Source organism: Notolepis coatsorum, assembly GCF_963971535.1.
Source record: "Notolepis coatsorum genome assembly, chromosome: 10".
In the NCBI taxonomy this organism is placed as follows: domain Eukaryota; kingdom Metazoa; phylum Chordata; class Actinopteri; order Aulopiformes; family Paralepididae; genus Notolepis; species Notolepis coatsorum.
Window position 1 is genome coordinate 38387834 of NC_140174.1, and position 72089 is coordinate 38459922.

General features: G+C 43.5%; 2 protein-coding genes across 3 annotated transcripts; one reads left to right on the forward strand and one right to left on the reverse strand.

Annotated features, from left to right (window-relative positions):
• Positions 1-6738: 6738 nt before the first annotated feature.
• LOC311235387 (carbohydrate sulfotransferase 3-like) lies at positions 6739-28827 on the reverse strand. 2 transcript variants are annotated; one of them, XM_084322840.1, is made up of 3 exons: positions 28554-28827; positions 11032-11243; positions 6739-8984 (listed from the first exon to the last, which is right to left on the reverse strand). In XM_084322840.1, exons 2-3 carry the CDS (start codon positions 11109-11111, stop codon positions 7757-7759), a joined length of 1308 nt encoding a protein of 435 aa, XP_084178966.1. In that variant the 5' UTR covers positions 11112-11243; positions 28554-28827; the 3' UTR covers positions 6739-7756. The 2 variants fall into 2 exon arrangements, with proteins under 2 accessions (XP_084178966.1, XP_084178967.1); XM_084322841.1 differs by lacking the exon at positions 11032-11243.
• A 39824-nt stretch (positions 28828-68651) lies between these two features.
• LOC311235538 (growth hormone-inducible transmembrane protein-like) lies at positions 68652-70614 on the forward strand (the record flags this gene model as incomplete). The annotated part of the gene is given in 4 exon segments (XM_084323006.1): positions 68652-68766; positions 69107-69283; positions 70374-70409; positions 70412-70614. Coding segments are annotated over 4 exon segments (531 nt in total).
• Positions 70615-72089: the final 1475 nt, after the last annotated feature.

The following is a 72089-nucleotide window of genomic DNA, read 5'->3' on the forward strand; positions in this document are numbered from 1 at the left end:
TGGTAGCTGCCCTCGAAAGGAAATAGTCTAATTTCTGCATGGTGGTAGAGTAAAACAGAGCTATCACTCTAAGCTAAAGATAATTTCACCAAAGCTACCATAGCAATCACAATTATTGTTGTTTTTTTGTTTTGTTTCTTTAAATGTACGTCTGTGGCTGGAATGGTCAGACAACTTGAGCCACTTCCCACTTCCAGCGGCGACCGCATTTCTGTGGTGTTTCTTCTTACGTGTCTATATCCAGTGAGAGTGAGAACTGTTTTTCTGTGGATTCAATTCCTTTGGTGTATTGGTGTATACTCACTCATGGCCATCCTTTCCTCTTCAGTCAAAATTAAATGTTTTGCGTGGTCTGGCAATGAGAGGGGTATGTCAATGTGGTGGGGTGGGTATAGCCTACACACACATCTTTGTGAAACTGACTTAGATCGAGTGGTTAGTCATGTCATTTAAGCAGTGTAAAAACACAACAGTGTTGCAGTGAAATATTTCAAAACACAAAAGGTTTTGAAAACGTTTCTCTTAGATTAGATTAAAATGTATTGTCATTATACAGCAGTACAAGTACAGTACAACGAAAAGAGGCTTGGCATCCAACTAGAGTGCAAATGTAAGGTAAAGTGCAATAGTAATATACAATGTACAGGTGATTAAACTGGGTATAAAATATATAAATGATTATTACTGAGTAATAATGCAAACAGATGTATGTACAGAGTTGTAGTATTAATATGTACAGTGATACAGGTACTGTATGAAGACACATGGTAGTAAGTCATACTGGCCAGCAGCGTAACTAGTAAGAGTAGGTAAGGGATGTGTACAGATATAGACATAGTATCTACAGATATGTAAAAGGGATTATATGCAGGTATGTACAGACAGATGGATATATATATATATGGTAAGAATAAATATATATATATACATACGGTATATACAGCATTATTGTACATGATATCATACAGAGTTATGGGTCATATGCTTGTGTATAAGTAGGTACTAAGCTACACTAGAAACTACACTGTAAAAAATAAATGTTTTTTCACAGGAAATTCACTGTATTATTTTAGATTACTTTTGTTTTTCTACTTTGTGTAAATGCCATAAAAATACAGTAAATGACCTTTTATCAGAATATTAACCATTAAATAAAGGTTGTAATCTGTAAATGTATTTGATTTTACTGTAATTTAACAATATTTGCCAACCATTGATGCCAGACATTTACCGTTTTCTTGCAGCTTTTATTCTTGCAGCTTTTTTTCTTACAGTGTAGACAAAAACCACAGCAGTGTGAGCAAGTGCAGTATCACTGCTGTAGCCACTTGATCCTTGATCTTTCTCTAACTACAATTACTACATACACAGGTTGTCTGCGCAGAAGAAACAACTGTAGCACACAGATGGACAGGTTACAGTTTCCTGTCCAGGGCACATAAATCAAACAGGCCTGGCTTTAATAATAGTAACAGCAAGACAGTAGCTCGCAAGACACTTGATCCAGTGTCGTAAAACGCTAATGAAAAACAGTTTTTATTGCCGCCATTTTATTTGAAGCAGCGTGATGTTGGCCAGAGAAAATGCGTCCCATTTGCTTGTGGCATTGTGTTTTTTAAGAAGGGAGGGGGGGTAAATGGTATACTATAGTGTTTTAAGGAGGAGAGAGGGGGGGGGGGGGTTAAATGGGTAATCATGATCCCTGGCAAACGTAGTTTTGAATTATATATCTAATGACATACTGTAGGACAATAGATGGGTCTGAAGGAGATGAGAAGTGACAGAGATGTGCAAAAGATGCTCAATGATAACAGCGTTTCCCTCTAAGGCTATTTATGACTGACGTAGGAATTTCTTGGCTAAGGAAACCCTCAATTTGTCTGTCTACCCCTCGCCGATTAACATCCATCATACTGTGGCACGCCGACAGCCTGAGTTCTAGTATTCAGATCAAATACTGCCTGTATATTTAGAAATGACGTCTGTACTCCTCACAATCAACAGCGACTGCTGCATGCAGTGACTTGAGTTTTATACGCTGTTATCGTTTCCAGCGATGCAGCAGTACAATTAAAGGTGGGTAAACTATGAACTCCAATCATCACACTTTCACATTTTCAACTCAATATATACATTTTCCCTTACCCTTTGCAATAGCATTATTTTGTCTTATTTCCTCTCAAAAGGACCATATTTTCATGTAACTTGCATCAATGTGATAGCCTACTACTTACTAGCAACACTATGGTTCCCTAGTAGGCTATAGCTGGACAGTGTTGTATTTATGGCTTCCATTATGTTCTTGTTGGTGTAGATTCTTGTAACCTTACTGTAGATTGTTCTGGATAGAAGTTACAACTAAGCACATGTCAAAAGTGTAATATTTGTATTGTCTTATCTGGACTAAACAAGTAGCATCATTTCTATATCACTAGCGCATGGAATAATCCTAATCCAGTATGGAATTGAAAGAGGCACTTCTCCAAAAAAGCAGTGCTGATTTATTTTGCACATATGTCACACACGTCCAAAAGCGCTAAACAGTTTTGTGCACATTCATTTAGTTTGACATTTATTGAGAGTAAATGAGTTTGAACATGGCCACCAGTGATGTCATCAGGGGGCATTGTATGCTTGTGTTGTGTTAATTACAGCTCAATAAAATTATAAGGTAGAAGTCCCTATAAGACAAGGCATTGCTATTTTTCATCTACATCATTCCATGGTGCTGGAATTAACACAACACAAGGATTCAATGTCCCCGATGACATCACTGTTTTCAGGAGTTTGGGCGGCTTCGCTGTGGTCTGATGCCTAGTTACTGCAGGCAATGCTTGGGTGTTTCAACAGTGGGGAGTCACTGCGGCTCGGTAGTGTATAGGTCTAAGCACTCGCCTACCACCGCAGAGACTTGGGTTCAATTCCCAGCAGAAGCTTGGTCAGTCGTCCCTACGAACACAGTTTGCAGTGTTCGCGGGTGGGAAGCCAGTGGGGTATGAGTCCTTGTCGTTGCAATAGTGACTCCTACTGGTCGGTTGAGGTGCCTGTTCAGCAAGGAGGGGATCTGGGGGACATAGCATGAACCTCCATGTCTATTACGCTGTCAGTGAAACTCCTAGCTGTCTGGTGAAAAGAGGCGGCTGGCGACTCCGTATTGGAGGAGGCATGTAGTCATCTACACCCTCCCCAGACTGACAGTAGGGTAACGCAATGACCAGGAAGGGAATTTGCATAATAACTAAAATCGAGACTCACGCATGCCTATAACTCTAAGATAAATGTCTCAAAAGTTTGAAGGTGTCAAAGAAGGAAAAGTTACCAATCGTGGAAGGGGGCGGGCCTTGCCTATTAACAGGTGACCCTTTCCTAATCATGGAGTTCTTGTCAACTCTAAAAATGGAAATCTTACACATTGCACTCAAATGGCTGACCTAAGTGGTAAATACCAGTGGTAAATATGACGTTAACATACTGGGATTCTGCATCAAGAAAGAAAGGTCTGACTGAATCTGCTGCCTTGGATGTGATTGGTCCTCACTTTCTGACCTAACTAGCACATTCAAACGATGTTGCCTCGTATATAGAATTTGGTCACGTGATACATTTACGACTCTACGAGTTGACGAGGACCGACCGTATGCACCATGAGTCTAACGAGCCGTCCCCGAACTCACTCTGACCAATGTGTCAAAGATCATGTCTGATCAACAAATAGCTAATGGACTGTTCTCTCACAGATGTGTCATGGCAGGGTAAACATAGCTGCAGCAATTAACATTTATAATACTTTAATTATGTGTGCCAGTGTGGCCAATAATGACAATAGTATTAACATTTACAATCGACCTATATCAAACCCTGCCCTTCTTTTATTGATCCTCCAATCACAACTGTTGCTTTCCTCGGACAAACAAGTTAATCAGGAGAGGGAACTAAATAAGTTCTGATGTGGTTGAGTCTACATGGTTCTCATTCACAACACTGACTCAGTGATCTCAGTCAGTCAGTCAGTCAGTCAATTAGTCAGGCACCTAGAATCATGTAGGCTGGCCCCTTGTGGGTCCAGCAACAATCTAGTCAATCTTCAATGAATTTCAATCATAAAGATTTATACCAGCTTAAAAAAAAGTGGGTATAGACTAAACTAAAAGATGGGTAAATTGAGTTTACTACATCATGCATGTTTCCCTATTGACCTATCTCAAACCCTGCCCTATTTCCTTGATCCTCCAATCACAACTTTGGCTTCCCAGCTAACAACTGACAGACTGACTGATGGGTGAATTAAGGGTAACCGGGTAGATGATGCAATCTTTTTACAAATTAGATTGGCTAAATGAAATGGGTTTATCATGATGACAACCGGGAGGATAGTTTCTCAAGGGGGTTTAGTCACATTTCCACAATATTCATGGCTATAACATTTTGGGTAACTTTACATTGTCATGCCTTCTGTAAACAATGCAACAACATTGAAAAACATGGTTTTGATGGATATGTTTTTTCAGAATCTCATGTATGTGTGTGAGACCATACACTTGAAAGGGTTAAGTGAGATTATGGTAAACTCATCTATAAAATACAAAATAAATACATCAATAAACACCTTCTAACAGGGCATGCTCTCAGATGATAAGACAAAGTGATCGGGGCTCGAGCCCCCATTTGGACCCTATCTGTGCACACGCCTGGTCACAGATGCCATGCTGTGGCATCCCCATCATCTCCTATAGGGCCTGCTTTGCATAATCGCAAGCGCTTCAACGGTCTATGTGGCAGGGCGCTATGCAACAGGGCCAAATGGGTGGAGTTACCTAAATGCCCTTATTTATCTGCAGGGAGGGAGGGTGGGGGGGGCCTTAATTCAGCGGAGAGTGGTTATTCTATATTTGCACCGACCATACTGTGTGACTCCACCCATGTCCCCACATAAAGCCGCGGCAATATAAGAGTTTATGAATACCCTGCTTCTTCTCATTAGCCTCTCTGTATGGGAGTCAGACTGGTGATGTGTCTCTAAGACACCATTGTTTATTGAGTGATAAATAAGCCACCGTTTTGACATTATGCAGATACAAGGGGTCCAATAGATATGAATGAATAAGGGGTCCAATAGATATGAATGAATGGGTGTGTGTGTGTGTGTGTGTGTGTGTGTGTGTGTGTGTGTGTGTGTGTGTGTGTGTGTGTGTGTGTGTGTGTGTGTGTGTGTGTGTGTGTGTGTGTGTGTGTGTGTGTGGTGATTGCCTTTAGGTGGTATAGAAAGGAAACGTGTCATGTATCAAAGGTGTGTGTGTGTTTGTGTGTGACAAAGAAAGAGAGATAAAAAGAGATATAGAGAGAAGTACTAAGGAGAGAGAGAGGGAAGGAGTCACTGTAGTGGGAAGAGAGAGAGAGTGAGAGAAACGGAGAAGCAAGGGGGTACTGTAGAGGCAAGAGAGAAAAAGAGTGAGAGATGAAGGAGGTACTGTTGAGAGAGGAAAGAGGGGGAGAGAGAAGGAGATAGAGGGAAGAGAGAGAGGGAGAAGGGAAAAGAGAGAGTGAGAGAGAGACACTGACTGCAGCCCTGCAGGGTGGAGTCAGGTGGAGGAACATGACTGCGACCACAATCTATGTAAAGTTGGAGTAATTGCATGGTTGGGAGACTTAAATAGCTGCACCCTTACTGTAGTAAACACACTGCAAGTCAGGCAGCTGCCTCCACAGTCCTTCCTTCTCTCCTTCCTCCACGACAAGCGTGTCACTTTATACATATACAGCTTGAAGTCCAATTGGAAATCAAAGTAGGGACAATTTTCGTATTCAAAAGGCAATCAATTGAATCAATCTCGTATTATGGATGTTCCCAGAATTCAAGTTTCAACCTGGCACTGCAGGTTTGGAAAATGTATCCAGTGATGTCACTGATCAATTGAATACAGCCAATCAAATATCCACAGTGAAAGTGCAGAGCAAATCAAATACATTTTATTCCTTCTTGATGTTCAATTTAGTCTGAAGTGATCACCTCCCTTTCAAACTAAGTGATTCTGACGGTAGGAAATTAAATGAAAAATAATAATCAGAAATGTTTAAAACACATCAAACATATCGAAATCTCATTTCAGTTGAATTTAAAGGGACACTTCACCGAACACTCATCAGAGGACATTGAATCCTTGTGTTGTGTTAATTACATCTCAATGAAATGATGTAGATGAAAAAATAGAGATAAGGATTGCAATAGGGCTGTAATTGACACAACACAGGGATTCAGTGTCCTCTGATGACATCACGGGAGGAGATATTCAAACTCATTAACTCAATAACTGTCAAAACCATTTAGAGCCTTGGGATAAGTGCAAAATATGGGAGATCATGTGCAAAATAAATCGGTGGCGTGTTTCTGGTGAAGTGCTAATATAGTTAAGGAGGACATAGGTACTTAAATTATGTATTGAAAGAAAATAACACATCACTGACTAGTGATGAGCCACAACCTAAAACAAGCAAGTGTAATATAATGTTTTGAGTTTCTTTTGTTTAAAAAAATATATATATATTAGATTTTAATGAAAAAATACAAATAGGAAATTATTAACACAAGGCAGTGTATGCCATAACTCCCAAATTTTTTTAGGATATTTAAAAAGATTCCGATACTGTATGTTTGACAACAAGAGTGTTTATTTATTGTAATAGAAAATATGCACACAAAAAAAGGAATGTCCTGGTACACTGACAAAACAGTCTCACAGGGTACCATGGCTCCTCTTAATCACCAGCCAAGAGACTTGTGTCAACAGACAGAGACCTGCCGACAAACCTCACACACCCCTGCAAACCAGCTGCAGTTGGAATGTCTATACATACAGTAGAACTGTAAACATCTGTTTTTACAGAACTGGTCCCCACACTGTCATGAGGAGGAACTTCAAACGCTTCCTAGCCAATTAAAAAGCATGCGTGTACAGCAACCTATACAGTATTATGCAAGAGAAATGTCCCACCACAGGGAAAAGGAAATTTGTGGAGTGCATACTGAGCTATAGTCATAATGACCTTTCAGGAAAAGCGAAGGGGAATTTATTTTTTGAATGAAACAACATCCCTTCTTAATGTTATGCACTGTAGAAATGACATGGCACCACGTTGGTATTTCCTTTTCCTAAAGCAAGGGTTGCTGTTCGAGACAAGACGTTCATTTAACCGCACATTGCGGTTCACTTCAAGTTTCTTTGGTACAAAAGGGGTTTCTGTTGCTAACCGATGACTTGACAAAACATAAGCTAATAGGACAAGTCAAGTTCAGAGCCCTCTTTCCTGAAGGTTCTCATACCCGTTGAAACACTCACCGGTCACAAGAAAACAATTACCTACAGTATCTTGTGCTGTGTTTTCTACATTTAAATACATTTCTGAACAGACTTAAGGAATAAACGCCCCCAGATACAGTTTGGCGCAAGGAAGTCATCTTGAGTGCAAAAATATAATATAACAGTATTTTCTTTTTTCTTTTCCTTTTCAACCATGCAATACTACAATGTAAAGTAGTACAACGTTTAAGGCAGTATCTGATTTCTGTTCAACAGTAATGTTTTTCTTCATCAATCTCTTTTAAATAGAAGTAAAATATAAACTTTTATAGATAGTACACCATCAAAAAAAAATATCTTGCACTATATTTAAGACCAGTAGTCCCCAAATAAATATCCAGAGTTTTAACCATCTGCTGGTTTCGCCTGTATCAGAGTTCAGAGTTCATGTTTGGTTAAGTCTATATGAAGTTGAACACCTTTTCCTCTATGAGACTAATAGACTTATCAGTCAGCATTGCTTCACTGTTTACAAATTTGTACCCAAACAGCTTCAACGTTGGTCCACAAACCCTCTGTACAACCTGGGCTATTTTGAAGGGTATACTGAACCTCCATTTCTCTACTTGTTCCGAGGAGTTTTTCTGTGTTGAATAGACACCGCTGGCCTCTTTGGAGGCCTGTGTGTTCTTGAGTATCCAGGATTTCACCTGGGGAGTGAATGGGATTCCTGTGAACCTGTACATCTCCGCTGCCTTCCTCATTGGGAACCGGGCGATGTCCTCATAGCGCACTAGCATGTAACGCCGACGCAGCCACGTCGGCTGCCTGAGGCCGACCTCCGCGGACATCCTGATGTTATCACAGTTCCCTTTCAGTTTCCTCACCTCGTCGTCATCGATGGGCACTTCCCCGTCTATGGCCCACTGCTTCCAGTTCTTGTATTTGGCAGAGAAAGCCACCATGCGAGAGGCAAGCACGGCCCTGGGATCCCGAATTAACTGGATGAACCTGACGTCCAAACGCGGGTCCTCGGCCAGCGGGCGCAGGGTCTCCAGCTGGCGCACCCTCACCGACTTGATGGTCCGGTGCTCCTTCTGGAGGCAGGACTCTGAGGCCAGGGTCAGATTGAGGGGGCCACAGCGCCGGGTCCTGCAGTGGTAGCGTTCAAAGACCCCTTTCACGAAGGGGCTGCAGACGGAGCCCTCGCACAGGGAGCTGCTGGACTCCCTGCGGAACAGGTTGGCGGTGACGCGGTCCACGGGCAGCGGCTCGATGAAGCTCTCCAGCAGGGAGAAGTCGCACAGGAACAGGTTCCGGAGCACATCGCGGTACGCCGGGCCCGCCGCCGTGGCGTTGGTCCCTCCGGTCTCCAGCGTCAACATCCTCTCCACGTGCCACAGCGGCTCGAACAGGTAGAACATGTTGTCGCCCTGCTGGTTGAAGAACTCGCCCACGAAGGAGGAGCCGGTCCTGGTCGTGGCCAGCAGGAGGATGTGCTTCCTGGCGCCCGCCGTGACCTCCTGGTGCTCGGTGTAGTTCTCGAGGCGCCGCTTCATCAGGACGAAGGCAGGGTCCAGCTTGTTGAGGGCGACGAAGGAGCCATTGTGCTTCGGCAGAACATGGGAGGAACCGCTGGTCTGTAGGGGGGTTTGGGGGGTCTGCTTCAAGGTGAGCTTATCTGATACCCTAGAGGAGGAGAGGGATGGGAGTGTTACACAAATTGAAACAGAAAAATGGAGCACCTATAGGTCCATTACTTAAAAAAGGAACACGCCAACATTTTGGGAAATTCGCTTACCGTCTTCTCCAGAGAGAGACAAGAAGATAGATACCAGTTTCCTCTCTGTGCGTTCAGTAGAAAGCTAGCTGGCTGCACGTTAGCCTAGCTTAGCACAATGAATGGAAGCGGACAGTGCCGGTTAGCCTAGGCATTGTCCAACTAACACCTCTCCCGAAGGCTAACCGGCACTGTCCGCTTCCATTCATTGTGCTAAGCTAGGCTAACGTGCAGCCAGATAGCTTTCTACTGAACACACAGAGAGGAAACTGGTATCTATCTTCTTGTCTCTCTCTGGAGAAGACGGCAAGCTAATTTCTCAAAATGTTGGCGTGTTCCAGGAGCACTTTGTACCTGTAACTCATCACCAACATGTTCTGTGCATCGAGAGCTGAGCCGCATCGGTACTCTGAGAAATGTATCCTCCGTCACCGAGAGGAGAGCAGAGCAGAGCAGAGCTCTAGTGAACTGCAGACAGACACTATTTCTTCAATTATGTTCAACTGTAGTAGAGTCTGACTCGAGGAAAGTTGACGAAATGGTTGAGGAAATCGTGTCTGCAGTTCACTAGAGGTCTGCTCTGAGGAATTTCTCGGGGGGGCTATGTCTGAGTTCTCGAGACACAAAACACATTGGTGAGTTGCATGTCCAACTATCACATGTCCTCCTCACAACAGAATTACACAAGGTTGAAAATCAGCAAAGGGCCCTTTTAACATGATATTTGTTTGTTGATATTATGTTGTGCTGCCAAATGAATGGCAAGTATAGAAAGTCTTAAAGGAACATGCCAACTTTTTGTGAAATTTGCTTATTTGCCATCTACCATAGAGTTAGACAAGCAGATACATACCCTTTTCTTCTCTGTGCATGCATTAGGCTTAGGGAACAGTCGCACAATTAGCCTAGCTTAGCGTCATTCACTGGAAGTAGGTGTGCCAGTGTAGCCTAGTTCCCAACAGTCACGAAATACACTCCAAATACAACTCCAAAATGTTCCTGTAAACATGTTGTGACCTGTGTATTTACCACGTGGAGAAAAAAGAACTAACTAACTAAGAACTATTCGGGCGGTCAGGTGGCGTAGCGGAGATTGTGCTCGTCACCAATGCAAGAGGTTGCGGTCTCGACTCCCGCAGAGTCAGCATTGCCTTGGCTTTGGCTGATCGCTATACTAACTCATTTGGCTGAGTTAGGGGGAGGGAAGCCGTGGGTGGGTCCTGGGCGTTGTGGACAGCGACCCCTACAGTTCGGTCGGGGCACCTGCACAGCGAGGGTAGGATCTGGAGAAAGGTAGTGTGACCTTCCACACGTTACACTCTCCCGGTGAGAATCTGCGCTGCCAGGCTGGCTGCCGGCTGGCTGCACATGTGTCGGAGGAAAACATGTGACAGTCTCCGGCCTCCCGGACCAACAGTAGGGGGGGGTGCGCAACAACCAGGAAGGGGTTTGGGAATTGGCATAACGACTAACAGTGGGATGGGAGAAAAATCTGAAAAAGGAGGGGGGAAAAGATAAAAAGAATAAATAAAAAACGAAGAACTATATTTTGCAGAACCACTGCTGCCTGGGCGCAGTGATTTCATCACCTCAAAAGCCCTGTTGTTTTTTGAAAAACTGGGCTTTTGAGGCGATGAAATCACTATAGGCCTATCTGCTTAGAAAATGAAAATGTCAACAAAGAAAATCTCCACGTGGTAAATACACAGGTCACAACATGTTTACAGGAAAGTTTTGGAGTTGTATTTGTAGATTTCCCCAAAAGTTGGCGTGTTCCTTTAAGCTTGAGATAGACAGACAGACAGACAGACAGACAGACAGACAGACAGACAGACAGACAGACAGACAGACAGACAGACAGACAGACAGACAGACAGACAGACAGACAGACAGACAGACAGACAGACAGACAGACAGACAGACAGACAGACAGACAGAGACAGAAAATGGGCTCACCTCGAGATAATGTTGTTTTCCTTCTCAATGATAACAAGTGCCACAATAAAGACAATGGATATTGTGTATTTGATCCTCATTCTTGGGACGTAGCTGTGCCTGGATATGCTACAGACTGCTTCTTAATAGGATCTGCCAATCTTCCAAGACTCTGATTGTCTATCGTAAAGAGCCTTCCAGTTATTTGTACTCCCCATGGTCTCTGTTTCATCCTGTAAATGACATGAACATTAAACTGTCAGTCAGGCGTTTTGAACATGACTGTAAGAGATGCAAACTTGGTTTAACATCTCCATCATAAAACACCTCTCTGGACATTTGTTTTTACCCGTGATATTAATGGGGAAGTTAAAAGGCTATTCTTGCACGTGTCGTAAAAATCTGTCTGCACCCTGCTGTTGTTCCTGAAGCCACAGTAGGCAGCTTGTAGTAAAATCATAAAAGGCTCAATGGAAAGCCCCCCAGCCTGCTCCTTCGTGCAAGCTTGCACTATTTCAGTATACTGTACACTAGAAAAGACGTGTTGAAGTAACACAGGACGTGTTGTCCTTAACTAAACATACAGATAAAAAATTACACAACAAGCTAGCGACCACTGCTGTGCTGTCATCTACAAGTAAGCAAGCGACTCAGGTGTCTCACACACCCGTCATTCACTGTCATTCATTTTGAGGACCATGTCTAAATATCATACTTCTGAAGTATAAACAAACTATACAGCAATATTATTCTGTGTAATATATTTTTTTCTCTGTCAAAGGTATTTAAATCATGTTGCCATTTTAAAATAATCAGTAAAGGAACAATTTCTCACTTGAGGTGTAGTTTGACCAACTTTCAAACTTTTCACAGAATGTTTAGAATCTTTCCTCCAGCAAACCAGGATAACCACCCCCCAAACAGGCAAAGATACACAGCACACTCAAACCTACAACAGCTTGACTAGATCTAGGTAATACAGTACATCTCTAAAAAACATGCACCTTTGACTCAGAAATCTGTTTTATTGAAATGTGCATGGCATTAGTTTGTTTATACCTCAGATGTATGATATTAAACTTGGTCCTGAAAATGAATGGAAGTGAATGAGGAGCCTGACACCTGGGAGGAATGATGGTGTTGACAGCAAAGGACAGGGACAGCAGTGCTCGCAAGCTTACTCGTAGATTACTTTAGATAGAGAAGGACTGCTGAAACTTGACAAGTTCCTAAGAAAGTGAAATATCCATTTCCGTTGGTTGTGTGATAGTAAAGGGTTAACCTTCTGTCGTGTGGCAGTGAAAGTGAAAGTGTTAACCGTTCTTGGTAGTGCGGCAGTGAAAGGGTTAAGAGTGCAGATCCAAAACATGGGGGCATTTACTCAAGGGCCAAAATATCATATCTTACCAAAGTAAGAATAGAAAGTGAGTGTAGTACTGGAATCTAATCCCCCCTCCCTACCTTGGGGAAATGTGCACTATCTATCTTTAAGTGCACTAGGGAATTCCAGGAACATGCCCACCCACCATGGAAGTGCTAAAAGTGGTTCCCCCCACGAGGGAAATGTGTTTGTGTTTGAGTCTGTCCTCCTCGCAGCCGTCTGTCAAAATATGCGAGACACCACGTTTGAAGATGCTATTCAAACACGGAATGTGGCGGGGAACAAGAACGGAAAAAGTTACTTCGTAAAATAAACTGTAATAAAAAAAAAATTAAAAAAAAGGTAATTTTCCTCGCTAACTCAACTTTGTCCAGGCCGGTGGGATGAGCTACCGGTGTAGGTAGGCGATCAAGCCCACTCTGGCCTCCCATCTGCTCCTCCATGTCAACACTGGGAGGAGATCCTTTCAGCGGAGCCCCTCGGTAACATGACTGGGCTACTGGTAGAGACCATCTGGTGACAGGCTAATGGCTCGCTGCTCCCACACATGACACGCTATGCTGCCCGTGACACGGCACGTTGACTGAGAGAGTACCGAAACATTTAGTCAAGTAGAAATACTGTTATATACGTTAACATGTTAGAAGTAAGAGAACTCGTCTAACAATTTACTCTAGTGGGAGTAAAAGAGTAGCAGCACTAAGAAAAAAGTGCTTTAGTATTTAGTTGTGTTACTTTAAAACTAAATTTTTTAACTCAAAACAATAACTGAAGTAAATGTAATTAGTTACTTTCCACCTTTGAGAACAGGGAAGATTAAGCACACAGAAATTGAAGGGGGGGGGACCTGCTTGTCACAGAGCCATAAATCGTAGCATTTTTATTCTTCAGGGCATACAATACACTGTATACTTAAGTCTGCAGGATACTAAGTCTGTACCGGGCAGGCTGTAGGCATTCAAATGAAGATGAGGATCAATTTAATGGTGACTATTTATGGATATCCTGCCCATTCCTGAAAGATTAATATTAGGTTTCCTTTGGCAGCTTTGGGTATGATCCCCGACTAATCTTTAGTTTAATCCAGAGACCGACACACCAGGTTTGCCAGTGAAAAGGGTCCAGAACATGACAAGGGCGTCCAATGAACTAGACATGTTCACATTGAGGGGATTAGGAAAGTGTCATTTTGATATATTTGCCCACTATAATGCTTATCGTTGTCAATGGATCTCAAAAACCGCCAGCAGGAAAAGTTGGAAACAGTGTAAGCCTTTCATTAGCTTGAATTACAATCACACTTCTGTGTTAACCAAAACAGTAATGGGATCTTTTGGATTCTTCAAAAGGAATGCTGAGAGTGATTTCTTATGCAGCATTCATGTTAATTGATTGCAGACCTAGCCCCAGGCCAACCCATTAGTGAGTCTGGTGCTATTAAACAGCACAACTAAAGCCGAGAGGCCGAACTTCTCATTATGTTTCACATTGAAGCAAACACCAAAAAAAATACTTAACCCCTGAACACAACAACTACAATCAGAATCGGGATCTGAAACATTTGATTTGCGAGGTACAATAAACATACAGGATTCTAATCTGATTCTGAAAAGCTCCCAGTCCCTCTGCCAAAAATCACAACACACAAAGGTGTCTCGTTTTCTGCCGAACAGCATGACACACAAAGTGTCTCATTTTCTGCATGACTCTGACAAGCGCTGATCCTCAGTTTCTGTCTCAACGTTACACTTGTGGTGTTCTGGTTCTCGCACCCTGTCGCAAACCACTACCCCCGGCCAACTCTGACCACTGTAGCCAGTCCAGAAAGGCTGCAATCTAAACAGAGAGAATGCTTGGACACTGCCTGTGAAATTCTCTCTGAAAGGGAACGGGGAAGTTCGGGTAGAACACCGCTGTCGACGTGGAATGGTGTGTAATCAAAGGGTGGACGCACACGGCCCGCGGACTAAAGAGAGAGCTTTTCACCGAGAGGAAATCTCCAGCTCCGTCTTGCACCACCCTGCTGCCACAATCACAAAGGTCTCTTACACAGTCGAGAGTCTAAAGTCCCTTTGGGCATAAACTCTCCCAGGGGTCATTTGCACGTCAGAGGGTCAGTAACTAAGTACCTGGATGGTACCCATAACCCGTCGTGTTACAATTGAGTACCTCCAGACGAAGAACCATATAACTCTTTTCTTTTTACTTTATTATCTGAAGATAGTAAGTTAGAGTGGTGTGTTCATTCATAAAGACGGTAGAGATAGAGTGCTTTCTTGTTGATATATCACACATTCACACACTCCGAGTCATATGGTTCTTCGGTGCATTAGAGACACAGTTACCAGAGGAATAACTTGTCAGAAAGCTTTCTCAGTGGTTACTTACATACTGCACATATCATTTATTAAATATTTAGGTAAACATAGCGGCTGGGTGGCGCAGCGGACTAAGCGCTCGTCACCAACGCGAGATACACTGGTATCGAATCCGGCTGTCAGCGTTGCCTCCGGCTTGGCCGGCCGTCATACTGGCTCAATTGGCAGAGCCAGCGGGAGGGAAGCCGGTGGGTGGTAATCTGGTCGTTGTAAACAGCGACTACTACAGGTCGGTCAGGGTGCCTGCACAGCAAGGAAGGGAGATGGTGAGGGTAGTGTGAGCCTCCCACACGTTACACCTCACCAATGAGAGTACGCGCTGGCAGGTGAAAAGAAGTGGCTGGCTGACTCCGCATGTATCGGAGGGGACATGTGATAGTATCTATCAACCCTCCCTAGACCGACCAGTGGGGGGAACATGCGAGCAACGACCAGGAAGGGGAGGGGGGAATTGGCACAACTAAATTGGGATGGGAGAAAAACACAGAAAAACAGGAGGAGAAAAAGTGGATACAAATATATATATATTTAGGTAAACATGTATGTAAAGGTCCTGTACGATCTAACCAGCCTGTGTTTTTGTTATTGTTTAAAAATAAATGACACAAGAGCTTATACTGTGTGCAGCATCCCCTCATTCCTCACTCTCCCAGTACACTTGTACAACAAAACAGGCGCTGACAACACATGATAATGATTAAGACTAAGATTATGAATTATGCATTATGTATAATCTAGTGAATCAAAATGTAATTTAAAAAAATATGAAAAAAAAACCAATTTAAAATGTGTCAAGAGAGGTTTCATAATTTATATTGTAAACTAAATCTACACCAATTACCTCAGCTTATATATATATATATATATATATATATATATATATATATATATATATATAAAATAAAAAAAATAAAAACTGCTGTCGAAAACACGAGCTGAGAGTTTTGAATATTCAAAATCCACTGAAGCGCATGACACATTTGATAATCTGCTCAGGAAGAAACAGCCATTACATTGTTTTTTCATCTCATGTTTCAACTGCTTTGTAATATAGCTACCTCCTGGTTTGTGTTTTTTGTGAATTCAACACCAGCCAGTCAAACCTTGACATTTGTTTAAATTTGTATTGATGTAGTACTAGTACTAGTACTAGTAGTAGTAGTAGTAGTAGTAGTAGTAGTAGTAGTAGTAGTAGTAGTAGTAGTAGTAGTAGTAGTAGTAGCAGCAGCAGCAGCAGCAGTAGTAGTGGTAGTAGTAGTAGTTGTAGTAGTAGTAGTAGTAGTAGTAGTAGTAGTAGTAGTAGTAGTAGTAGTAGCAGCAGCAGCAGCAGTAGTAGTGGGTAGATGGTAGTAGTAGTAGTAGTAGTAGACAGTAGTAGTAGTAGTAGTAGTAGTAGTAGTAGTAGTAGTAGTAGTAGTAGTAGTAGTAGTAGTAGTAGTAGTAGTAGTAGTAGTAGTAGTAGTAGTAGTAGTAGTAGTAGTGGTGGTGGTGGTGGTGGTAGTAGTAGTAGTAGTAGTAGTAGTAGTAGTAGTAGTAGTAGTAGTAGTAGTAGTAGTAGTAGTAGTAGTAGTAGTAGTAGTAGTAGTAGTAGTAGTAGTAGTAGTAGTAGTAGTAGTAGTATAGTAGTAGTAGCAGCAGTAGTGGGTAGATGATAGTAGTAGTAGTATAAACTACATAATCTAAAAAGGGAGATAAAGCAGTCATCCGGCTATTATGGCCAACAACGTAATGTGTGGAAACACTCATGCAAATCTTGTTATCAGCAAAGCATCAATCATGTACAACCTACATGGGCATCTGGCATCTGGAAACCCACCCGCCCGCACCCTCCTCCAACATGTTTGAGAGCAGCCTATTGAACTGCACAATGTCCCATTGAAGGAACTTACCGCAGGCACATCAGATTTGTGTGACAAGAGCTTTTGCAATTTACAAACGACTGATGCTTATGCTGCCTCCAAACAGACATTAGCCCAACACACTGTAATTATACAGTACTATTCCAAATGTGGTAGGTGCATAAAAAAGTAGAACTGCTACACTATACAGACATGCTTCCATGGCAGGCTGTGTCTTGTCTTGTAGAGCAGTGGTTCTCAAACCTGGACCCGGGACCCCCGATGGGATCGTGAGATGATTTTGGGGGGTAAGCAAAAAAAAATATATACAAATACGTCATTGTGTTTATAATTTTTCCGTATAGATGTTTTATTTATTTCTTTCCTTGAAGTTTAAAGACCTCCTCCAGTCTTCAATCAGGTTAAATGGCTTGAGATGGGGAAATAAAAATAATTGTTCCATGTCAAAGTTCACCATTCAGTGTATGTTTGACTATGTAGGGGGGAGGGGTCGCAAACAGGCATCCCTCTGTTTTTAAGGGCCGCAAACCAAAAAGGTTAAGAAGCACTGTCAGAGTCAGATATTATTAGAGAACTGGAGATCCTGCTGGCGGTCATACATAGAGGTGGTACATTCAAATATGAGTAATGCCAGCTGTCAGATGGATGGAGAAAGAGAGAGCAAGAGGAAGGGAGAGAGAGAGAAAGAGAGAGAGGGAGCAAGAGAGAGAGAAAGATAATGAGAGAGAGCATGGGTAAGGGAGAGAATGAGAGAGATGTTTGAGTTTAGCAGGGAGGTGGATATCAACAGTCTCATGCTGACATTAAGTTATGAAGTTCCGTCTGTCCATCTTAAATTGGTCATAAAATGTTGTTTGGCACAACATAATACAGGATAGAGACATGGAATTTGTCACACTGATAGATATTGGCGTGTCAACCATGGGGTATCAATGCATCAAATATCACACCAATCTGCCTGATGGTGGCGCAATCAAAGGGCAAAATAAAAAAAATGTAAAAGCCATAACTCGTATGCTGTAACTCCAATTGACACAATACTCTGTATCAAGACACATATACAGCTATCCTTGGCCTACAACTTTGATATGACCACCCATGTCCACCATATTGGATTTTTTATGATTTATCTTTTTTGAAAATAACTTCTTCCCCTGGTACTCCTAGATTGTCCAGCCGATTCTCAGGAGACCTGCCGCGTGGCATTTAGGGACATCTTTTACTGTGTAATTCTGAAAGTTGATAGGCCAAACCATATTCACCACGTCCAATAGAAGTTTGGATAAACGCCTTGTAAACAGCAAATGTGACGGGTTACTCAAGACCGCTTTGTCTGATTTGCACCAAAATGTACATGTCCTCCATGATGGGGAAGAGGTGTGCGAAGGTTTGTCATTTGGCCACACGGTGGTGCTATTCACAAACAAGGACAACAGACCTGAATCGCATCTGCTGGGGGCATGATTGCTTTTACCAACGCGTTCGTGTTTCCGCGTCTCTGATTGGCCAGGTCATGTGACATGTACGCCCAATCGTGGGACCGCAAGTTTCTACACTGGTTAAGCTTAGGCGCTCTTTCAAAGTTGGTTAAGGTTAGAGTTTGTCTTAGAGCATGGCGATAGAACGCCTGCCCTGATTCCAAACTCTAACCTTAACCAACTGCGAAAGAGTCGCCTAAGCTTAACCAGTGATAAACTAGGTGTTAGGTAGTTTGCAGGCTGTTCGACCCAGAAATAGGCGCAGAACTTGCCGTCCCACGATTGGCTCACATGTCACATGACCTGGCCAATCAGAGCGCAAAACGGGAACCCGGAAACACGAACGCGTTGGTAAAAGCATAGACGCCTCCTGGGGGCGTGCTTTTTTTCCGTAGCCTCTGTGAGCGAAGACGCTCTTTGATTGCAGCGAAGAAGAAAAAGACGCTCTCCGATTGGCTAACCCTAACCCTAACTCTAAGCATAACCACGTCGAAAGAGGGCCTAAGCATAACCACTTCGAAAGAAGGCCTAAGCATAACCACTTCGAAAGAATGCCTAAGCATAACCACTTCGAAAGAATGCCTAAGCATAACCACTTCGAAAGAATGCAGAGAATATATGTACAAGGTGGAAGAGACCCTTCGGAGCTAAACCAGTCAGAGAGGGTCTTTTCTTCTTCGCTGTACACGGCCTAGCCAATCAGAGAGCGTCTTCGCAAACAGAGGCTACGGAAAAAAATCACGCCTCCTGGGGCAGGGCCATAGATATATATAAAGACTAGATGGCGCAAGGCAGAGTCTCCCGCGTGGTTCACCGACGGCCATCTTGCCACAGTTAACTACTGCTTTAAGGTGAGTGATCTGCACAAACAAAATACTCTTAACTCGCTGAAATCTTGACGGATTTACAAACGATTTGGTTTATTACTGTTAAAGTTAGAGGTTCTATGTAGGATTGCTAGTAACTGTCTAACTGCATATATAACTGTTTCCACTAGAGGGCGCTCTAGGTGGAGCCACTCATGATACCACCAGGTGGCGAGTATATAAAGAGATGTCTCCTCCCCCTCTACCTCTTCTCCACCAGCCTCTCAGTGAGAGGAGAACTCTAGAACTGCTGTTTAACATGTGAATGAATGAACCAAAGATAGAAACCATGCCTCTTGACCACATTATTGTCACCCCATAGCCAGATTCTGTCAACAGGTTATGGGCCCAGATCACGCCGGGGCGAAATAATAAGGGTAGCAAGCTTAGCTAAAGTATAGGCTAGGTTAGCACCGGGAGCACCGCGTGGCTAGACGCTAGGCCAACAAGAGCTAAAGCTACGCCTACCATCAACCAAGAGGATGGCGACCAAGGGAAGGAGCAAATGGCCCTCATTCAATGGAAAAGCAGAGTACTACAAGCTCTGGGAAGAGCACATGTTATGCTGCATGCACAGTGCGGGACTGAAGGCAACGATCTTGACAGCCCCCACGGGACCACTGACGGCGGAAGAGCAAGCCCTGGACGACCAGCGTAACGCAGACGCGTACTGTGAGTTAGCGCCACTGCTCGACGACACAAGATTGGGGCTGATATTCCGCGATACTAAAGACAAAGGCAGAGAAAGCCTGGGGGTGTTGAGAGAGCATTACATCGGGCGAGGAAGACCCCGAGTCGTGGCCCTCTACATAACACTGACAGGACTGAGGAAGGGGCACACCGAGACGGTGACCGAATACGTCATCAGAGCTGAGCAGGCCATGACGGCATTGAAGAGTGCAGGAGAAGCACCAAGCGATGGGCTAATGATGGCGATGGTGATGAGAGGACTACCGGAGCTGTACAAACCGTTCACACTCCTGGTAACACACGGTTCAGCGGACATGACGCTGGGACAGTTCAAGGCCGACGCGGGATAGAGGGTGCTGAAGGCCCGAGTGACGCCAAGGGAGAGGACCAGGACCACGGCGGAGCTGGCGTGTTGGCGATGCGGAGAGAAAGGCCATCGGAGAGGCGACTGCACAAAGACTGTCTGGTGTAGCTTCTGCAAATCCACGGGGCACACAGACAGAGCATGCATGAATAAACACGACCAGAGCGCGCGATACGCGCATGGACAAGATGACGGCCATGGACGAGACGGCGGCCATGGACGAGACGGCGGCTACAGACAAGATGGCGGCTGTGGACACGATGGCGGTGACGGTCGACGTGAGACGGATCGAGACGACGCCCGGAGAATAACGGGACAAGAAGACTTGCATCACCAGGCCGGCGCAGCTGCAGCGGGCCCAGAGGAAGGGACTGATCGTGGACACAGGTGCGTCGTCCCATGTCATCAACGACAGGAGTCGGTTCAAGAACTTTGACAACACTTTCCACCCGGAGAGACACAGCATGGAGCTGGCAGGCGGGAAGCGCACCTACGGGTTGGCACAAGAGAGAGGAGACGCACAAGTATGCCTCACGGAGGGGGGGGGCGCCGGCGTACAGTGACATTAAAGAACGCTCTCTACGTACCATCGTTCCCACAAGGACTATTCTCTGTAATAGCTGCTACTGCAAGCGGTGCCAAGGTATTCTTCGATAAAGGTAAAAATGTTCTTGTAGAGCCTGACGGTACACGGTTTGACATAAAGATGTACCAGAGAATGGATTATATGCAAACAGAGTGTAATGACAACGACAAGTGTAATGACAATAATGATATGTGTAGCGTGACGGTCAGTCACGATATTCAGACATGGCACGAGATTATGGGTCATTGTAATTACGAGGATTTACTGAAACTGCAAGCAGTGACAGAAGGCATGCACATTGAAGGTGAAAAGCGTAGACCGGACAAAAAATTTGTAGTGTGCAAAACGGGGAAGTTTACTCAATCGAGAAACAGAAATCCCACAGAAAAAGTAAAGGTACTACTTGCGCTAGTTAACACGGATCTAGCCGGTCCAGTAAGCAACGAGTCCATAGGAGGCTTTAGATATGTACAGTCTTTTACAGATGTGTGCACAGGAGCAGTGTTTGTTTACTTTCTCAAAGCAAAGAGTGACACACTCCAGGCCACAGATAAATTCCTGGCAGACGTAGCCCCTTATGGTAACGTAAGATGCTTGAGGTCCGACAACGGAACCGAGTTCACAAACAGAGAGTTCCAATCACTGTTGAGAAGGTACAAGATAAGACACGAGACGTCATGTCCATATCCCCCACACCAGAACAGAGTGGCAGAGAGGAAATGGCGCACCCTTTTCAAAATGGCTAGGTGTAAGCTAGTAGACAGTAACTTACCTAAGAGCCTATGGCATTATGCGGTGCAAGAAGCCGCTTACACCAGAAACGGGTGCTTTAATAAGCACACGGGCACCACCCCGTATACAGCACTGACAGGAAAGAAGTGTAATCTAGCTAGAATGCACCGATTTGGATCAGTGTGTTATGCGTACCTGCAGGACAGGGGAAAGCCAGAGTCCAGATGTGAAAAATTACTCTTTGTAGGGCACGACAAGGGAAGCCCCGCTTTCCTTGTTTATCATCCCAGTAAATGGAGAGTGCAGAAACACATGCTAGTCAAGTTTGTCACAAAGACAACATGTGAGAGCGAGACACAGACAGAGGAGCCAGAGCTGGACTCCAGAGTAAGGTGTGAAGAAACAGAGACACCTCAGCCCAGTGTACTTAGCACGGTCGTGCAGACAGACAGTCAGCCACCCCCAGAGGGCGATGATGAGGAGCACCCGAGGGTGACGTCAAGTGCCCCAAGCAGTGGGAGGTATCCCTCAAGGGAACACAAACCCCCAAAGTATCTGACAGACTATGCCCGGAGAGGGAGTGACGAGGATGACAGTACACTTACCACTGTTGATTACTGCTACAGGGTAGTCAGTGGGGTACCCCCGACCTTTAAAGAGGCCATAGTGTCCCCTGAATCAAGTAAATGGGAGAGAGCAAGGGATGAGGAGATGAGGTCCCTAGAGGACAACCACACCTTTACTCTAACCAAGTTACCAGAGGGCAGACAGACAGTGGGAGGGAAATGGGTGGATTCAACCAAGTTACCAGAGGGCAGACAGACAGTGGGAGGGGAATGGGTGTATTCAATCAAGGAGGGTATTGAAGGCCACAACAAATACAAAGTATGGTTCGTAGCTAATTGCTTAAATGCTGAAGGAGGGTACTCCATGTTTAAATACTGAAGGAGGGTGGCTACACTGCTTAAATGCAGGAGGAGGATACTCCAGGTTTAAATAGGGGAGGAGTAGAATCCATGTTTAAATACCTGAGTGGATTCCATGTTTAAATACAGAAATGGATCCTATGTTTAATTCCATGTTTAAATACAGAAATGGATCCCATGTTTAAATACAGAGGTGGATGACTTACCATGTTCTAAATGATTTAATTATGTGGAAAAGATCCTGAGATGTTTTGACTGATGTAAGAGATGTATAGAGAAGCTGTGGGTAGCCTCAGTTGTTTGACAACCTGTACTCGCCCTGACCTATGTTTTGTAGTGAGTAAAAAATTGTCACAGCATTTTGCTGACCCCACAGAGAAGCATTGAACTACGTCAAATACATGTTTTTCGTTATCCCAAAGGTACAGCAGACGAACAGCTGTGTTTCAGAAAGTGCAGCGAGGGTTTAGGACTTAAAGCCCACAGTGATACTATCAACCTGTGAAGCCGAGTGTATGTTTCTAGCTATGACAATGCAGGAATGTGTTTATCTAGAACAACGGCTCAAAGTGATGGACACCTATGTATATATGAAAAATGTTGTTTATCTAGAACAACTGCTGGAAATGATGGACACCTATGTATATATGAAGACTGTTGTTTATGAGGGCAACCAGGGAACCATTGTGATTGCTAGGAACCCAGTGTGCCGACATAGATGTAAACATGTCGATATAAAATATCATCTCATCAGATCTGTCACCAGAGAAGAAAGAATGACACTGATTTACTGTTCAACGGACAACATGGTAGCAGACACTATGAGGAAACCTGTTCCAAATTGAAATTGAAGAGATTTGCAGAGGTCATGTTTAACGTGTAAATATTGACTGCCATACTCTTTTGATGTTTTGGATTGTATTATTTTCTTTGTAAAATGTTTTCAGAGAAGTTATCCAGTGTGCTAAAACAACCCTAAGTGGGAGTGTTAAAGTTAGAGGTTCTATGTAGGATTGCTAGTAACTGTCTAACTGCATATATAACTGTTTCCACTAGATGGCGCTCTAGGCGGAGCCACTCATGATACCACCAGGTGGCGAGTATATAAAGAGATGTCTCCTCCCCCTCTACCTCTTCTCCACCAGCCTCTCAGTGAGAGGAGAACTCTAGAACTGCTGTTTAACATGTGAATAAATAAACCACGCCAAAGGCTAAAGATAGAAACCATGCCTCTTGACCACATTATTGTCGCCAGATTCTGTCAACAATTACAAACGTTATTAACTCATTGGACGCCAGAGGTCGCTGTGTACCGTGTGGTAAGAAGGCCACCGCTTTAAAGAATAGGAATACATGGCAGTGTTTGCAGGGCTCAAACTATATTATATATCATAGCTATGGATATAATACTATTGCCCATTTGACATCGAGTATCTATCGTTAAATTTCTGAAAAAGAAATAATTTGTTCATCCATACATTCCCGTTTTATACCGTGGTGAATATGAGTATAGTTTTAGAGTAATCCTGTCTAATCCCAGAAAACTACGCTATGCAGCAATACGTGCATTTCACTAGAAACCGTGGCGTTTCTCGCCTGTATCAACAATCAATCTGAAATCAACGCTATATTATCGGTATTATGTTTAATCATGAATGCATGAAAGGGTGGGGGGGGGGGGGGGTCGTTTTTCTATGCTTTGATCATCACCAACGGAATACATTACACACACACATTACACACAAACGCTCGGATTGCAGTGAAAGGATTCTTGGATCAACGCAAGATTGATACCATATAGCCCTTACCTTGACTAGGATGTACTCCAAAAAGAATATTCCAATTATCTGATCACCATTCCAAGTATTGATGTTGATCGTGTTGCCAACATAATCCACCAAAGACATGAACCGGGAGTGCTTGATTCTCCTCAATTCATTTGTTATAAACGCTTGTCCTGCCCGACAAGGAAAACCCGGCCCGGACTTTTTAGATCGACGCACAGCCCAAGCCAGAGATTTTCAAAGGATGTGCAATACCGGCCGCAAGGCGGCGGTATTGGATGTTTGCGATCTCAGACTCATTCCCAATGATAACACAGGCTCCCTCGATGGATTATGAATGGGAATATCGAATAAAAGAAATAACGATAGAAAACCGGACTTATCTCGGATCTGGCGTCCAATGTGTTAACGTGGCTATGATTGGAAGCTTGGAAGAATTTTTATAAAAAAAAAAATATTTTCATATGAAAGTCCATTATAAGTATGCAGTATGATAACTACATCTCTGACGTTTTTAACTCATTGACCACCACGCTGTTTTCCCATCTCTACTCAATGGTGCCAGCGTTATTGACCATTTTCGCAATGTTTGTGGACCCATCATGTTTTCTGTATTGTAGCTATGGAGACAATAGTATGGCTCATTTGACAGGCATTGTTTATAGTCCAACACTGACCAGTTCATTTCTACATACTTTAGTTTGTGCGCTATTCCATGCTAAACATCGCCCCTTTCCAAAATAATCCAGTCTTTTTTTCTAGATCGCGAGATATGACGTGTTATATGCATTATGCCCAAATCGTTCGGGTTGCTCGCCTGAAATATTTCCAAATCAAAGGTATATACCATATATATATGTTTCTTCACAAAATCATCATCAAGGGGGGGCGGGGGGTCGTTTTACCTCGAAACTGCGATCGTTACCAAAAGCATGTTTTAGGTTCGGTAAAATATGACACTGTACAAAAGCATGTTTTAGTTTTTTTAAATACCAGCAGGTTACCTAAAATAGACCTTACCTTAGTCAGAAGGTACTCCAAAATTAATAAATCCCAGTCGTCCCATCGCGATCACAATTACTCGTGTATATTGGGCATGGCTATCTTGCGGGAAACAATAGGTTTGAGGCATCAAATCTCCGACGATTGCTATGTCCTGATTCACTTTGAGGGGGAAGCAGCCGGAGGTACCTCAGTACTGAAAGACAACTGCAGCGGTGCCAGCGAGACACAGGCAGCTCCGAGCGAGTGTTTAGAATGGGGATCAAAGGAAAAAGATCAAAGGGTCTAAACCTGAGAAATCTCGGGTATAGCGCTCAACCATTGGCGACGAAACCTGAGAAATGTCGGGTATGGCGCAGAAAGAGTTAACAAACCAAACGGTTGAAAATGTTGCATGCTATGGTTATTTCAATAGTAGCTACATACACTATAGACATTCATGTTGTGAGTGGGCGTGCTGCCCTGTGGCAAGATGGCCGCCATGTGGCAATGTCGGTCTCCGTTGGCCAGCAGCGTGGGTGAGTCATCTAGCCTTTATATATATCTATGGGCAGGATGGCTAACTGTGATTGACATCACCGGTGTAGGTAACCGATCTGCTCGGGGGCCGTTTTCCAGTTGAGTCGCATAGCAAACATCAGACGTTTATCACGCTGTACCAAAGATCATTGGCTGTACGGGGCTCCCCGTCGATAGCATCAATCTGTCATTGAGTCAACCCATCAAGTTCATGTTCAAGTTTTGTTTTATTTGTCACATATAAGGTACATTCTATTATTGTAAAACAAAATGCTAAATGCTAAAATTAGGTAGAGAAGTAGTGCAAATAGATAAACTATGGTGTAGTGTTAAAAAGTGTCTAAAGTGAATGTTAAAGGTGAATGTTTAAAGTGAGTGTGTGCATGTGGATGTTGTGTGCAATGAGTGTTGAATGGATGAATTAGTGTTACATAGAGTCCACATTGAGCATCCTGTGGCCTGGGGATAGAAGCTCCTTTTGAGTCTCTCTGTACTGGCCATGACACTCCGGTAGCGCTTAACTGACCGTAGCAGTGCAAAGAGGCAGTTGTTTGGGTGGCTAGAGTATTTGACTATTCTCTTAGCCTTGGCCCTGCAACACCTGGTGTAAATGTCCTGGAGAGTGGGAAGCCCACCTCCAATTGTGCGTTCCGATGATCGAGCCACTCTCTGCAGTCTGCTGCGGTCGTGTGCGGTGCTATTCCCAAACCAGGAGGTGATGTTACCAGTCAGGATTGTCTCTATTGTGCATGAGTAGAAGTTATTTAAGATCTTCTGACTCACTTTGAACTTCCTTAGATGCCTAAGGAAGTAGAGGCGCTGCCATGCCTTCTTGACTACACTGTCAAGCAGCACTGTTATGCTTTTCTGCTAGCTTGATAGCTGACGTTAGAGCTGGTATGGTGGTGTTGTTGCCTTTTATTATAATATGTTGACAGTAATAGAGTAATAAGGCAACACCACCATACCAACTCTAAAGTTAGTATACCAATACAAAACATGTTAGCTTGCTGTCATGGGCAAGCCAGCCAATTCATGCATCATGTTAGCATGCTCTACGTTAGCAAGCCAGCCAATTAATACATCACTGTAGCACACTAGCAAATGTTAGCAAGTCAGCCAATTAATTCATCACGGTAGCACACTAGCAAACGTTAGCAAGCCAGCAGAAAGGCTTGGGAACGGTGGGACCATTGTCTCAAAATCTAGGAGTTTCTTTGCACTTGTGAACTTAAAGGAACACACCAACATTTTGGGAAATTAGCTTACCGTCTTCTCCAGAGAGAGACAAGAAGATAGATACCAATTTCCTTTCTGTGCGTTCAGTAGAAAGCTATCTGGCTGCATGTTAGCCTAGCTTGGCCATGTCTGCTTCCATTCATTGTGCTAAGCTAGGCTAACATGCAGCCAGATAGCTTTCTACTGAACGCACAGAGAGGAAACTAATTTCCCAAAGTGTTGGCGTGTTCCTAACAGTGTGCTAACTCCAAACAACAAACAAACAAACAAACTCCAGTGATAAAGACAAATAGTGTGTAATTTTCCATATAATTCCACTTGTTGTAGAATCACATTATAGCTAGTTCAGTCACAGTTTGGCGTTATCGCTGTGAGGCCAGTAGGCCACGTACAGCCAATGATCTTTGGTACATACAGTGTGTCTGACTTCTGCGAGGCCCCCGAGCCGATCTGGCAGGCTGAGCAGTTCAGGTACTTACACCGGTCATATAGATCTGCACTTGCATCTAAAAACATGTCATAGAGACATTTTCAACAATGACAGATATTGGTGCAGCAAAACCTCACAACAAAATGTCACACAAGTTTGCCAGATGGTGGCGCTACAATCAAAGATAAAAATGTACAACTTTGAAAAGCCATTACTTGTAGGCTGGAGCGCGCGTGCACGTGGCGTCATTAGCGTGCGTGCAACCAGTGTTGATATGACGAACGCAACACAGTGTATATCTGACTGAGAAAGTCCACATATCCAGCTACCCCAATATGTCTTTGCCACTTGATAAGATAATGGAACAGGTTAAAGCACACATATCCAGGTACCAAGAAGCATTAGAAATGGGGGGTTTCCTGCAGCCAAATTGGTCACAGCTTGTCACAAATGTCATGCTTGTTTAAGCTCTGACTACCATGGCTACAGACAGAGATAGTTTTACCCTGTAGGCCTATAGCATTTAACCTATAGGGGCCTACATCTGAGCTGTGTTTTGTCCCAAGCTTTTCAGTGAATGCTCCAAGGAAAGATTTTCGCTATGGTCTTTAATTTCATTAGATATTTTGGTTGTAATATGCTTTATTTTGATGTGAATTCATAAAAATAGAAAATGTATGAAGTACCTAATATAAAATAACTTAGACGTAAGGTACAGTACTATGTACAGTACGTTTTACCAACAGTTTCCTTCCATGAAGCTTTGAGTTATTGCTATTTTTTCTTTTCAATATTTTCCATAATTTAGTTGAGCTGTATTTAACTCTATATGGCACATGTTTCATCCAGGTGAAATTGCCTATTTGGAGGGCTAAGAGTCAAAGACACAAATATATGAATAACGTATAACTTTTAATGACTTGTGTTATATTGTGGTGAAGTGCCTTTCTGTTTATTCTTAGACCATACACATTTTATGTAGTCCAAGCCCATATTTTCATAAATATTTTCATTCATAAACTACTTAGGAGCACTTGAGATAAACTGAATATATAATCAGTAAACAACAAAGTAATTTCCCCACTGAGATAATAACGTTCTTCTTATATTGATTTTATTGTATTGAAGGTTGTTATAGGACTGCTTTTGTTTGTTTTAGAAAAATTGTGATAGTGATGCCAATTTGGCATTCATTTAATTACGGATAACACATTTAAAGTAAAAGTGTCGTTAAGTAGTTATTAGTGTGCTATACAACAATGGTTTTGAATCAATAAACTAACAAGTAGACTACTTGTAGGATACCCACCATTATGTTACGTGTCAACAAGACGCTGAGAGAAATCCTCTGTGCCCGATGGCATCCCGCATGATATCATCTGTACAGTTGATTACCCATCTTCAACGTGAGACTCTTTGTAGAAATTAATTCCATGTCCTTTACTTCACGCGACTGTATCACTTGCATGACAGTAGATCCCATAGAGACGAAATGTCTAGTCTACACAGTCCAGCTTGGACTCAGAATAAAACATTTTAACGAGCTGTCAATGTTACACTCGCTTTTCTGTGTGCTCATTCTCCAATCACTTGAGCCCGTTCGACTGAATGAAAAGTAGTAGGCTGTGCAGAACACTTCTGCTAGGACAGTAGACAGGAGGCGCGCGGATGGGTTCCTTCGTAGAAAGTTGTTTATTGTCATGTCTCGTGTCTTTCACGACATGAGTTGACACTAGGGATGGACGTGGGTTATTGATTGCCTAACTTTTTTTTGTGTGAGAGAGAGAGAGAGAGAGAGAGAGAGAGAGAGAGAGAGAGAGAGAGAGAGAGAGAGAGAGAGAGAGAACGCTCGCGCGCGCGAGAGCGAGAGAGAGAGAGAGAGAGAGAGGAGAGAGAGAGCAGTGGACACAGGCTTTGCGTGGGTTGTGCGCCTATTAAATGTCGCCCTCTAGTGGACACAAATGTTTTCTGCATTCTGCACTAGAATAAATACAGCAATAGAATATAATTGATTGATTGATTGATTGATTTATTGATGTATTGATTGATTGATTGATTGATTGATTGAAAACTTTATTAACAGATTTCAGAATGGGTACAGTACAGCTCAATACATACAATTGTTAAGGGGATGCAGACCAGAGAAATACTTTTGTCTTGTTTACATCAGGGTCCCCCATTTTCAATTCATCATAGTCATAGAATATAATTCAACGTAATGTATTTATGTAGGAATTGTGTAGAGCAGGAAACTAGAAACTATAATATATTTTAATATTTTATCGATTGCATCGGCTTGTAACGCAAGATGAAGCATAGATATCATAATGGTATGATGATCAGTATTTCAGCAGTCTTACCTCTATCTAAAGTCACTTACAAGTAGACTAGCCACCACTGCTGACCCTGTTCTCCTCTGTCAACACCACCATTCCTCCCAGATGACAGGCATTCACCTTCATTCGTTTTTGAGAACCATAATCTATCCAGGACCGTATTTTATTATTATTATTTTATTCTTAGGCTTATTTTATTCTTTATTCTTAGGCAATTTTTTTGTTATTCGTATTCGTGACTTTGTTTTGTCTACCTAAATGTTTACTGTGAGCGATTTGTAGTGCCAAGTTTCCCTCGGGATGATTAAAGTATTTCTATTCTATTCTATACAACTATACAGCAATATTACTACAAAGCCCCCCCCCCCCCACAGCCCACAGGTCACTGCAATGGAGACTCAGTGTTCAGGTTGAATGAATGAATGAATGAATGAATGAATGAATGAATGAATGAATGAAAATGAATGAATGAATGAATGAATGAATGAATGAATGAATGAATGAATGAATGAATGAATGAATGAATGAATGAATGAATGAAAACTTTATTTAACAGATTGCAGAATGGGTACAATACAGTACGGCTCAATACACACAATTTTTTTTTTTTTTTTTTTTAACACACATATAAACAAACATGACAACACACGATAAGATACACAAGCATTAATACACAGTGTATATCCAACGAAATTACCATTTATACCAATGTCTTATACAGGATATACCCTTAATACCTGTTATCTAAAAACCTACACACATTATGCTCCAGCTCGAACCCCCCCCTCCCGGACCCCTCTTTGGATAGTACCTCCATTATCCCTCGCTCCTAACCAGACACTACCATTATAAGCTAGCTTTTATTCTCTCCACCACTTCTAACCACATTGTCATTTTGGATTCATTGAGACCCAGAATTCTTGCTGTAGATATTTCTTGATAAATCACATCGAGATATGTAAGAAACCAAACTTTCCGGCCCATTTTTTCCGGTTGAAACCAGCGTGATGCTATCAGCTTTTTAGCTACTGTGATACCCGATAAAACCAATCTCTTTAGCTGTGGATGTACTGCAAACTCAAAAACATCATTCAATAGTAATACAGAGGGGTGTACAGGTATATTCCAAGATACGAGTTTTGATAATTGTTGGGTCACATCTTTCCAGAATATCTTAACTGGTGGGCAGTCCCAATACATGTGCATAAATGTCCCTTCGTCCCCATTTGTACATTGGGAGCATTTGGAGTCTTGTTTAAGACCCATTCTGTTCAGTCTTATAGGAGTCAAGTATGTCCTGTGAATATAGTTAAGATTGATTTGTTGATGGTCCGGGTTCCTTGATGTAAGTCGGACATTTGCCCAGGCTCCTTGCCAATCAAAGTCACTTTCCAGGTCTGGTATATCCCTCCTCCAGACAGAGTCTAGTTGGAGGGTTTCATACGAGGACGTTAGTAATTGATGATAAAAATCTGAAACAAAACCTCTCGATGTCTCTCTTTCATAGAAGAATTTGTGGTATCTGTGGTGTTCAATTGGTATGTCTAATGGAACACCGTGAGACTTCAAACATAGCCGTAACTGTATGTAAAAAAGCCATGTGAACTTGGTAAGATTAAATTTTTTGCATATTTCTCCATAACTACAAAAACCCTGTTTGTTAAAAACATCCCCTAATGAGTGTATGTCTTGCTCTTCCCATATAGGGAATCTTATAGGTCGTTTTTCAATTAAGAGTGCATTGTTGTTGAATAAGGGAGTATGATTGTGCCATTTATGTGGGTTAGGATATTTTTTTTGTGTTTCACGCCATATCCGGATCGCATGCGTAATTATGGGGCCAAATTTCCGTTCAATACACACAATTGTTAAGGGGATGCAGACCTGAGAAAGACGTTTGTCTTGTTTCCATCAGGGTCCCCCATTTTCAATTCATAGACATTTATGACATACACAACATACATGACATTTATGGCATAGGGACATATAGGTATTTAGTACTGATACATTTGTGACATAAATGGTATTCAAATATACAGTACTGTTACCCCTAGATCCTGACAGAGTATATACATATGATGGGGAGGGGAGAGGGGACTGTACATTAGGAGGGGGTGGGTGGGTGGGAGAGAGATATACATACGGCGGGGAGGGAATATATACATGTGGTGGGGAGGAGACTGTCTATTAGGAGGTGGTGGGGGTTTTGGGCATTTACGGTGGCCAGTTTCGAATTGCAGCCTCCCGTAGGTGCTCTTTAAGAGCGGTTTTGAATGTGGGTAGGGATTCACATTCCTTTACAGCTTTGGGTAGGGCGTTCCACATTGATGTGGCATAATTGCGAAACGTATTTAGTCCCTTGTTTGAGCCGAATCTGGGTTTAACATGATTTGTTGAGCTTCCTCTGGTGTAGTGGTTGTGGTATTCACTGACCTTTGGGAAGTATTTTGACATGTACATGGGTACCTTAGTCGTATAGTGTATCTTGTAGACCAGGCCCATTGCAAGTTGCTGTACTCTGTCGTCTACTCTAAGCCATCCTAGGTTGTCAAAGTGGGCAGGGGTGAGGTGGGTTCTGGGGGTAAGGTCAAGTAGTAGTCTGACCAGTTTGTTTTGTGATGTTTGTAATTTTGTTTTAAGCACCTTTGAGGTGCTTTGGTACCATGAGGTGCACGCATAGTCGTAGTACCCTTGAATGAGTGCTCCTGCCAGAGTCTTCAGGGTATTCTTGTTTACCAGAGAGGAGATCCGGTACAAGAATCTAGTTCGTTGGTTGACTTTTTTTATTACCTTGGATGCCATTTTGTCACAGGAAAGATTTGCCTCTAGGATGGAACCCAGGTAGGTAATTTCGTCTTTCCTTGTGACAATATTGTCACCCACTGCAACTGAGAAGCCGTCGATCTTGCTGAGTTTGTTATTTGAACCGAAGAGAATGGACTCTGTTTTGCCCATGTGTAATGATAGTTTGTTATCAGCGAGCCATATGCAGATTTTGCCTAGTTCCGAGCTGAGGGTTTTTTCAACCTGCAACTTGTTCTTGTCAGAGACCAGCAGGGCTGAGTCGTCCGCAAACAGGAACAAGTTGCAGTCACAGGCTGACGACATGTTATTTGCATAAATTAGGAGGAGTAGCGGTCCTAGTATGCTTCCTTGTGGAACACCACAGCTCACTGTGAGGGGGGGGGGATAGAGTACCGTTTACCTCCACCATCTGTTCTCTCCCCTCCAGGTAGGATTGCATCCAGCTCACTGATAAGCTATCAAAACCAATTGCTTTTAGCTTGTCAATCAGAATGGAGTGATTGACAGTGTCGAAGGCCTTTTGTAGGTCCAGCATGACCATGCCGCAGTATTTGCCCGCGTCCACCTCTTGTTTGATGTGGTCGTTCAAATAGAGGAGGCATGTGTCAGTGGAGTGGGACGTTCTGAAGCCAGATTGGAATTCGTAGATTAGATTTTTTTCCGCCAGGTACTTTTCGACCTGTTTGTATTTTCTCCATGACTTTCGAGATGGAGGTAAGAATAGAAACAGGGCGGTAGTTGCCTGGGTCTAATTTGCTGCCCTTTTTGTGCAGAGGGGTCACTCTTGCAATTTTGAAGTCCTTGGGGACGTATTTGTATTTGCAAATCTGGTATGTCATAAATGTATAGATGTAGCAGTACTGTCTATCTGTATGTCGTGTGTGTCATATATGTTATGATGAATTGAAAATGGGGGACCCTGAGGTAAACAAGACGAAAGTCTTTCTCTGGTCTGCATCCCCTTAACAATTGTATGTATTGAGCTGTACTGTACTGTACCAATTCTGCAATCTGTTAATAAAGTTTTCAATCAATCAATCAATGCTCAATGACTCTATGTAACATCAACCGATCCATCTACACTCATTGCACACACATCCACATGCACACACTCACTTTAAACAAACACTCACCTTAACACTCACTTTAGACACTTTAACACTACATTATATTTATCTATTTATTAAAAGAGATTTGCACTACATTCATACCTCATTTGCATTTGCACCTTGCCTTAAAAAAGGGGGTTGTACCTCATTGTCTGCATTTTATATTCATTGTACTTAGGTTCTTTAGTTTGTATATTGTATAGTCAGTGTTATTCCTCTTTTACCTTTTACTGTACATTCTCAGGGGCTCATACAGAACCAAGCATTTCACTGTAATGTACATGTACCTTATATGTGACAAATAAAAACAAACTTGAACTTGATATTATTATTCTCTGTCATACATTGTAACGTGTCAAGGGTACTTGTGAAAATAAAAAAGAATGTTGTTATTTTCAAATGATCAGTAAATGATAAATTTACTCACTTGAGGTGTAGTTTGACCAACTGTCACCAGAATGTATGGAATCTGTCTTACAGCAAGACAGCAGGTAACCATGGTAACCATTCCCCAACTATTCAGTGCAAAGCAAAGACACACGGCACACTCAAATGCACAACTGACTGGATCTGTGTTACGCACCCCAGTAAGGGGACGCAACAAAAGGCCACAGACAGGGTAGGTGAGGGTACAGTGACACAAAACCACGGAAACAATTTGCAAAATAGTATTTATTTTACAAACACAAAAACTCAGCAACACAGAGAGCAAGGAGGACTTCCTAGTGTCACCAAATAAAATACAAAAGGAAATGAAAACCCACCCTCCCTTTTACAGGCGCTGAACGCCCAAAAGTACAGGTGGTGGTGCTCACTCTAAGGCTGGTGTATTTAACATCAGGTCACCTACGTGATGCAAAATGTAGACCCAGGGTATCTTCCTGTCCTCAATGTCCCTGTGTGCAAAACAAAAGATTATAGGAAAAAGGAATCACCATAGGCTGGGTGACAAGGGAACAAACAAATATCCAAAGGTTAAGGTTAACATAAATGTGCAAGAATAAGGAACACAAAAGATACTATGCTATAGACAACCAGAGCTTTGACCAGCTCTCACACAATGAGCTCACACAGAGGTTTGACTAGCTCTCACACAAAACTACCTAAGAGCCTCAGCTCTATACCAAAACACACAAAGAGAGTTACTACCAAAGACACCAACAGACAGAGCTCTACTTTACCACACAATGAACCAGAGAGCTAACTAACACTGCACACAATGGGATATATGAAGGGAGAGAGGGCTTGATTGCAGATCAGCAACAGCTGCCGTTGCACGGCTGCTGTTGCTGGAGTGAGGTCCTGATTGACCAGCTGCTGCTGGTACTGGGAGACACCTGAGAATGGGGATATGTAGACACAAGAGGGAGACAAAAGACAACAACAAACAAAACATGCCTATATACAGATAATATACATAACTCCCTATATATATATATTAGGGCTGTCAGTTTATCGCGTTAATTAGATTAATTAATTACACAGCAAATTATCGTGTTATGAAAATTAACTCAAAATTAATTACAATTTGTTTTCTTTTTTTTTATATATTTTTTTTAATAATTTTTTTTTATCTCATGCATTCCATAAGAATGTAGAATACACATTTACAGACTTTTTTTTAATATGGTCCATTTGCATGTTCTTGGTATCTGATTCTAGGGACATCTATGAATCTCAGGGAATGTATTCCCAGTGTCAGAAATACTGTGGGCTAGATCCACAAAGAATGGATTGCACGGTGCAAGGTGCACCCTTACTTACAATTCATTATGAATTGAAAATGGGGGACCCTGATGTAAACAAGACGAAAGTCTTTCTCTGGTCTGCATCCCCTTAACAATTGTGTGTATTGAGCCGTACTGTATTGTACCCATTCTGCAATCTGTTAATAACATTTTCATTCAATCAATCAATCTGCGCGGTGATTGATTGAATGAACATTTTATTTTGAGTCAATTGTAATGAACCAAATGAGAATATCAAACTTTGACTGTGAATAACACCATGCTCAAATTGACCAGACCTGAAAAATCTAAGCAAATTAATAGATGGAAGATGATTAAACAGAAGGTTTTGTAGATACAGTACTGAATTCTGCCATCTGATTTTTATTGATTGAATAGTTTATTGGTTTAGAATCTGGACACATGCAATTTGAAATATGATTATAGAATATAGAATATCAGGCATAAAATGGTTATGCGATTAAAATGCGATTAATTAGATTAATTAATTACAAATCCTGTAATTAATTAGATAAATTTTTTTAATCGCCTGACAGCACTAATATATATATATACACAAGGACAGGGTCCGTGACAATCTGCTTTTACTTTTTAAAGGTATTACATCTGTAAAGACACATACCTTTGACTAAGAATTGTTTGATTTATGGAAATCTGCATGGGTTTGTTTATACTTCAGAAGTATTTAGACTTGGTCCTCAAAATGAATGGAAGTAAATGAGGAGCCTAACGGCTGGGAGGAATGGTGGTGTTGACAACAGACAACAGTGATTGCTAGCTTACTTGTAGATGACGGTAAGACTAATCAATTGAACATATTGAATGTCTCTAATAATGACATGAATGAATCCCTACCCTCCTTCAAAACCGCTCTCAAAGAGCACCTACGGGTGGCTGCAATTAAAAACTGGCCCCGGTAAATGTCCAAACCCCCCCCACCCACCCACCCAACCCCCTCCAATGTAAAGTTTCTTGCCCTTTGGATGTATATTTTTTAAGGCTGTAAATCTATAAAAATATTTAATCTGATTAATCGTATGTTTGTCCAAAGTTAATCGTGATTAATCGCAAATGAATCGCATATTTTGTATGTGTTCTAAATCTACCTTAAACGGATCTTTTTCAAGTTTTAATACTCGTACCAACATGAGAGTCGACAAATGCTTGCTTTATGCCAAGAATGCATGTTTATTAATGAGAAATACTGTCCAGAATCTTCAAGTAACTAAGGCCCCGTTTAGACGGAAACGCTAGCAGGTGAATCCGCAAAAATATTTTTGCTGATGTGCCTTTCGTTTATACGGAAACGGCGTTTTTACGGGGTGAAACCGCAAAAAAGTGAGACTACCTTCCAGGGTGGAATTCCTAGAAACGCAAAAGCTTTGCGATCTCGTCTAAACTATCAAAACGTATAAATCTGTTAAAACGATGACGAAAGGGTTGTCACGGCTCTGGTCGCGCGTACTGCTTACGTCACAGGTAGCAGGTATGCGCCAGTAGCCGAGACGTAAACAAAGCAAGTATGTCTGACTTATATCAACGGAGATCACCTGAAGGCTACATTGGCAGTACTTTTAACCCTTTCACTGCCACACGACAGAAGGTTAACCCTTACTATCACACAACCGGCTGTCGTGTGGCAGTGAAACGGTTAAATACACAAGAATCTGTCCCGCGGCGTGACTGGACCCTCTGTCTGTGAGTGACTCTGCTTTGGTGCAATCACATTCCCCATCCACAGTCTGCGAATCAGAGGCAGAGTAGGGCGGGTCTTCACAGCACGTCATGTGACATATGCGCCAATCGTGTGACAGTGGGGCTCCGTCGTCCCGAGTCGTTACAGCGTCGTCTGCACGCAGAATTCCATCCCAAAACGCTCGTCTAAACGTAAAATTAAAAGTGAAACCGCAAGATGACTTTTGCGGTTTCTGTTCACAAAACGCTCGTCTAAACGGGGCCTAAGATGTGCAAACTGAAAAAAAAAAAAAAAGAAAAAAAAAAAGATGGGCATACCAATTTACTAACTGTAACATTACATAGTAATGATTACTAACTGTTAGGGTTTGTGGCGAGGAGAGGTGAGGCCACTCCAGGTGCAGACCTTGGGACCGAACCAGGGGGCCCGGAGAAGAGGGGCGAAGGCGACGACCCCGGAGTAGGACCCCGGACGGGGGACACTCCAGGTGCAGATCTCGGGACCGGGCACAGGACCCCAGACGGGGGTCCCTCCCGGCGTAGACCTCGGTGCAGACCTAGGCGTTGACCACGGCGTAGACCACGGCGTAGACCACGGCGCAGGGCTGGGCCAGACGAGGAGCCGGGACCAGACGAGGGGCCGGGACCAGACAAGGAGCCGGGATCAGACGAAGAGCCGGGACCAGACGAGGAGCCTGGACCAGACGAAGAGCCGGGACCAAACAAGGAGCCGGGACTGTCAGGATGGAGGTAGGTGAGTTCCAGTTGTGGTATGCAATCAATGAGATGGAGAATGTATACTCTTCAATAGTGGTCCAATTTAATGGTACAGTACACCAAGAGTAATAATACGGTACAGTCACCGAGTGGCAATAGAGAGAGAGAGAATAATAAGAAGCTTAATGGGGTCCAGAACAGGAACCGCCGCATTATCTCCGAACGACAATGTGTGAAGACCTGACAATGAGTAAACAGAGAGACAAGGGTTAAATAGAGCCACATTCCAACATACCAACCACACCCCCGTGACAGCCAATCAGGAGACCCAGACAATAAGTGACAGGGGAGACAAGTGACAGGAGCCAAGTGACAGGTGTCAGAATGGTGGGTAGTTTTCAGACAGCCGTCAGCGAACCAGAGCGTAACACGGGACCAGATGAGGAGCCGGGACCAGACGAGGAGTCGGGACCAGACGAGGAGCCGGGACCAGATGAGGGGCCGGGACCAGACGAGGAGGAAGGCCCGGGCGTGGAGGCCGGACCGGACGTAGAGACGAGACCCTACGTGGGAGCCGGACCAGACAACAAGGAAGGGCCGGGCGCGGAGGCCGGGCCGGACGTTGAGACGGGACCAGGCGAGAAACCGGAGGCAGGCGACTCCCCGGGGACAGGAGCAGGAGCACGACCCGGACTAGACGTCGGGGTCTCCCCGGGAGCCGGAGGAGGAACAGGAGCTGTAGTTTCCAAAACACGTTAATGCCATGAGCTTCAGACGCTCTCAAACTTTGAATTCTCCCGTTCCACACCCAAGAAAGCCACTGACCACGACGTAGTATTAACTATTTAATGTCCAATTCGGGTTATACACTTTCTTGTTTCCTAAACTTGTAGAGCAAGATGAATAAAGTAAATTCTAGGTAAAAAGAGAGAGAGAGAGAGAGAGAGAGAGAGAGAGAGAGAGAGAGAGAGAGAGAGAGAGAGAGAGAGAGAGAGAGAGAGAGAGAGAGAGAGAGAGAGAGAGAGAGAGGTCTAAAAACTGGCTGGCTCCACTCTCTCGGCCTGACCGCCGGTACAATCTGCGTTATTTTATTTCTAAACTAATTCTGTCACCCTGCCTTACCTGCCAGTAATCAATGACATCACCATTATCCTGTCAAACTAAAAGTCCCTCTGCCTATCAGCCAAATATCACGTAAGAAACAAACTAACAACAAAGAAATCATTCTTACCAATAAACATGAATTGTCTTAACATTTTAACTTCTGTAATAATAATATATATCTATATATCCATCTATTTAAACACCATGAAATACAGGTCCAAAATGCTTTTCTATTAACTGAAATTACTCTTAATTACCAGACTAGGCATTTAGGCACCTACAGGGGCCATATGGAATGAGCTAGCTGACGGGGCAGTCCTAGCTGTGGGAGCCTGGCAAACTGCAGGGGCTGAGCTAGCAGACGGGGCTGCACTAGCTGTTGAGGCCTGATTAGCTGCAGGGGCTAAGCTAGCAGACGGGGCTGGACTAGCTGTGGAAGCCTGGTTAGCTGCAGGGGCTAAGCTAGCAGACGGGGCTGTACTAGCTGTGGAAGCCTGGTTAGCTGCAGGGGCTAAGCTAGCAGACAGGGCTGTTGAGACCATGGGGTTAGCTGACGGGGCGGCTCCAGGAAAACTGACCTTGCTAGCTGAAGGGGCAGTCCTAGCAGTGGGGAAACTGACCTTACTAGCTGAAGGGGCAGTCCTAGCAGTGGGAGACAAGCTAGCTGAACGAGCTACACACACAGTGGGGCTAGCTGTAGGAACCATGGGGTTAGCCGACGGGGCGGCTCCAGGGAGACTGACCTTGCTAGCTGAAGGGGCAGTCCTAGCAGTGGGAGACAAGCTAGCTGAATGAGCTACACACACAGTGGGGCTAGCAGGCAGAGCTGAGGTGTTAGCAGTAGGTACTCTGGCAGGTGAGGCTATGCTAGCCTTCCTAGACTTTGTAAACAACAATTATGGAATGACCAATTTCAGAGCAAGAAAGTAAACGCTGGATACAAGTTCAAAGTCAATGGCTTCAGGTTCTCAGTCGATTTATTCAGCCGGGCACCAGCGGTAGAATACAGCAATTTCACAGGATACAAAAGAACCTCTCAGTGACACGGACAGCTTGGGTCTGTCGAGTGTGTCCTAATGTCGAGACTGCTCAGTATTTAAACACTTTCTCGACCCCCGTACCTGGTACTGGAGTCGACTGGTCCACATAACATAATGACAATACATTTATTTGATTACAAAGGCTGACTTTCGTTCTAGACATTAACATGGTAATTCACTCATTCTGGCTCCTGGGTGGGGATGAGATAGTGTGTGGGTGTGTGTGTGTCACATGCATCTATTGTGTGTCTCTCTCATTCATCAGGTTTGCAACAAAACGGGTTCCTGGGTGGGGGTGTGGGTGTGTGTGTGTGTGTGTGTGTGTGTGTGTGTGTGTGTGTGTGTGTGTGTGTGTGTGTGTGTGTGTGTGTGTGTCAACTTAATCAGGTTTGCCAAGGTCAAGCCAAACTGTGGTCAGCTAGCCATTCTGAACAATGCTATGATACTGTTGAAATAACTATTACTAATAACACTCAGTGTTATTTTTTACTCAATATCTTTCAATGTATTTAACCTATCAATAGTAATATCAATATTTATATTCAATTTTCCTAGACATTTTTTAAATGAAAAGTAATATTAACCAGAAGAGTAATTTGTAAAATTCATACTAACAGAAATAATAATAATAAAAATAAAAAGAAGGAACTACCGATCAAGTTAATAATAACAAGAATAATACTATGAAAAATAATAAAGAAAAGAAATAAAGAAATAATGTTACCAATAGAAATAATACAAGAAATTAGTAAACGAATTATAGTCCATTTGTCATAAATTGAATTTGTAAAAATGTCAAATAAAAATTGGTGGTCGATCTTTGCCGTTGGTCTTCTTCACGATCTGGTCTTGCTGGTCATCTGTCTTCATTTTGTAGTGTTTGTAGTTCATCTGTCCATCTCCTCTCTTTAAGAGAAATATAGTATTTTATAGTATTCAACCATCGTCTCATGGCCCACACTTCCTCCTCTCTTGGGGCAGGTGGGAGAGGTGCGGTGCCTCTGTCCAGGCCCGGACTGGCCATCGGGAGCACCGGGAGTGTTCCCGGTGGCCTGACCTGCACAGATAAAAAAAAAAAGATTATATAAAAAAAACAAAAATTATATATTTTTTTTATTATAATTTTTATTTTTTATTTTTTTGCCAGGCCATTGTTTCTAGTTGTGGCTGCGGCGCGGCGCGATAGTTAGATAACCTAGGTGAGTGGGGAACAACCAGGATTTCACTGTCTGCGACAGAGTTGGAGAACTATCTCTCTCTCTCCCTCACGCGGATCACACACAGAAATGGAGCCGTGCTGCCGCTTGTGATTGGTGGAGGCGGGACCAGGCGATACAACTGATTGACAGCGGAGGCGGCGAATGGAATGGCAGATAAAGACAAAGTCAAAATAATTCAAAGATAATTCAAAGATTACACACCTTTGCCACATTGGCTACAAACATAATCACTGTAAAGTTATCAAAAAAATAAGAATCTGATCAGACACAAGGGTTAAGTTGTTGTTCCCTTTCTAATTTCCTCAAAAACATCTAGTCTAGTTAATGTGATCAATATTATTTGACAATTGATGCTTTTTGTTGGAAATTTCAGTCAGTGAGCTCATACTTTGAGCTCATTTTATAGTTAAAATGATTGAGACAACGCAATCTTCTGTCTTCGTTGTGCATGCATGCGTGTGCTCACTACACGCGATACATGTGTCACTATTCTGGCAGTGGCTACTGTTATTATAGTATTGCAATGAAAGGTCTGTTATTTAATGTTTGTGTAAAGGGCTATTTTTTATTTTTTTTTATCTTTTTCCCCCTCCATTTTCCTCCGATTTTCTCCCATCCCAATGTTAGTCGTATGCCAATTCCCAATCCCCTTCCTGGTCGCTGCGCACTTACCCCCCACAGTCAGATAATCTGGGAGAGTGGAGGCTATCACGTGCTTCCTCCGACACACGTCCAGCCAATCAACCGCTTCTTTTCACCTGGCAGCGCGGATCCTCCCTGAGAGGGCGTAGCGTGTGGAAGGATCACACTATCCTACTCAGGTCCTATCCGCGCTTAGCAGGCGCCCCGACCGAACTGTAGGAGTCGCTGTTTACAACGACCCGGACCCACCCCGCCAGCTTCTCCCACCCTCTAATACAGCCAATTGTATTAGTGTGAACGGCCAGCCAAGCTGGTGACAACCCCGGAGCTGTGAGCTGGATTCGAACAGGCGAATCCAGCTCACAGCTCCGGGGTTGGTGACGAACGCAATCTCCGCTACGCCACCTAACCGCCCTTGTGTAAAGGGCTATTTTAACTGTTGATGGGTAGTGCATCAGTAAAGTGAATATGGTATTGTGCTCTTGCTCTGTTTGAATAGGTGGAGAGAGTGGTTAACTGTATTATAATAGTAAATAGAAAAATATGTTGTGCGCTTGCTTTTTTCTTTTTGAAGGTGGAGAGAGTAGCATTGCTAGTGCCACAACAGTTTTATTTGAGGTTCATAAGAGTACATTGTACTAAGCAATTGTTGGCTCATTAGTTTGTGATTCACATGCACTCAAATTCACCAGAATGCTGTCTTTGTAACAAAAAGATTCCGGGTGGGGGACCCCCAGACCCCCCGCTTAAAAAGTGGCCCGATTGGGGCTATATTTCGCGCTATATCTCCCGGTATGAATTATTTCCCCAGTCCGGCCCTGCCTCTGTCTGATGTCAGCCTGATGTTTGGGCGGGGCTCAGAATCCCGGTCGGATGACAGCCTGTTGTGTGGGCGGGGCTCGGAACCCCGGTTGGATGACCGCAGGCCTCAGTGATGCCTCCCCCTGATTCCTCCGTCTGGCCAGTGCGTTGGCCGGAGTTCTCAATCCATGAGAGCTACCTCCCTGGTCCCTTGGTACCCGATGTGGCGATGTGGTACCCCATTGTTGGGCCCTGACTGGCGCTTTGGAATGTCAGTGGCGAGCATATACATTTGATTATTTTTTTATTTTTTTTTTATATATGAAATAGGAAATGTCATATATATATATATATATATTTTTTTTAATGAAATATGATATTTCATAAATAGGGATAGAGGCTTCCTTGATTTTTCATCAAGGCTCGCTGTATCTTTTGGATCTAGTTGTCATTCTTTGTGGCCTCTGGCCTCTCGATGTCTTTGCACTCTGACAGGTGTGTCGTCAGAATCCAATGTAGTGAAGCCCTCGTTTTCCGTCTGCGTCCTCCTCTCTTTCTCCCGATAGCTGTCGGTCAGGTGTCTCCTCTCTGCCATGCCCTCGATCTCCACCGTTGTTCTCCGCCGATGGTCTTTCTGGCTGAGGGCTGCTCCCAATGACAGCCTCTTTGCTGTCATCCGTCATCTGGTGCCCTCCTGCAGTGTGCCGCCCTGGGACCACGTGGGCAATCGTGCCAGTTGTTGCAGATCACCTTCTGTGGCCCTTGGTGTCGTCTCGGCCCCCCAGAGCTTCTGATGTGATGTGGTATATAGCTCCACCTCTCTCGACACTGGCTCCACCTCTCTTTGGCGTGTTGGGTCGTTGAACCTCTGTGCATGGTCGCCTGGGAGGATCGCCTTCTCTCAGCTCTGTGTAGTCTCCTTGTGGACACATACCTTGTAGAGACTCCTTGGCCATGTTAGTTTCTATCTATCTACTCTCACTTCCTCTTCACTTAACTACCTATAGTACAGATCATTTCATATTCTGATTCAACCTTGTGTGTGCTTTTCCTTAATTTGTTTTTTCCTTTCTTAAATATTCAGTTTTATAATTTCACTTTTTACTCCAGATTGTTTCTCTTATCCAACAACATACGGTCTGAGAATTCAGCCCTGTTTAACTATTTCTTTTGCTAATTAAACTATATTTTTAGTTATTTCTCCATACACTTAAAAGAATTTTTCTGTTGTCCATTTGCTCATAGAAGTTTCTGATTCAACGTTCTTATTTCCTACTTATTGTTTCTAAAATTAATTGTACCCATCTTCAACAATACATGGTCCATCTGTTAACACACCCATCCTGGACGCTGACTCCCACTGTAGTGTTATTTTATTCTGATTAGTGTATTCTAGTGTCTCTTTGATTACCTCAGCTCAGTTGCACAAACCTGGCCTATTACTAATTCTATGCTATTTTGAATTGTATACTATGTCTATTGTGCTTTTTATTTAAGTTAGTTTATATTTCCTAATTTACTTTACCTTGTCTTAATTTTCTATTATTTCACTTTCGTTGTACTTACCTCTCTTGTCCTGTGCACTCTTTCCATCAACTCCCGCCAGGCCAACGGGGTCAGCGACAAACCTTCTTGATTTTTTCTATTTCCATTAACTTATCAGTGTCCTGTTTCTTCACTTATGTGTGTCAAATCTCAAGTGGCCTTACTCTCTGTGTGTTGTGTATATATTTTTTTCTCTCCTGCCATTAAACATTTTCAGTCAATATGATTATAGTTAGCCCGTTTTGCGCTAACCTAATTGCAGGAAGGCTTTTTGCATTTTACATCCCACAAGCTTTTTTGAATTCGTGTTTACTTTGTCTGGTGGATTAGTAGTTCAGAGCTATGAGTCTGGAGATGTCACTATTCGGTGTTGATAGTGTCCTCAACACCCCATTGCAATTTCTGTGTTTCACTCTCTTCAACTCCCCTTCTTTGTGTTCACTCTTTCAGTGAGTCTTTGCTCACAGTGACTTTTACGGCTCCTGTAATCGTGAATGTGCCTGCCTTAGGTTGCCGCTGGTTTCTCTCCATGCAGTCTTACCCGTCTTTGGCTATAATGAATTATTCATTATCATTCTTCCATACCGGCCTGTTTTCAGCGTACTCGTTGGGACCGCGTCGCTTGTTGAGGGGAGGCCTAATTTGCGCGCTGCCATTGCTGAGTTAATGGCCTGTTTTGTCATTGTCTGAGTTGAGATTTCTCACCATTTTCCTTTTGCTCCAGAACTGTGATGTAGTCTCTAAGTAGGCTTCTCCTATTTCCTTTTCAAATGACTGTTCAGATTGTTTTTCAGAGACTTCCTTTGTACTCGGCAGAAGAAGAAAGAAATGTAACTCCTAATTTGTGTGTGGTGTATATGTATGTGTGTATGTATGCATGTTTTTATATTGTTTCTAATATAGTTCATGTCTCTCTTACACAAGCCTTCAGTTAGGTGACCTTGTTGTCAGTGGAGGCTGCTGACCAAATTTTTAGGTGAAGCACAAATTATTATATTATATTATATATTAAATAATATTTTTAAAACATCCCCCACTGTGTGTCAGTGGTCAGTGGACACAGATGAAAACATATTAACATTAGGTGACAGCGGACCTGACCAGATGAAAACATATTAGGTGACAGCGCACCTGACCAGATGAAATCATATTAGGTGACAGCGCACCTGATCAGATCAAAACATTTTAGGTGACAGCGCACCTGACCAGATCAAAACATATTAGGTGAAGGTGACAAGGAAGCCACAGACTCATACCCCCCCGACACTCAACTAACCGCCTCGGACAGTCCTTCATACCAGTGGCCATCAGGCTCCACAACAGTGGGCAGCGACTGCTGCCAGACATCAACCTAGAACTAATAGGAACCCAAGTAGGACAATAACACTACCTTATGCATACTGCACCTTATGTGGATACTGTGATACTGTGAATAATGAATAATGTATATTTCAGTTAGTTAGATAGTAAATTATATTGACCTATTTGTTTACACTGCTTGTGTTGTTTTCACTACCTGTACCCCCCCCTTCCCCCATGCTGCTATGATGCCTGAATTTCCCCAAGGGGATCAATAAAGGAATATCTTATCTTATCTTATCTTAAAAGGAAAGATGAAATTACCTACCTGGGTTCCATCCTATAGAGGCAAATCTTTCCTGTGACAAAATGGGATCCAATGTAATAAAACTAAGTCAACCAACGAACTAGATTCCTGTACCGGATCTCCTCTCTGGTAAACAAGAATACCTTGAAGACTCTAACAGGAGCACTCATTCAAGGGTACTACGACTATGCTTGCACCTCATGGTACCAAAGCACCTCAAAGGCACTAAAAACAAGATTACAAACATCACAAAACAAACTGGTCAGACTACTGCTTGACCTTACTCCTAAAACCCACCTCACCCCTGTCCACTTTGACAACCTAGGATGGCTTAGAGTAGACGACAGAGTACAGCAACTTGCAATGGGCCTGGTCTACAAGATACACTACACCACTAAGATACCCATGTGCATGTCGAAATACTTCCCAAAGGTCAGTGAATACCACGACCACAACACCAGAGGGAGTTCCACAAATCATGTTCAACCCAGATAAAATAATAAAAAAAAAAAAAAAAAAAAAAAAAAAAAAACGTTTTTTTTTAATAAAAGAAAATAGTCATAACTTAGAAATTAGATTGCATAGGTCTATGAATCGATATCGCGATTCTGTTTCGATTAATTGCCCAGCCCTACAGTGTGTACAGTAAGTTAGCTTGGTGATTATCATTGTGATGTAGGCTAAGCTGCCTAGCTACTGTTAGCATACAAGCACTGTACTTACTTTTTCATCCACAACGTTTTTTCTGATCCAGATGCATAAATCCACTTCTTCATGTTGCTCAGTTGCTGGTTTATACTTCGGTCCTAATGTTGGCGCAAAGTTTAATTTAGCCTGACTTGTTATAGCTGTACAGCTTACTAACTACTAAACAACAACTTTCTCATAGTCTCAACTTTCACATAGTCAAAATGGGTCCAGCTGCATGTGAGGAGGATAGGTTTAGCTCGGGCCAATCTCAAGTTTCTCCAGTTTCAAGTCCAAGTTCAAGTTCAAGTTCTTTAATAGTTGTCATACAGAAGTACAGAATACTTTCATACAAAATGCTTCTTACTGTTACGCTCCAGAGACTGTGCTAGACAAGATAGTATCAAATAACATAATAACATAATATAGCATGAATTTAGAAGAAGAAAATGAGGTCACAGTGTTCGGTATAGACATATGTACAATGTTCTGAGTTACCATATAATATACAATACACAATACTATGCAGTGTACTAATGTACAGTACTATCTAGTGCAAAGCAGAAATGGGATGAGGTACAATTTTAGGTTCTTTATTAGTTGTCATACAGAAGTACAGAATACTTTTATACAAAATGCATCTTTATGTTACATTTTGTATAAAAGTATTCTGTACTTCTGTATGACAACTAATAAAGAAACTTGAGAAACTTGAGATTGGCCCGAGCTAAACCTATCCTCCTCACATGCAGCTGGACCCATTTTGACTTTGCAATGCAGAAATCTCTGATTGGATTTGCAAGGCTGCCAATCATATTCAACCTCCGTGTATTGGATGTCAAGGGCTGTCAATCAATCAATCCTCCATTCAATGGCAAGAGTTTAACTGCACAGACCGTTCTTAGATGAAGTTAATAGCCTATTTTGATTCGCTGTTATTTATTATTTATTTAACAATGGGTCACACCTGTGAAGTTTTCTTCACGAATAATTACTGCAGGCAATATTGCAGTGCAGGCCTGCTCAGAGCTGTCAATTTTGGCCATTTTTGAAGAAAAAAAAATTCACTGGCATTTTTTTACAGAGGAAAACATTTATAATAAAAAAAAATTATAATAATAATAATAAAAAAAAAATATATATATATAGTTTTTTTTTTTTTTTTTTTTTTTTATATATATAGGTATATGTAAATTAATAATAATTATGAATTATGAGTGAATTTGTGTTTCACGTGTTGTCATAGAGAAACCTCCACTGCTTGTTGTTTGTTACGTTCTGGACACCGACCTCGGTCGGTGACCACCCACATTCCTGGCATATGTCACTGGGCTTGTCACCTGTCATTTCCCTGTCAATTAGTGCTGTCACTTAGGGGTGGTTCCTGATTGGCTGTCACGGGGGTGTGTGTGGAATGTTGGTATTTGGTGTCTATGTAACATACCTCTCTTCTGCTTGTCCATTGTCAGGTCTTCACTAATTGCGTTCGGGGATAACACGGACGGTTCTACTCTGGACCTCCAATAAGCTCCCATTTACCTTATTTTCCACTTGTGCTATTAGCACTTGTTCTCTCTTAGAATTTACTCTGTGTTCTTACTATTAAAGTCGAACCTGTTCAAGAGTAAACACTCTCTGTCTCTGTGATTGCCTTCACCCATTGGAATTCACCTACCTGCATTCTGACAGAAGACCTGACCATCAGAATTCCATGGAGGCCATCATGGAGATGCTCCGGACGCAGGGAGCAGCCCAGACACGGATGGAGGAACATCAGCAGCTGGTCAGCGCCGAGTTAATCCGACTCAATGGGGTCGTCGGATCATCCCAAGCGGTGGCGCAGTCGGCGTTGGCCACAGCCCGACAAGCCCAAGAAGGAGTGGCTGGTGTTCAGTCGGCGGCGGGAGAAGCAGCGCTCCACGCAGAGGAGAGTCGGGGGGTGTTCGGGGTCCAGGAGCGGTCCCGCGAACCACATCTGCAGGCGCCCGCTCGCTATGACGGATCACCGGATGGTTGTCGGGAATTCATCACCCAGTGTCTACTCGTTTTCCGGCTGCAACCACGATCATTTCCATCGGAGACAGCGCAGGTAGCGTATATTATCACACTGCTCACCGGTCAAGCTCTCTTCTGGGCTACGGCGGAATTAGAGGCAGGGGCGATAATCTGCGACAGTCTGGACGCCTTTACCCGGGAATTGAGAAGAGTATTCGATACTTCCCGGGTACTCTCGATCTTCGAGGCTGGTGGTCATCTTCTCGACTGCCGGCAGGGCCTCCGCACGGTCGCAGCTTATGCTATCAATTTTCGGATCTTGGCTCGGGAGACAGCTTGGGCGGAGAACGTCTGCGTGGTTCTGTTCGTCAGGGGACTCTCAGCGCGGATGCGAGATGCGCTCTCCGCGCGTGAGATCCCCGAGCAGCTGGAAGTGCTGATCAACACCACCATCAAGATGGACAGGTTTCAGGTTTCAGGTTTTTATTTAGACTCCACAACATATACAGATCATTAATCCAGCATACATTGCTGTCAAGGATAGTAACGTAAAAGCCTCTTGACTTATTTCCATCGTTGTCCTTGGGTGTCAAGGATGCTAGAAACACACAACTCATTACAGAATTAATCACAATTATTATCTTTGCATAATAATAATGGCACAACCCTAAATTAATACAAACAAAGCACATTTGTTGATACAATGTTCATTTATGTCGAAAGTCAGTGAGCTTCAGGAAGCACCCTCGGGGGAGGGAATTTGGGGGATGGGAGGGAGGGCGGAGAGTGGGGGGTGGGAGTTAAGGATAGGGTAGTGGCTTAGGGTTTTGGGCGTGTGAGGCAGTCGAGGGATCCACCCCTCCTTCCGTGCACGTCGCCAGTCGTGCTCGTGGGGGGAGGTTTGCGTGAGGATGGGGAGGGGGGGGGGGGGGGGGGAGGCCATCCATTTTATCTTCAGACAGTCAGATACTGTCCCGTCCTTGGTTGCGATGGGTACGGACGTCATAAACCAGGTCTTATCTTGACTTCTTCTCCTCGGCCTCTTTCATTGACCTGGACATGGACAATCGGCACCGGGAGAGGGAGAAGGAGCATGTCAACAACACCCAGCCCCAGGTATGTTTTCCTTCTTCTCCTGGTGTTGATAATTCCATGCATTACACGAGTGGGCCACTGGGTGATGAATCCATGCAGCTTGGAGCGCTGTCGCTCTCGGACGACGAGAGGCAGCGCTTCATCAAAGAGCGACGCTGCTTCCGGTGCGGCCGCACCGGTCACCGCTTCGGCAGCTGTCGGGTCCAGGCTGTATCGGCTCGGCGCCAATCGGGGATGGAAGGTGCGCCGTCGGGCTTCGAAAAGGCGCCAGCAGGTGGGCTCATTCCTGCCAAAACCACGGATTCTCGTAAATTTTTTGAGGTGGCGATCAACTGTGGGGGTGACATTAGGGGAACTAAGGCTCTCATTGACTCAGGGGCGGCGGGCAATTTTATTCACGTGGGATTGGTGAAGGAGTGGGGAACCCCAGTGGAGGATTTAGGGGTTCCCTTACCAGTTTATGCCCTGGACGGTCGGCCTCTGGGCAGTGGGAGCGTCACCCAGCGCACAGTTCCCTTACACATCCGGGTGGAGGGTGGGAAGTGGGAATGGGTTACTTTTTTTGTCATCTTTTCCCCCTATTCTGTCATGGTGTTGGGTCATCCCTGGTTGTCGTCATGTGTTCGTGTCATTAATTGGAGCACGGGCGAACTCTCAACGGCGGCCGACGTCAAGTCGATCGTCAGCGGGAGTTTGCCCAAACCCTTGTCTTCCCCCCCCTCTTCTCTTTTGTCTCCTCCCTCTTTCTCCAGGATGGTGGGGAGCGTGGCAGATTCTGATCTACCCTCTAATCCCGATTTAATAGGGGTGCCTGAGATCTATTGGGACCTGGCGGACGTTTTTAGCAAGACGCGTGCTAAAGCACTTCCGCCTCATAGATCATACGACTGTCCCATTAATCTTCTACCCGGTACCTCCCCGCCTCGCGGGCGAATGTTCTCTCTCTCACGCCCGAAACCTTGGCCATGAACACCTACATAGAGGAGGCATTGCTTGCGGGGCACATACGCCCTTCCACTTCCCCTGCCGGCGCTGGCTTCTTCTTTGTTGATAAAAAGGATGGGGATCAGCGCCCATGCATTGATTATAGGGGATTGAATGACGTTTCCATCAAGAACCGATATCCTTTACCCCTCATGGACACGGCCTTTGAGTGCTTACAGGGGGCACAGGTCTTTTCTAAACTTGACTTACGTAATGCATACAACCTGGTCAGGATTAGAGAGGGAGACGAGTGGAAGACTGCATTTAACACACCCAATGGGCACTATGAGTATTTGGTCATGCCCTTTGGTTTGGCTAATGCTCCGGCAGTCTTCCAAGCCCTGGTTAACGACGTGCTGCGAGACTTGATTGGGGTGTCGGTGTTTGTCTACTTAGATGATATCCTGATTTTTTCTCGCGATATGGTGCAACACCAAATGCACGTTCGGGAGGTGCTAGACCGTCTCCTCAAACATCAACTATTCGTTAAGGCTGAGAAGTGTGTGTTTCACACGGACACCGTGTCCTTCCTGGGCTTTGTGTTGACGAAGGGCGATCTGCGCATGGATCCAGCCAAGGTGAGTGCAGTTTTGGACTGGCCACGGCCTTCGTCGCTCAAGGGGTTACAACGGTTTTTGGGCTTTGCAAATTTTTACAGGCGCTTTATTCGCAATTTTAGCGCCTTAGCCAATCCCTTAACAGCTCTCATATTGATTATTGTACCATACCATCAACAACACCTGTCATTTTTATTTGGACAGGTCTTCTGAGCCCATCAATAACGCTTGATGTAACTCCGCCTTCCCTTTTTGTTTGAGAAGCCAACGTTTGGACTTCTCCAGGTCAGGGTGGCGTGACATTAAATATAGTTTCACAATACGTAACAGCAGAATTATCATTAATCCTACCACCACTATTGTCATCACAATTATCCCTATCCTGATTGCCCAGGACTGTAGAAAATGTAGTATGGTGTAGAATGGGGCCAGTATAGCTGTACTCATTTTCTGCAAGTCTTCACCTACAATTTGTTCTTCTAATTCTACAGCTGCTGCAGTTACCTCCATTATTCCCACAAAAGATAAAGTCTGAATTAATGTTGAATGGGATGTATAGCCAACATACTGAGTCACACAAGTTCTTTCCTTTAAAAACACTAATACCTTTGACACCTTTCCCTGTCCTGCAAAGTGTGAACCAACCGTGTCATCAGCTGTGTCATTTACACAAGTATTAACTGGCTTTATCCAGTGTAACGGCCAAAATGGATTAATGTGCAGTGGATTTATGTGACCAGGGGGTGGCACTTCTTTTATTTAAGCGTCAGGTAAACCTGTAGGAGGAGGAGTTTTGACCCGGAAAAGGGCAATGGTTTTTGACCGCACGCACGCACGCATGAACACGCCACAGGGCGAAATGTTTGTAGGCAATTACTAGATATCGTATTCATTATTATTTAATCAGTTTAAGGAACAAAAGCAAGGATATTCTGTTTGCACGGTGAAGCAAATAAATATCATTTTCCAAGTAAGCTGCCTGCATTGTGTCATTGGGACAAGGACTGTTTGGTATGAGACCAGGAATATAACGGCGCGTCAGCCAGTCTAACTACGGGATCAAAATTGCTCAGTAGCTCCGTATAAGACGGGAGCTCCTTTAATATTAGTCAAAAACCATGCACCAGTTAAACTCTCGTTTGGAGACTGGGGAAGATTCGCTGCGTCTGGGACGTCGGGAGAATCTCCACCGGAGGAAGACGAGGTGCTGCTGCTGTTGTTGTGTGGAGGAACAGGATTCTACTGTTTGCTGCTGCATCGGGGAGCCGCCTGCAGCCGCTCTTGGACGAGGAGGAAGACACCGGTGCTGACCCGAAGTTTGGCTGAGGAACAGTACTGGACCGCGAGTACTGATTCGTGAGCGACAGCATGGTATCCAACGCAAGGAGGTAGGATTATAGCGCTATATAAATACATGGCCATGTAAAATTGTGTGCACACATAACTTGGGGTTGAGCATAAATCCATGGTTGCTGAAGAGGAATAACACTTGACTCCGCGGACCTTTTTTGTATTGACTATGTTGGGCGACTCGTCACCAGCCGTCTCGTTTTAATTCAGACTATCTAATAACATGGCGACGCGCAAAACGGCGTCAAACGTTTCCATGGAGACCCCAGCGTGCTCCGCTGTTAGCGGTGACGTCACTGGGAAACGTGTCGTTAAAATGACTGCCAAGGCTGTTGCAGAACATTGTGGCAAATTGGATGCCAGCAGAAAATGTAGATTTAACATGGCAGCCAAGATAAAAGATGCAATTCTTGGTTTCATGTTAAATAATGAGAATGAAAAAGTAGAGAATGCTCTTACAGATTTGAGTCAGGTGTGTTATGAGGCGAAATGCATACATGACAATCTGTTGGGTTATACGTTACATGATGAAAAAGAAGAACAAGACACCTGGTTTAAAGCAAAAATGTTGTCAATCAATGAGTGTATTTCAAATGCAAAACTGTGGGTTTCAAATATTGAAGGTATAACGAATGTACATGATGAAAATGATGGTAAAACAACTGAAGGTGATTTGCATTTAATGGATGATGGTATTGCTCCAAATGACAGTGTGTCAAACATTGTGAGCAAATATTCAAAAACAAGTAGCAGGTCATCTGCCAGGATCTTAGCTGAAGCCGATAGAGCTGCACTTCTCGCTCGTGCTGATTCTCTAAAAGAAAAACATCCTTTGGAGGAGCAGGAGCAACAGTTGAAGGAGCAGGAACTAAAGTTGAAGGAGCAGGAACTACAGTTGAAAAGAAAAAAGGAACAACTGGAGGTGGACACTGAATTGGCTGCAAGCACTGCAAGGTTGGCCGCGTTGCACTCCTCTGAAAGTAAACATTCATCTCGTGCACCTTCAAATGCAATGAGTTCCTATTTTGAAAAGGAACACCAAATCTTAAATCCTGTTGCAAGAGAATACCAACCTGGGACATTAACACAACGAAGTAAATTGACACAATTGTCAATACCACCAAACAAGCCTGTGGATGTGAGACCAAAGGAACGTGGTCAATGGCATAGCACTGCTACTAACCGCCAATATAACCACAACCACAAGGAACAGGAAAGCAGAATGGGAACAAGAGATAATGTTCAAATCAATTCAAACCAACCTGCAAACATGCTTACCATCATGGAGAGGCAAAATGAGATAACTGCTGCTCTGGTGCAGCAACAGCATTCCAGGTCTCTGCCACCATGAAACATTCCAACCTTTGAAGGTGACCCTCTCCAATATAGAACATTCATCAAAGCATTTGAACAAGGAGTGGAGGAAAAGGCAACAGAAGCTGATGCTTTGTATTATCTGGAGCAGTTCACAAGAGGACAGCCACAAGAATTGGTGCGTAGCTGCCAGCATATGGCTCCTGAGCGTGGTTACGCAGTGGCAAAGGGTCTTCTTAAAGAACACTTTGGAAACCAGTACAAAATAGGAAATGCCTACATGCAAAAGGCCTTGGCATGGCAAACAATCAAATCGGAGGATGTCAAGGCACTTCAAGCATACTCCTTATTCTTGTGTGGCTGCTGCAATGCAATGGAGGAGCTTCAGTACATTTACATTTACATTTACATTTAGTCATTTAGCTGACGCTTTTATCCAAAGCGACTTACAAGTTCTGTACGACAAGCCATCAGGAAGAGCACAACTCTATCAGCTGAGTAACAATGTTCATCAAAGTGTTGAGTGCTACAGTGTAGGTTAGTTTATTAGGACAAGTGCATGACAGTATGGTTAGTTAGGGTTAGATTTTTTTCTTTTTTTTTTTTTTATTCAGATAATGGTTGAAGAAGTGAGTCTTTAGTCGACGGCGAAAGATTGGACGTGTTTCGGCTGTCCTAACTGGGGTGGGTAGTTCATTCCACCATTGTGGGGCAAGGACTGAGAATAGGCGACTTCTCTTTGATGACCCTCCCGGAGCTTGGATAGGAGTAGGTCTGAGGCGGCCAGAAGATGCAGAGCGTAGGGGTCTTGAGGGTGTGTAGTTAGAGACCATTGACCGGAGGTAGGCGGGAGCAGTTCCCTTTGCCGCACGGTATGCTAGGTCAAGGGCCTTGAAGCGGATTCGTGCAGCAATGGGGAGCCAGTGCAGGTCCCTAAGAAGTGGGGTGACATGGGCCGACTTCGGTAGGTTTGAGATCAGGCGGGCCGCTGCGTTCTGAATGAGTTGAAGAGGCTTAGTGGCAGTGGCCGGGAGGCCAGCGAGCAGTGCGTTGCAGTAGTCGTAGTACATGCAGGAGTTGGACATGCCTGTCAACATGAGGGCCATTATATCAAAACTGCCATTCAAGATGAGGGAGCAATGGAGGAGTACGGCTCATGGCATAATGGAAAATACACAGGAAAGAGCTCACTTCGGTGATATGATCAGGTTTGTGGCGCGACGCGTCAGTATTCTTTCTGACCCTCTGTTTGGTGACATACAGGATCCAAATTCTGGTGTGGTTGGCACAAAATCTCTCACCAGGTTTAAATCATATCCACCCAACAGAGTAAAAGGAAATATTGTCGCCACCACAGTAACAACCATGGACATATCGGAGAGAGCCAAGGAGCTAACATCACCAACATCAAGTACAATGAATGCTAGGAGAGCTGGATGCCTTTTGTGTGCTTGCAGTCACTCATTGGAGGAGTGCAAACAACTTCAGGAAAAGCGGCACAAGGAGAAAATACACTTTCTGAGGGAAAAGGGAGTTTGCTTTGCATGCTTATGTGTTGGTCACATGAGCAGAGATTGCGAAAGGCGCTTGGTATGCAAAGTCTGTGGTCAAACTCACCCCACCCTGCTTCACATTAAAAGGCAACCATCTTCTCCAGACCAGTTAAAGCAACCAACGTCACTGCAAACATGTGGACATACAGGGGCCGGTAAGGACCGGTGTGTGTTATCCATTCTCCCTGTACGTGTGAAAGCAGCAAAAGGAAATGCCATCATACAAACCTACGCCTTCCTAGACCCTGGTAGCTCAGCCACATTCTGCTCTGAACGCCTAATGCAGAGGCTGAATATCACAGGCAGAAAAACCAACTTCCTGTTGAGCACCATGGGGCAAGAGACAGTTGTTCCAGCTTACTCCTTGACTGGGTTGGAGATAGCTGGTTTGGACAGCGATGACTTTTATGTTCTTCCGGAAGTTCTCACACAGAAGAAAATGCCAGTCACGGCTGAGAACATGGTGACACCCGAAGAACTGTCGGAATGGCCATATTTTTCCAACGTACACATCCCACGCCTAAAAGCAAATGTCGACCTGTTGATTGGAACCAACGCTCCCAAGATATTGGAACCTTGGGAGGTCGTCAACAGTCACGGGAATGGCCCGTATGCTATAATGACGGTGCTGGGATGGGTCGTTAATGGTCCACTGAATGGAAACTGTGGTGTTGTGGAGACAGAGTTTCCCTCTGCTATGGTCAACAGGATCTCAGTGTGCAAACTAGAGGAAATGCTGGCCAATCAGTACAATCACGACTTCAATGAAGTAGCTGTGAAGGAGAAGGAAATGTCCAGAGAAGACTTAAGGTTTCTGGAAATTGTGGAAAGTTCAGCAGTGCTTCAGGAAGGGAGGTACTGTTTGAAATTGCCTTTTAGGAACAAGGAGGTCTGTCTGCCCAACAATGTGGGAGTCGCTAGGCAAAGGATCCAGGGTTTGAGGAAACGGTTCCTAAATAACAAAAGCTTGAACCAGGAGTATGCAGCATACATGAACAAGCTTATTGGGAAGAACTATGCAGAGAAAGTACCGCAGCAACAACTGCATGGTGAGAAAGGAAAAGTGTGGTACATCCCACACCATGGTGTCTACCATCCGAGGAAAGGAAACCTCCGTGTGGTGTTTGACTGTGGAGCCACATTCCAAGGAGCATCCCTGAACAGTGAACTTCTGCAGGGTCCTAACGTTACCAGTTTACTGCTTGGAGTGCTAACTCGCTTCAGAGAGGAACCAGTGGCATTCATGGGTGACATTCAAGCCATGTTCCACCAGGTGAAGGTCGCTGAGGAGGACAGGGATTTTCTGCGCTTCCTCTGGTGGCCAGAGGGAGATGTCACTAGGGACCTTGAGGAGTACAGGATGACTGTGCACCTGTTTGGCGCTGCATCATCCCCTAGTTGCGCAAGCTACGCCCTGAGGAAAACTGCTGATGATAATAAGTTCTCAGCTGAAGTCACCCAATCTGTCAAGCAGAATTTCTATGTGGATGACTGTTTGAAGAGCTCAGCGACTGAAGAAGAAGCTATCCAGATGATAACGGATCTTATTGTTCTGTGTCGCAAGGGGGGCTTCATCTTGGAGAAGTGGATCAGCAACAGTTGTGGTGTTTTACAGTCCATCGTAGCAGAGCAAAGGGCCAAGGATCTAAAGGAGTTGGATCTGGACAGAGACAAACTTCCAATGGAAAGGGCTCTTGGCCTACTATGGTGTGTGGAGACGGACTCTTTCAGGTTCAAGATCAAGTTGAAACAACAGTCTCTCACCAGACGTGGTATGCTGTCCATTGCCAGCTCAGTATACGATCCTCTAGGTTTCCTGGCACCAGTCACTTTGCGTGCAAAAACAATGCAGCAGGAACTCTGCAGAAGAGGATGTGGGTGGGATGATGACTTGCCACGGGACATCATACACCAATGGAAAAGGTGGTTGGAGGAATTGGAGCAGCTGGCTGCATTCCAGACGAATAGGTGCATTAAGCCAGTGGCTTTTGGGAAGGTCAGACATGCCCAACTACACCACTTTGCCGATGCCAGTGAAGGTGGATATGGAACGGTATCGTATGTCCGGATGTTGAGTCAGGAAAACCACATCCAGGTTACCTTTCTACTTGGCAAAGCCAGAGTAACACCACTGAAAGCTGTGACTATTCCTCGGCTGGAGTTGACGGCTGCTGTCCTTGCTGTCAGAGTGGACTCACTGTTGAAGGCAGAGCTGAAGTTCCAGTTGGAGGAGTCTGTATTTTGGACTGACAGCACAGCACTTCAGTGTTGAAGTATATTAACAATGAGGACAGGCGTTTCCACACATTTGTAGCCAATAGGGTCTCGACCATCAGAGAAAGGTCTGAACCCTCACAGTGGAGACATGTCTGTTCCAAAGACAATCCAGCTGACGATGCGTCAAGAGGAATGAGGGTCTTGGACTTCCTGAATGGCAGCAGGTGGCTTGAAGGTCCTGCATTTCTTTGGAAGCCAGCAGTGGAGTGGCCCAAAACTGTGTTGAACGTCTCAGTGGATTCAAATGACCAGGAGGTCAAAAAGGAGGCAACAGTAAACGCCATCAGTGTGGGTGACATAGCCAGTCCTACTTACCAGCTAATTTCCTACTTCTCAGACTGGAAGAGGCTGAAGACTGCAGTTGCCTGGTTCCTCAGGTTGAGGGTCATGTTGTTGGAACAGAGCCGTCTGAGAAAGCAGGCTGCAAGTCAAAAGCTCACAGCAACATCTATGAGCGGCACTTTGACGCTGGAGGATCTGCAGAGAGCAGAGGTTGCCATCGTTGGCTACTGTCAGCGACTGAGATTCGGTGAAGAGATTGCTGCTTTAACATCTGGGAAGGCAGCAGTGAGTCGACAGAGTCCCATATATAAGCTGGATCCAGTGTTTGAAGATGGACTCTTGAGAGTTGGAGGAAGACTGAGCAGAGGATCAATGTCGGAGGAAGCTAAACATCCGCTCATTCTCTCCAAGGACCAGCATGTTATTTCTACTGAAATACAGCATATATCAACAGCTAAAAATTTCCTTTGAAGCTGTTTTAGTTTCTGTAACCTACCATATTTATTTTATCTGTAACTATTTTTAACTTCCATATAATTTAACATGTAAAGTAATCTTCTATTGGACAGCCATTGTAATGGATTAAAAATGATTTGCTACCACCTTGTGGTGAAAAGCGGAAATGCCTCACATACATACATACATACATACATACACTGCATTGTTCCAGTCAGACACACTCACATCACGTCCTGTAATGATAAACTGTACCTATTCTTAACTTCTATATCATAAAAATAGATTTCAACAACACTTTCACATATTCTACTTCATTTAGTTATTCAAGTTGCAACATCTTAGGGCAATATCCTATCCTATCAATAAATGCTATTAAGAATCTTTCCTTGTCTTTTAGTCATACTGCATCACAGGCTTATGGATTTTATAAAGAAAGTGATACATTTTCTATTACATCTTTTTCATCCAAATGCATATTGACAGCAGGGAAATTCATAAAGTAATATATAGTATAGTGAGATATTTGCCATCTCACTACTGCAACAAACCATCAAAATGAAATAGAATATCCAAGGTATTCTGGTATATTTTCCAAACTTCTTGTCAGTAAAAATAGCTAATATATTGTAAACAAAACTGTGCGTTTTAAATGTAAACAATTATTCTTCTCATTCATCTTCATCATTCATTCTGTGTAAACGCTCAAAGTCAGCTGCTTCATTCACTGTAAACCCCGGATGTTCCACCCGGAAGCAACTCCATTTTTAAACATAACCACGCAGCGGTCATACTGCTCAAATCATATTCTAGTTCCTCTCCACACAGGCTATACATACAAAACATTCGTCCAACATTATCAACGCTACTAGTATCGGCAGTAAAATGTGATATCGGAAAATATCGGTATCAAAAAAAAAAAGAAAAAAAAACGTTTTTTTTTTTTTTTTTTTTTTTTTTACATTTATTTAACCTTTATTTACCCAGGCAAGCAAGTAAGAACCAATTCTTATTTTATTTATTGTCAAAAGTATGCATGTTGGTTTAATTCAACAACAAGAGATATGTAATGTTAATTTTTACTTTTTTAATTATCATATTTTGCACAGATAATGCTTACATTTAGAAAGCCTTTTGAATGCATCCAGTGAAATTATTAATTACCTGAAATTATTCAGTTTTTTTGGGGGGAAACCCTGCATATATCGGTATCGGTTGATATCGGTATCGGTATCGGTATCGAAATTAAGAGTTGGACAATATCGGAATATCGGTATCGGTAAAAAAGCCAATATCGAGCATCCCTAGCTACTAGTCATTTTGATCAATTAAACCTATTCTCCCGTGGGAACTGGCGGTGCTGATGTAACACTCATTCTTTTAAGCCAATGGGCGTTCACATTGTTCACAGTTATACAATACACAGACCAATGAGAGACGTCGATATTCGATGCAAACTCTCCATTCATTCAAATACCGGAAGTAAACACGTTCGTTTTGTGATTTCTTTAAACGCTTTTTTATCACATGAAATCATAAGATCATATCCTTATTCTAACGTGAATCGATATAAACTATATTATACGTGTTTATGCTGTTCTTAAAATGCTCGTTCTGTACATCTAAGTATAGTTTTGACCGTTTAGTTCTTCAGTACCAAGGACAGCGCCTTTGTAATATAGTGCATTCAATGTCTTCTCGTATCGAGCGCGGTTCTTACACATAACACATTAGTTATGTAATATCGCCACTTTATTAAAAAGGATTTCATTTATTAAGTGCATTTCACATTCTTATCGACCCAAGAAAACGTCTTTTCCTGACCAACAAGTATAACAATGTCTGGATCTCAATTCTCTTCTCATTCTCCTTCGCCCTGTAATGTGATTTTTCATTCATCATATAGTATGAGTTTTATTTTTTAACAACGCACATCTGCGGCCCACTCCAATTATAATTAACCTAGCCAATTTCCCTAAACATTTGAATACATACATTACCGGAGCTACCAGTAGATGGCAGGCCGAGTGTGTCTAAAGTGAACTTGATTGATCTACGTTGGGAGACTACACAATTCTTTGTGTGTGATATCTAGTTATTATGTTGAGTCAAAATACGTTTGTTGGCCAGCCGTCTGGTGGTCATCGGTTTTCGTAATCTTACATTTAAATTAAATGTTTGCTCATGCATATCTTTGGACACCTCTAGCTGATAAACCAATCAGGATACAGAAATGGGAATTAGGGACCCCAACATTGTCAACAACGGAGAATGGATCTGACTGGAACGCTAGCTGGATTATACATTGCAACATGAGACAGTAAATACTATTGTAATAAAACGTTCAAAACGATGTTCAATTTGTGTATTGTTTTGTTACTATAAGATTGTATATCGCACTGTATTAAGCCATACCGACATCACAGATGAGCGTTCAAAACTATGTTCAACTTGTGTTTTGTTTCTTACTGTACTATAAGATTGTATTTCGCACTGTATTAAGCCATACCGACGTCAGGTGAGCTTGCTAGCCATTAGATGGCGCACTGTATTAAGCCATACCGACGTCAGGTGAGCTTGCTAGCCATTAGATGGATAACGTGATATTAACGTTAGATCTAACCGACCACAATTTAATTCTAAATGTATTACATACCTCACTTTGTTGGTCTCTCACGAAAGTCTTTCTCTGGTCTGCATCCCCTTAACAATTGTGTGTATTGAGCCGTACTGTACTGTACCCATTCTGCAATCTGTTAACCGTTTTCAATCAATGTCAGACGTCCTCTCTATAAAAAAAACGATTGAATTGCTCAGAATTTAAAATTATGTCCCCAATAGGACATAATAATATTAATATTATTCCCCAGTAGGGCTAATTTAGATGGCCCAGAAAGCAAGATTGCACAATTGGCTGTTAAAGCATATGACATTGAGGAGAATAGCCCAATTCCAGCTGTGCCAGCTAATAAAGGCTACCACAGAGAATGCTATGCAATTTGCTAATATACGTAACATAGCCCGCAGGAAGGCAAAGTTGACAAACACCACAAAAGGTTTGTACCAAAATGCAATTTATTTTAAACATATGATACATGATTAATGTATTTTTTTACTGGACTGGCCCTGTAATTTGCCCTTCAGGTGAAAACTAGCAATATGGGTGTAAGAAAATGTGTATTAATCCTGTAACATGAGTCAAGGTCAGATCTAGCCTGGAATAGAGAACAGAATGTTGATTTTTTGATGTTCAAGTTTCTTTATTAGTTGTCATACAGACGTACAAAATACTTTTATATAAAATGCTTCTTTCTGTTTTGCTCCAGAGATTGTGCTAGATAAAAATAGATAAGTATAAAATAGAAGTCAAGTACGTAGACAAGTGTTCAATATATACATATAATGTACAATGCAGAGTAGAAATGTAACTGAGTTACAATATACTATACAGTACAATGCAGAAATGGGATGAGGTACAATTTAGGTACAATTTACAGTAAGGTGTAATGAGGTATGGGTTGTAGTGCAAATTATTTGCCAATAAATATAAAGTGTGTTTAGGTGTTCTAAAGTGGGTGCTGCAGTGAGTTGTTTGTTTAAAGTGAGTGTGTGCGTGTGGATGTGTGTGCTGTGAGTGCATTTGATGGTTGTTACATAGTGTTATTGTCATTTGTATGTGTGTAATGTGTAACTAGTACAGTGGAGGGGTGTCCAGTCCAGGGCCCAGAGAGTAGAGAGCTGTGTGAGTCGTCCCCGGACAGCTTATGTGAGAGGATGACCATCCTTGTCAAAAGTTGAGCTCTTGCAGATTAGCCTGGCCCCACTTCTATCCAGAACAATATATATATATATAAGGGGACTGCACATTGTTTATTCACTGTGCTGTTTACCATGGCCTCTCATTCAATCATGATATTCATTGTTTTGGGAAATACAGGTCCTGCAGTTGCCACTCTGATAATGGTTCTTGATATAGAGCAGGGCCAGTCACCTCAAGAGCTCAATCTTTGAGCTTGCATGATTACTATAGAACCCTCAGGCTAGGGTTAGATTAGGCCTAGAATATATCTGACGTGTGGTCCAGGGTTGAGCATCTGGGGAAACAGAAAAACAATCAATACATTTTGGAACATTGTTACAATACAATACACACAATTGTTAATGGGATGCAGACCAGAGAAAGACTTTCATCTTGTTTACATCAGGGTCCCCCATTTTCAATTCATCATAACATATTACATACATGACATACAGATAGACAGTAAACAACAGCACAGGGACCATCCAATATCAAACTATTGTTAAGGGGATGCAGACCAGAGAAAGACGTTTGTCTTGTTTACATCAGGGCCCCCCATTTGTAATTCATAGTGACAACAGCATCTAAAACAATATATTTATATGTATATTTATATATTGGAAGAGTATATTTATGAGACAGTATATTTTGTACATATGTAACGGTTGTGACAACGTCACCTCAAACTTCTAACGTCACAGGCAACAACACAGACCGCTATACCATAGTGTAACACACAGCAAGAATGTGAAACAAGTTAATATTATTAGTATTGGGTTAGAGTTGTTTGATTTACACTAACGTAATGTTAGATTGCTATCTGAGAAAGTTAAAACGCTAACGTAACGTTAGTCTATGTGAGCTGGCTACAACATTTTCCAATGTGTAATCGGAAGTCAAAACGGACTGCATATAAACTGCTGATGACTCATAACTTCCTATCACGTTTGAATAATGCTGTAAAGTTAAGTAAAATGCATTTCAATAGTAATGTATATGAATTGAGAGCTTACCGATGCAGAGCTAAATCCACTGTTGTCAACAGACGAGTCGCAATATTTACTTCCTAGTTCCGGAGCTTGAGGAATGTCATTGGGAGAAATCAAGTCACCTGACATTGTAACACGTTTTGATTGGTTCCGCAGCAACGCCCCTTTTCACAAACGTAGGTAGTTTTTAGCTTATCAACACATTAATTTTCATAAAGATATGACCCAAAAACCGTTGCCAACAAACGGAAATGTGTTATTATTTATTATAGTATATTATGTAGTTCATATTACAATAACATATACTCTCTAAAACCAGATCAATCATTTCACTAACGGAAGCCTCTAGCAACCTTCGGCCCACCGTCTACAGGCGTATGCATGTATTTAACATAATTTCTCAATCCACCCTAGTGATGACTGTATTTTCCAAATCGCTAAAAATCCACTTCCTAAATTCAGTAAACTACACAATACATGCGAATTGCAATGTTATTTCCCTCGTTTTCATAGTAAGATCTATATTAACTACGTATGCTAGTCATACGGGACACTCCAATTGTAATTATTTATAATACTTTGTTTTATTTTTTAACAACGCACATCTGCGGCTCACTCCAATTGTAATTATTTTGTTTTATTGTTTAACAACGCACATCTGCGGCTCACTCCAATTGCAATTAACCAATACAATTTGCTTACTATTTTGGCCAAACGCTTAAAAACGAGATAACTTTAAAGACAGATTTTCTTTATTCTGTGATTCTCCGTAAACTCCGTTGTGTCTTGCCAACATGTTACTTTCCTCCCGGAATCAGTCATTCTCTCCTTCTGGCAGTGGTACACAATTTCACATTTTGTTAACATGTTTGCAGTTCTACTCACCTTCAGCTTTTGAAGAAAGGAAACTCAGTGTTTGAAGAGAATAGCGATGTCTTCCTTAGTTGTTTGAAAAGTTCTGCTGGCGAGGTTGTTTGTTTCTTTTTGTTGGTTCAGTCTTTAATTCTGGTTTATCGTCCCCGGGTTTCTGGCACCATTAATGATGTTACAAATCAGCTGTGACTTTGTAAACAACAATTATGGAATGACCAATTTCAGGGCAAGAAAGTAGACGCTGGATACAAGTTCAAAGTCAATGGCTTCAGGTTCTCAGTTGATTTATTCAGCCGGGCACCAGCGGTAGAATACAGCAATTTCACAGGATACAAAAGAACCTCTCAGTGACACGGACAGCTTGGGTCTGTCGAGTGTGTCCTAATGTCGAGACTGCTCAGTATTTAAACACTTTCTCAACCCCCGTACCTGGTACTGGAGTCGACTGGTCCACATAGCATAATGACAATACATTTATTTGATTACAAAGGCTGACTTTCGTTCTAGACATTAACATGGTAATTCACTCATTCTGGCTCTTGGGTGGGGATGAGATAGTGTGTGGGTGTGTGTGTGTCACATGCATCTATTGTGTGTCTCTCTCATTCATCAGGTTTGGAACCAAAACAGGTTCCTGGGTGGGGGTGTGTGTGTGTGGGTGTGTGTGTGTGTGTCAACTTAATCAGGTTTGCCAAGGTCAAGCCAAACTGTGGTCAGCTAGCCATTCTGAACAATGCTATGATACTGTTGAAATAACTATTACTAATCAATCAAAAATACACTACACTAGCTCTCAGAGGCTTGCCAGCAGTACGAACTACGCTAGCAGATGGGGCTAAGGTGCTAGCAGTAGCTATGCTAACAACTGGGGCCATGCTGGCAGTAGAGGCTTCACCAGCAGAGGAGGCCATGCTAGCTGTGGAAACTCTGCTAGCAGTAGGGACTGGACTAGTTACCTGGGTAGTGCTAGCTGCAGGACCTGTGCTAGCTGCAAGGGCTACACTAGCGGGTGATAGGTTAGCTGCCTGGGCAGTGCTAGCTGCAGGGCCTGTGCTAGCTGTAGAGGGTACACTAGCAGAGAGGGTTCGGGTGCTAGCTGTAGGTGCTACACTAGCAGGGAAAACTGAGGTGCCAGCTGCAGTACCTACACTAGCAGGCAGGGCTACACTAGTAGGTGAAGTCAGGGGGGAAGCTGCAGAAGCTACAGGGGCTGAACCAGCTCTAGGGGCTATGCTAGCAGCAGACGCTAAGCTAGCAGTTGAGTCCTGGTTCACTGTAGAGGCTAAGCTAGCTGTAGAGGCCTTGCTATCTGCAAAGGGCCTGACAGGGTTAGCAGCTTGGCAGTCGGCTGGGGAGTTGGGGTCCTGGAAGAGCACCCTAAACATGTCCCCGGTCAGTAACCGGAGTTTGCATGCTCTTCATCCACTTCATCATGGAGAACACCAGGCGATAAGCGCTCTTTCGCCCCTCCAGACTGCAGGCCGGAGAATAATTGCCCAAGAATTCTTGTAAAAGGGAATGTGCCTCATGAAACCTGTCCCAGAGGGGGGCTACGGGACCAGTAGGGGACGCTATACTAGCAGAGAGGACTATGGTGCTAGCTGTAGATGCTACACTAGCAGGAAGGGCTAAGGTGCTAGCTGTAGATGCTACACTAGCGGGAGGGGCTAAGGTGCTAGCTGTAGGGGTTACACTAGCAGGAAGGACTATGCTAGTCTTCTTAGCTTTGCTAGCCTTCTGAGACTTGCTAGCAGTGCGTGCTACGCTAGCAGGCGGGGCTCTAGCGGACTGGACTGAGGCGGTAGCTACCGAGGCTACACTAGCGGCAGGGGCTGTGCTAACCACGGAGGCCATGCCGGCCGAAGGCGCGGTCCCAGCATCTGAGGCTACGTTAGCTATAGGGCCTGTGCACGCGAGGGCAGCTAGGTAGGTAGCTACTGCAGAGGCTGCTCTATCACCAAAGGTTCTGCCAGTTGCAGAAGCCTCGCTAGCAGTAGCAGGAGGGAGTAAGCTAGTGGTAGAGAACGAGCCTACACTGAGTCTCCTAACCGAAGAAACCATAGTCTTAGCTGAGGGGACAGAGGTTCTGCTAGCTGCACTAGCTACGGTAGCTAGGCTAGTGGCTGTGCTAGTAGCCTGGCCTGTGTTAGCAGAGAGGGGGCTAGCTGCACTAACTACGGGAGCTAGGCTAGCGGCAGTGCTAATAGCCTGGGCTGTTAGCAGAGAGGGGGCTAGCTGCACTAGCTACGGGAGCTAGGCTAGCGGCTGTGCTAGTAGCCTGGGCTGTGTTAGCAGAGAGAGCTAAGGGGGTAGCTGTCGAAGCTACAATGGCTACAGGAGCTAAGCTAACCACAGGGGCCTTGCCGGCTGGCGGGGCGGTCCCAGCATTAGAGGCTTTGTTAGCTATAGGGCCTGTGTTGGTTGAGAGAGCTATCATGCTAGCAGACGGAGCTACTGAGGTCTTACTTGCGGGGGAGGGCGTGCTGGAAGCCGTGGCTTCGCTGGGGGCAGAGGACCAGAGTGCCCGAATCAACAGTCCCAGCTGCCGGTCGTGTTCCGCAAGCAGTGGAGCCTGCTCCGCGCTGCACGTCTCACTTGCGCAGGTGAGCAGCGCGTGCAGCTGCATCATTTCCCCAGAGGACGAAGAGCGGAAATCTCCCTCGAAGAAACGCTCCACGGTGAGCAGCGCGTCGCTTGCTCGGTCTCTCCCATTGCCCGCTGGGTTCAGGCTTGGTCGCGCCATTCTGTTAGGGTTTGTGGCAAGGGGAAGTGATAGAACCCAAATACTGGACAATGGTAATGAGAGAGAAGGCAGAGTCGACGGAGTAGGTGCAATGAAAGGGCTTTACTGCGCAGTAGAACACAAAGGTACACGTTACAGGGGTACAAAACAAAACCGAACTGTAAGCACGAAAGAAAACCTCAGCCAAGCTGGAAAACGTGGACTAGAAAATAGAGGAACGATCTCACGAGGAAATACAGGAATACAAGGCTTTCATGAGGGGAACACAAGGTACGCAGAACAGCACGGAAATGTGCTGGGGGGGAACAACAAAACAGATCACAGCATGGAAAGGGGCGGCATGAATATATACAGGTATTAATTAATTGACAAGGAACAGCTGGGGGCTGACAGGCTAGGACACAAGAATATCAATACACACGAATACAAGGGGAGGAGACTAGACACTAAACTAACAGGCAGGAATAAACATAGTAAACATAACAACACTGGGAAAACAGGGCTAGACCAGGACATAAGAATAAATTATACACAGGGAACACAGGGCTAAATAACAAGGGGCTCACTGGAACATAAACATCCCCAGACAGGGGAGGACATTAGTAATTACAGTTAACAGGCTCCAGACAATATGTAACCACAGGGAGGTTGCCTGTGCCTGTAGTAGCGCGAACAGACCGCCAGGGGGAGGCAGAGGATTGTTCAGAGAGTTCAGATGATGACACTAACACATTAGTGTGTTGAACTTTACACTTGAACTATTCATCCCCATTTTTTTGTTGAAGCAGCCATTTAACACAAAAAAGATGACCCTCATGCATTGCAAATTTGCATCAAATTCAAAACAAACAGAGTGATGCACAAAATAACTTAAGAGAAAATAATAATTGAAAACAATGAATAAAGTGTGCATGAAATAATAGGGGGAAGAAAAAGTTACGAACTTGTCACATTCACCCACACAAGGGCTGAGGACTCACCCCCGCCCCCCCTCTCTCTCTCTCACACACACACACACACACACACACACACACACACACACACACACACACACACACACACACACACACACACACACACACACACACACGCACGCACGCACGCACACACACACACACACACACACACACACACACACACACACACACACACACGCACGCACGCACGCACACACACACGCACGCTCAAACACACACACACACACACACACACACACACACACACACACGCACGCACGCTCAAACACACACACACTACCATGTAGTCTTCTCTGTCTGCATACCATATTCACACACACACACACACACACACACACACACACACACACACGCACGCACGCACGCACGCACGCTCACACACACACACACACACACACACACACACACACACACACACACACACACACACACACACACACTACCATGTAGTCTTCTCTGTCTGCATACCATGTTCACACACACACACACACACACACACACACACACACACACACACACACACACACACACACACACACACACACACACACACACACACACACACACACACACACACACACACACTACCATGTAGTCTTCTCTGTCTGCATACCATATTCACACACGCACACACACTTTCTCTCTCCCTCTCTCTCACACACACACTTACTACTTACACATAGCCTTCTGTCCACACAGCCTTCTCATAGTCTGCATATCACATCTATAACTTATAGTCTGTATGTCAAGGTACCGCCTAGTTTTTTCTACTCCCTTATATAAATACTTTGTTAGCTCACCATTCTACAGAGATCTAGGCTCAGGCCCATTGCTGAAACCTAGGTATCGCCATGTTGCGTCATTCTGTCCGTAAACTTTGTTTAATCAAAGGCTGTTGTTGCCTCTGTGAATAACCCGGTCATTACACATCATTCCTCAATATCAAGATGGCGGCAGAGTGAACAGACTTCTCTTCAGACAGATGTTGCTATAATATTGATTTGTCTGTGTTTATAAACACCATATTGGCAGTGTTCTATTGTTTTATTCATTGATTGTTTGTCATTTAATACATGGTAATTTCATCTCAATACTATGTCATTATTGTATGAAGGCAATTGGAGCAACTTTTGCTGCCATGTTTGGAGCCGGCATGTTGGTGAGGTCCATTTCGTATGAGCACAGCCCAATGCCGAAACACCTCGCTTGGATGTTCCACGCAGGTACTTGAGAGATATTGTCCAGTAATTGTCCAGTGCAAAGTCACTGTGATGTAGTACCAGTAACCGTTTTCAAATTATTCTAACCTTGTACCTCTTCTCTGCATCTTGGTTAATTTGAACACTAGAGGGCAGTCATGTGCAGTTTTACACAACTCCTCTTATAATATAAACTATATTTGTAATTCTCAGGAATGAAGTAGGCCTGTCATGACTCTGACCTAGTTAAAGAAAATGAACATAATTAGATAAAAGATAAAAAAATGAAAGATCAATCTTGCGTTGACACCAGTCTTGCAGTGGTTTACGTCAAACTAAATGTTGAAAGTGTGTTTTTGAACAGGTGTGATGGGTGCGGTCATAGCTCCTCTTACTCTCCTGGGAGGACCACTGGTGATGAGGGCAGCCTGGTACACGGCAGGCATAGTGGGGGGCTTGTCCACGGTGGCCATGTGCGCCCCCAGCGAGAAGTTCCTCAACATGGGTGTGGGCCTTGGAGTGGTCTTCGCCTCATCCATTGGTTAGTATAACGCATTCAACAAACGGCATCTTATTATTAATAATAACAATAAATGAAGGGCTTTTTGGCGTCTTTCTTCTATTGACGGATACACCAATATCAAGAAATTAGGAGTTTTGTGTTCTATCTAATTTCCCACCATTCCTGTCATTTGCACAGTGATAGTTGGAATAAAATACTCCCCAGTGTAGAATATCCGTTGTTATAAGCTGTCTGTCCAAGATGGCTGAGGCTCACTGAGATTCACTCCACTGTGCACACAAAGTACATTTCAGCGAGCCTCACAGTTTGATTGTACAGACAGGAGTGTGACCCGCATTAACTTTGTACTTTGGTTTGTGGCAAACTATTCTGAGGAATAGCATGGATTGTGGTAAGAAAGGACTCTCAACAGCATCATTGCTAAGTAAGAAATATGACTAGTGTTCCAAAAATCTGAACTATCCCCTTTAAAGGAGTAGAATTATCCAAAAGAACAATAGACTCGTACAAATATAATCCCTCTCAATCATTGCTTAAGTGTTAGGTGGTGTACTTATCTGCAGATACCCCATCCATCTGTCTTCTTTCTTGCTGCATGGGACATTAATCTGGGGGTCAACCTTTGCGCAGCGTGTGCATGGTATAAGTAATATATTCACGTATTGTACAATGTGTACATAACCTACATCTTCAACATTTCAAGAGGAAAACGGCGTCTTGTTTGCTTGTCAACTTTCTCTTTTTCTACCTAAAGTTAAACTTTGTTAAAGTGTTTGTTAACACCACATTGCACATTTCCTTTATTCATTTGATTGTTCGATAATGTTTTTTGTCATTGTTTCGCAAGTGCATTTGAATTTTTTGTCCATAATAATCATCAAATTTAAAGATGTTGAATATTGGCACAAATATCTGCTATTGACCTATTTCAAGTGCGGTCCTCTTTCCCTGATCCTCCAATCGCAATGTTTGCTTTCCCTCGGACCGGAAGCAATAGTTGTGATTGGAGGATCAAGAAAAGAGGGCGGTGTTTGAGATGGGTCAATTGACCTTTTAAAACCTCCCACACGGGTGGAAGTCTCATACCTGCCGTCTCCGTTCTTTCCAGGGTCCATGTTCTTGCCGCCCAGCTCGGCGTTGGGTTGTATATGTATTCAGTGAACATCTACGGAGGCCTGATCCTCTTCAGCTTGTTCCTGCTCTACGACACACAGAAGGTCATCAAGAGGGCCGAGACCCATCCCCTGTACGCCGTCCAGAAATACGACCCCATCAACCCCATCAAAAGAAATATTAAACAAGCGGAACGAAAAGGGACTGCATTTTTGGATCTGAAACAACAAGTGTAATTGTCCCTCAGAGGAAACTGTGTCCCACGGGAACTCTGAAATTAGAGTGTGTTTCATTGTTTTGAACCTGTATTTAACCACGTAAGACCCATTGAGAACTGGCCAAGGATGGCAGCAGTACAGCAGTTTCATACAGTACACAACTACACACACACACACACACACACACACACACACACACACACACACACACACACACACACACACACACACACACACACACACACACACACACACACACACACACACACACACACACACACACACACACACACACACACACACACACACACACACACAGAGCCTTATAATGAAATGACAACGTTTAATAACAATTGCAGGCTCCCCTTTCCTCCTTGTGCAGTTAAAAGTTCAATTCAGGTTTAGTCTAAACAATTCCCCGGTCTTATATTTTGTCTGATGAAGCATAGGAAAGCAAGAGAAAATGTATTTGTATCAACAGAATTCAGTAGCCTATTAATTGTAAAGAGCAGCAATATCTAGGGCAGGCAATATTGGTCATAAGTACAGTGTTAGCACAATCTGTAACCCCCCCTGCTGCTCTGTATTTAACCTGACAATGCTTTTAACATTTTTCTCTCAGTGTCCTTAACTAGACAGCAAGGGACAAACGTGTGTGTGTGTGTGTGGGGGGGGGGGGGGGGTCTACCTTGTACTTCCCCATAGACTTGTCAGTGTGTAGCTGCAGATGACAAAGGATTAGCGTGGTAATCCTCTTGTCCGCCATCTGGCCACTCCTCTAAAATTAAACCTTCAAAACCAGGGCACTTGCAACAGATGCTAACATCTGTAAATATACAGGTGCTTCATTACAGCAGATGCACATGTGGCACAGCTTCTGGGCAGTGTTTTAAGCCCTCAGATCATATTCACGTTTGACATGAATGATGCATATGGCGGGTTATATTATGTGTATTGAAAATGATGTAGATGGGGAGGAGGGGGGGTATAAAAGGCAATAATGGATTAGATTGCGAAAAGCTTCAGCATATGGCGATCTGTACATGGGATGAATGTTGCCCTCTGTTAGTCATTTCCAGATTGATGACTCATATTGGGTTGGGGACCAATGCATTTAATGTTTGGCTTGGCTGTGTGTGTGTGTGTGTGTGTGTGTGTGTGTGTGTGTGTGTGTGTGTGTGTGTGTGTGTGTGTGTGTGTGTGTGTGTGTGTGTGTGTGTGTGTGTGTGTGTGTGTGTGTGTGTGTGTGTGTGTGTGTGTGTGTGTGTGTGTGTGTGTGTGTGTGTGTGTGGGAGAGACTTTAGATGAGTTCAGAAGGCTGTGACTTCTTGTTTATCATGCCATGCCATTGTTGGAGTGAGGAGGAATAGCTCAATACAGACCTGTTGTTTCTTACCAGGCTTTTACCCGCGTTATGCTCTCCCAGTGAAACTCCTCACTGTCGGGTGAAAAGAAGCGGCTCGCGGCTCCACATGTATCAGAGGAGGTACGTC

What these genes read in the sequence shown, in the direction of transcription:
- LOC311235387 (XM_084322840.1), bottom strand. Translation starts at nt 11,111, where the DNA reads ATGAGGATCAAATACACAATATCCATTGTCTTTATTGTGGCACTTGTT. An exon ending in GAAAACAACATTATCTCGAG is followed by an intron (nt 8,985 to 11,031) that starts GTGAGCCCATTT and finishes CTCCTCCTCTAG; the next exon opens with GGTATCAGATAAGCTCACCT.